General features: G+C 47.7%; 2 protein-coding genes across 2 annotated transcripts in view; both read right to left on the bottom strand.

The window, feature by feature from the left end:
* Positions 1-8,749, bottom strand: part of Ppa1 (inorganic pyrophosphatase 1) — a 30,210-nt gene extending 21,461 nt beyond the window's left edge. The window contains exons 1-2 of the mRNA XM_036168384.1: positions 8,533-8,749; positions 5,015-5,073 (exon numbers count right to left, since the gene is read on the bottom strand). Coding sequence (XP_036024277.1) covers positions 5,015-5,073; positions 8,533-8,596 — 123 coding nt within the window. The 5' untranslated portion in view covers positions 8,597-8,749. The remainder of the gene's footprint in view (positions 1-5,014; positions 5,074-8,532) is intronic.
* Positions 8,750-28,764: 20,015 nt separating this feature from the next.
* Npffr1 (neuropeptide FF receptor 1) lies at positions 28,765-63,984 on the bottom strand. Its single transcript, XM_036167999.1, has 4 exons — positions 63,706-63,984; positions 45,872-46,186; positions 35,761-35,860; positions 28,765-31,393 (listed from the first exon to the last, which is right to left on the bottom strand). The coding sequence occupies exons 1-4, from the start codon at positions 63,710-63,712 to the stop codon at positions 30,517-30,519; spliced, it is 1,299 nt and encodes a 432-aa protein (XP_036023892.1). The 5' UTR covers positions 63,713-63,984; the 3' UTR covers positions 28,765-30,516.
* Positions 63,985-71,591: the final 7,607 nt, after the last annotated feature.

Below are 71,591 nucleotides of genomic sequence, written 5' to 3'. Positions count from 1 at the left end.
AGATTTCAGAGGTCCTTAGCCTTTGATACGTTTGCACAGGCTTTACTGGGTCAGCACATCTGATCCAGTAATTCAGAATGCTCAGAAACCTGAGCCTCCCTAAGGGTTCAGCTTAAGGATGCTGGAATGGGGCTCCTTTGTCTTATGATTCAAGTTCTTCTCACTCAGGCTGGTCAAACTCACCCCAGTAGTCAGAAATACAAATGGCCATTGGCACCTATGTAAAGAAACAACTTCATCTGCCATGTGAACTAAGACCAAGCCCCTGTTTCCTCTTCAGAAATACTATAGAATGACTGACATCTGCTTAGATACTCTAACCATATCTTTTACTCTTCACAACTCAAGCAAGATTTTGTGTTCTCTTGTCAAACTTGCCTATGATTTGTAATGACTAAGCATTTAAGCAGCAGTCTATACCATTAAAAGCTTGACTTTTTTTTGCAATGGAATTAAAAAGACAGCTTCGTATTTATACATGCCCACCAAGAGCCTGGAGAACAGTATGTCCTGGTGTTTAACATGAGCACTGAAGACACAGCCCAAAGAAACACCAACGTCTAAACTTACAGAACCAAGTCAGGATAGCTGAGCACTTTAAGGTGTGGATCTTGGCTGGGTGTGGTAGTGTAGGCCTATAATCCTGGTAGGAGTAAATAGAACCTCAGGGACCTGAGCCAGGGCTAGCAGTAGTTAGAGATCAACTTTCATTGTATAGAATAGGCCTGATCAAATTGCCTCTAGTCCTAGCTACTCAGGAGGCTAAGGCAGAAAGACAGTGAGATCAAAGTCTGCCTGGGATGCAGAATGCGCTATGCTACTTAATAAGAACCTGTCTCAAAAATAAAAAGAGGGCTAGGAATATAGCTTAGTGGTAGAGCGTGTGCCCATCACAGTGTAACAACACCCTAGGTTCAACTCTCAGTAGCAAGAGGAAATCAAAACCAAAACCAAACCCAGAATCAAACTGATCTTTATCTACCCAGTGTTCCATGCAGTTTGTACCAGGTTGAATTTTACATTGTTATCTCGGATGGCCTGCCTTAGGAGATATTCTCAGTGACAACTGCTTTTAAATTTGAACCTGAATTAGAGACACAAAGGACATTTCTGCAATTATGAAAACAAATCAAAATTAAGTGAAGTCCCTGCCTTCCTCTTTACTGTCCACTATGTTTGGACAGAATCCAGCAGGACAGCTGATTTACAAGAATTTCCTGATCTCGCTGGCCTCTGTTAGCTAACATAGAAGCAAACCCAATATTTCAGGACTGAAAAGTCTGACACGGAATAGCAGCTCCAAGTCCTTGGACGCCTTTCTGCAGAGGAACTGAGTCATTAAAGTACACTGTCACTTGTTAGGGGCATACCCTCACAACCTGCAACTACACACAAAAATCATGATTTAAGGGCACTTGCTGCACATGCTAGCAACCTGAGCCGGATCCCTGAACCCACCCAAGATGGAGGGAGAGAACTGACTCCACCAAGGTGTTTTCTGACTGCCACATGTGCGCTGTAGCATCTGCTTCTTCCTACACACACACACACACACACACACACACACACACACACACACACACACGGCATCTTTTAAGTTAAAAATAAGACTATGGGGTTGGGGATTTAGCTCAGTGGTAGAGTGCTTTGCTAGGCCCTGGGTTCGGTCCTCAGCTCTGGGGAAAAAAAAAAAAAAAGACTAAATTACACTCTTCTGTATTAGGTAAGGTTGCTTTTTTTTTTTTTTTTAACTGTAATCTAAAATAACATCTGTCACCCACACCCTTATTTGTATTTCAATAAAATAACTTCCTTAAAAACAAAAGAACCTTTTCCTGCTTCTTGGGCAGTACACAGAAACTGGAAGGCCCTTAGAGTCTGAACATTGTTGAAATCCAGTTGTCACAGGAGTTTTACTCTTATGAAAAAGCTTCTTCTTTTTTTTTTTTTTTTTGGTTTTTCGAGACAGGGTTTCTCTGTGTAGCTTTGCACCTGTCCTGGATCTCGCTCTGTAGACCAGGCTGGCCTCGAACTCACAAAGATCCGCCTGCCTCTGCCTCCCGAGTGCTGAGATTAAAGGCATGCGCCACCACCGCCTGGCGAAAAAGATTCTTAAGTAATCACATTATAGACACAACAGGTGTGCAAGACCTCACTGTCTCTGAGAAATGATGTTTTGCAGGACACCAAAATGTCATCTCTGTTTCCTATTTTGGAATGTCTTGAAAAATGCTGTCCGAGCAGGAGCCACAACCATGGTGATTATTGGCTAGAACACTGTGCAGCCACTTGTGAACATGGAAAACCAGCTCTGTTTCAAGACCCTTCGCTCCTCAGCACACCCATGTGTAGTAGAATATTCTAAGGTGTGTTACTTTTGTTCATGCTGCATTTGTTTAACTCTGTGAAGCCGTGTTACTGTGCCTGTCTACAACACCTGATGGTCTAATAAAGAACTGGCCAATAGCCAGGCAGGAGAAAGGATAGGCGGGGCTGGCAGGCAGAGGGGATATATAGAAGGAGAACTCTGGGAGGGGAGAGCTAGAAGCCAGAGAAGGAGGAGGACTCCAGGGGCCAGCCACCCAGCTCCACAGCCAGCAACGAAGTAAGATTTACAGAAGTAAGAGAGGGGAAAAACCCAGAGGCCAAAGATAGCGGGGATAAGTTAAGGAAAGCTAGCTAGAAATAAAACAAGCTACAGCCGGGCATTAGTCACTAAGAATAAGCCTCTGTACATGATTTATTTGGGAGCTGGGTGGTGGGCGCCCCCAAAAGAGTAAAATACCAAAAGCAACAACAAAACCCATAGGCAGCGAATGGCATCAGTCAGCCCAGACTCCATCTCCTATGTCTTCATAGCTCAGAAAGGCCTGAGGTATTACCGTGAAGCATGCTACAGTATGGTGTGAATGCTACAGTGTGTGTGGGGGGGGGGGTGGGGGGTGGAACGGGACTCAGCAACGCATATATCAGCTTTCAGGAAATCATAAGGAACAAATCGGAGCACCTGAGTAAATACAACTGGGAAGCTCCCATGGGGGAAGACATCCAATTAGAGGTCCCTCCTGCAACTGCAGTGCGTAATTGGCCTTGTTTGCTCCACTGCCTCCAAAGGGGGGCCCAGGTCAGACAGGACCTGCTGAAGCTACCCACAAATTGGATTTCTTGCCAGTGTGCCGGTGTCAGCACACTTCCTAGTAGAAGCATAACTCAATGCATACATCTATTTCTCTTTTTAACTGTAAAAAGGTTATTGTGCATCTCTGTATGTGCGTATGTGTATGTGCACATGCATAGACAAATGTACAGGTCAGAAGTCGGTCATCTTCTTCCAGGGCAAGTGTTCTTTACCCCCCTCACCCATCTCACCACTCCTATTTCTATCTAAGAGAACAGTCTTGAGCATGAGGTGAAGAGATTACCCTGACAGTATTATTCAACATTGGCTATGGAATCCACATGAATTACGTATCAACACTGAGCTAAAGATCAATGAGGGTCCGTGAGAAGACCTAGAGAGTAAAGGCGCATGTCACCAAGTCTGACAATGTGGGTTTGGTTCCCAAAACCTACATGACAGAAAGAGAACCAACTCCTGCATGTATGTCATCTTTTTTTTTTTTTTTAAAGATTTATTTATTTATTATGTATACAGAGGAGGGCGCCAGATCTCATTACAGATGGTTGTGAGCCACCATGTGGGTGCTGGGAATTGAACTCAGGACCTCTGGAAGAGCAGACAGTGCTCTTAACCTCTGAGCCATCTCTCCAGCCCTGTATGTCATCTTCTAATACACACACACACATCACATTGCTGGCCTCCAATAGATAGACTGATAGGTAGGTGGGTAGGTAGGTAGGTAGATAGGTAGATAGACAGACAGATAGGTAGATAAATAAATTAAGTTCAATTGTAAGTGCAACTTTTACAACTCAAAAGGCTTTGCCTTTAATGCAAACCATACTTCCTAAAGGAAAGGCTAAAAGGTATAAAAGCTATCAGAGCTATAGCATGTCAAGGTCCTGTACAGTAAAATCTGCTGTAATAAACATAAAAACCTTAGGCTTTTGTTTGTTTGTTTTCAACTGACCCTAGTTGGTCTAGAACTAGAGGCAATCCTCCTGTCTCACACTGACATTGTAGGTGTGAACCATTATGCCCAGCCAAAACTGAAAATATAGACTGGGAATAAAGTCAAGCAATAAAGAACTTTCCCAATAAGTACGAGGCCTTAAGTGTGATGCTTAGTTATTAGAAGGAAAAAAATTGGCAATGTACTATCAAGGGCAATACATATTTAAAGCCATAGACTTTTTTCCTAGGAAAGTAAAGATTCTTACTAACTTGTGGTAAACCTACCAATCTGTGCTAAAGTCAGATTTCTGCAGTTCACTGGTGTGCACAAGAACAGACATTTCTTTTCAGAGCTCTGTGTACTGACCCCTCTTAGTGCTGTTTGCAAATTCACTAACCTACTAAAAGTACTAAATTTTCTTGTACTCACCGAGTTTATTTTTACTGTTTAATAAACATCCTACAATCAAAATTCTGTGCTGCCTGGTTTATTTGAAACCATTAATACAGTAGGAAGGCTTCAGTTCCCAACACGTGACCCTCCACCCACACAAACAAACAGGCAGGCAGCTTAAAAACTGCTTCTATTCCTTCCCCAACTTCTAGCTGCTTCTTTAATCCAATGATATAGTTTAATACCGACTTCTTACTTCCTCAACGAACCTTTGGTGGACAGTAGATAAGGCATTGCAAGTGTTTATTGAGATATAGTAAATTCATAATATACAACTAGGGAACTAATTAAAGAGCCCATGTTTGCTGGATGTAGTGGCACATGAAATCAATCCCAGCACTCTGATGGCAGAGGCAGGTGGATCTCTGAGTTCAAGGCCAGCCTGGTCTGCACAGTAAGTTCCAGGACATCCAAGATATGTAAAGAGATCAGAGAGAGAGAGAGGAGAGAGAAAGAGACCATATTCAAAAGAGATGAATTCTTACCTTTTCTGCATAAATCGGAATATCATGAAATGGAGAAATATACTGTCCTTTCTCATTTTCTGAAAAATAAATAAGAAAAGCTGTTGTGAATGGTTATATTTCCAAATGCACTTTTTTTCCCCCCCTCCGGAGACAGGGTTTCTCTGTGTAGCTTTGCACCTTTCCTGGAACTCACTTGGTAGCCCAGGCTGGCCTCGAACTCACAGAGATCCTCCTGCCTCTGCCTCCCGAGTGCTAGCAAATGCACTTTTAAGCCCAAGATTTTCTTCCTATACCATAAAATCAGAACAAAACAAAAAAACAAAGGGCTGAGGACACCGCTCAGTGGTAGAACAATTGCCCAGCACTTACAAGTCCTTCAGTTCAATCCTTATACCAGAGGGGGAAGAAACAAAAAATAGGAACCACTTTCCAGCTGAGGTTGGTAGCTGCATGCCTGTAAACCCAGCAATTGGGAAGATCAGGAGTTCAAGGTCATACTTGTTCACGTAGCAGTAAGACTGTAGCCAACCTAGGCTAGGCTACATGAGACCCTGTCTCAAAAATACCCCCCCCCAAAAAAAAAACAAACAAAAAGACAAAACATAACAAAAAACCAGCACCCAGGAGACAGAAGGAGCTCTGTGACTTTGAAGCCAGCTTGGTCTACACATTAGTTCTATAGCAGCCAGGGCTAGAGAGGGAGAGATCCTGTTTAAAAACAAACAGCTAGTGCATATTTTACATTCTCCAACCCCTCTCCTGGACCAGGCTTTCATTCCATGTGTTCTTTCTGCTTACACTAGGCGTTAATTCCTATTATGAGAGCAAGGACCTCATTGTTTCCTCTTACCCCCAGCCTTGAAGGGCTTACTATATAAAATATGATCAAATTGCTTTTGACTGATCTTATTACAGTTAACTGCTTACCGAACTTTGGTGAAATACCCACAGGAAAGGAAGGAGACCCACCAACTTATTAACTTAGAAATTCATGCTGTTTTAAGTGACACTTCAGACCTGCTTCAACATTACAACTTTCCTTAAGAATGATCTAGGCCGGGTGGTGGTGGCGCATGCCTTTAATCCCAGCACTCAGGAGGCAGAGGCAGGCGGATCTCTGTGAGTTTGAGGCCAGCCTGGTCTACAAAGCGAGATCCAGGAAAGGCGCAAAGCTACACAGAGAAACCCTGTCTCAAAGAAAAAAAAAAAAAAAATTGATCTAGTCACAATAACATCTTTACAAGCAATTTCTATATTCTAGAACTATCATTATCTGAAAGGTAATGTTAGTTCAAGTTGGTGGCATATGCCTATGATCTGAGCTTATGAGATACTGGGACATATAGGGTTGGGGATTTAGCTCAGTGGTAGAGTGCTTGCCTAGTAAGCGCAAGGTCCTGGGTTCGGTCCTCAGCTCCAGAAAAAAAAAAAAAAAGAGACTGGGGCAGAAGGATCAGGAATTCAAGGTCATCCTTTGGCTATATAGTAACTTTGAGGCCAGTTTGGACTACCTAGGACACTGCCTCAAAAAATAAATAAGAAGAAAGCAAATGTGGTTTTAAAACTTCCTTAAAGCCGGGGATGTAGCTTAAGCAACCAAAACCCTCCCTTCCATTCTACAGAGAACCCAAGAATCTGTCCACACCATTGCGCTCCCTCATGTCTATGCATCAAAGCAGACCTTGAACATCCATTGTCTCCAGGATCCATTAGTCATGACTCTGGAACCTATCACCAAGCACACCTAACTTCTTCACATCTGTCACCCACAAGGTTCACATTGAGAATCCTGCAATCAAGTTACTACCCCACCCAAAACTCCAAAATTAATTCAATAATGTCTCAAGTTTATGATTTTGTGTAGGGCTGCATGCATCGCTGTCCTCTGCTCAAACTGGACAGTTTTATCTGTTTTAAAGAGACTGGAAAATGTAACACAGCAAAGAAAGGAAAATTATTTTGATGAGGAATCGATACTGATGCCAAGGTTGAAACCAAGCTGAGCTGACCAGGAAAACCTTGTGTCCCTAGCCCACCCCCATCCTTAAAAAGAGAAAAAAAAAAAAAAGAGAGAAAACAAAAAAAAAAAAAAAGGAAAAAGGAAAAACACTAAGAAACTTTCCCACGACACCAGACAGGGTTTTTCTGTGGGGCAGCCAGGGCTGTCCTGGAACTCACTTGGTAGCCCAGGCTGGCCTGGAAAATCCGCCTGGCTCTGCCTCCTGAGTGCTGGGATTAAAGGCATGTGCCACCACTGCCCGGCGAAACTTTTTTAAAAGGCTCAAAGAACCAGAACTGGTTAAATTTCATAGTGGTACTAAGTTATTGGTATTTCTTACGTTCCAGACAGTCCCTTTGATAAACTTTAGCCTAGTCCAAAGTCGAAGGGTGGTTTGGTTCTCCACTAACAACCAAATACTCACTGCCAATGCATTATCTAAGTTAAAAGCAGGTGTGTGTTCTGCACACGTAGCTTGACAAGTGATCCGCCCAAAGGGTCACTCTAAGTTCCACTGATAAATTCCGGAGCCAACACTATTTCCAGACCAAAGTTCCTACATCCTTCCCTTATTGTCTAATTCTGTAATTAATTAAAATGAGGCCCACCCTTCCTGGATTTCCCTCGGTGGTTTAATCTTCATTGGAAGTGTAAGTTTAGGAGTTCACTGTCCCTTTCGCTCCAAACCAGACTTGGATTTGCTAGGCACTTGAACATTCTTTCCAGGAGTGCCTACTGCCCTGTCCTTCATCCCCTCAGACCTCGAAATCCCTGTCCATCCCTTCCGAATAAACCATAAAGAGGTTACAAAATGGAAGGCCTTCGTTAGCACCATAAATGTACCTAGAAGCTGGGGGCTGGGCTAACGAGAACCCCCAGATAGGTAACTTCCAGGACCAACAAGGCAAAAGACGGACGACCTGGAAGGCAGAGCGCTCCACCTTTCTGAGTGCAGGGCAGGGGACAACTAGTACGTGGGGACTCGGGTCCCTGCACGGGAGCTAAGAACCTGGCTGTTGCCCCTCCTGCTTCTTCAGATGTAACGTCACCAGTCTGCCTGGGGAGGCAAAGCTTTCAGTTTCCTAGGGAGCACTCCCAGCCATCAGTGCTTCGAGAAGGCTCGCGACGCACGTCGATCTGCTCATCCAGGACCGAGCCGGCAAGACCTGGGCCTCAGTTTCCTACCTCTACAACACCGGGGAGGGCTCGATCCCGCTCGCGATCGAATTAAGGTCTTGAGGGAATCGCCGCCCTCCCGCCCGCGATGCTCTGAGGACAATCCTCTTACGGTGACTGTAGTCACCTCCGGGCACCTTCTTAGGGTGACTCAGTGGTTTCCCTTCCCACGTGGCCCAAGTTCGGATGTGCGGAGGGAGCGATCGCGGTGGGCACTGGGATGGCGGCCCTCGCCGGCCCCCCGCACCGCCCGCTCGCCGGAGGGGAGGGGGACGCGCCCGCCCGCCCGCTCGCTTGCTTGCTCCGAGGGGTCGGGAATGAATGAGCGGCCGGGCCGCGCGCCGCCGCCGCCGCCACTCACTTAGGAAGACGCGGTACTCGAGGGTGAAGGGCGCGGCGCGCTCCTCGCTGCTGAAGCCATTCATGGTGCCCGGGACGCGGCGCCACCGCTGCACACAGCCACACAACCACGCAGCTCCGACGCCGAGCAGCCGGACCAGAGGAGACAGCTCGCGCCTGCGCACCGAGAGCCTACCAGCTGGTCGCCGCGCTGGGCCTTTAATACGCCGGGCTCGGCTTGCACCCTGCCCCGCCCCGCCCACTTGCGCAGGCGCGCTCTGCCCGGCGCCGCCTCCGCACGCCCCGCCCCCGGGACCGCCCCTGGCTCGCAGCCTGGGCCACGTGGCCGGCGCCCGCTGCCCTCTGGAAGCCGTCAACCGGTTAGAGCACCCATTACCCCTCTGGACGCACCACGGGGCGCTCACCTTTGTCTCTGCAGAGGAGTTCCTTATCTCCCGAGGCCTTGATAAGCCACTTGCTTCCCACGCAGTCTTTATTAAAGCTGAGGGTTTGGCTGACCCGGTTCTGAAAACTGGAGGCTGAGACTTGGCACGCCTTAGAGCTACCAGCGGAGTGCCCGCTCTTCCATATAACAGCAGTTGACGTGGGGGTAAATTTGCTCTTACTAATCTCCTTGACTCGGTTTCTCTTCTGCTGGGTTCTGCTTGGACCAGTCCGAAGCCGATTGTTCCTGCCCTCCCCAGCTGCGGCAGATTTCTCTCTCCCCCACATCCGCTGGGACTTGAGCTTGAGGCGCTGGGAAGGCCCAGGAGTGCACTCAGAGCCCCCGGAGGACGTTTCTCTCGGCAGTAGATTATTGGATCTTGTTTTCCTACTTCTGTTACACCACCTCAGGCCAGACACCATCCCTCAAAGTGTGTGGTTACGAAAATCACTAAATGTCCCAGCCCTCTAAGGTTAAATATATGTGGATGGATGGATGGATAGATAGATAATTATAAGCCTGGTATGGTGGCTCACATCTTTAACCTCAGAACTCAGGATGCTGAGGCAGGAGGATTGCCACAACTTCAAGACCAGCCTGAGATACATAGGGAGTTCCAGGCCACCCCAAGCTTTATTATGAGACTGTCTCAAAATAAGACAAATCTAATTATAACCCAGGAAATTATCCACATTTTAAAAAAATAGCTAATTTTACTTTAAGAAATGAGAGGCAAAATTTCTTTTTAAAATATTGTTTAACTATGGTTGTTTGTTTGGTTTGGGATTTTTGTTGTTGGGGCTTTTTTTGTTTGTCTAGTTTTGGTTTTGGTTTTGGTTTTTGAGACAGGGTTTCTCTGTGTAGTCCTGGATGTCTTGGAACTCATTCTGTAGACCAGGCTGGCCTTGAACTCACAGAAATCCACCTGTTTCTGACTCTGGAGTACTGGGATTAAAGGTATGTGCCACCACCGCCCAGCTTAGCTATGTATTTTAAAGATAGTTTCCTTTAAACTATTTTCAAAACAATGTCTGTTATATAAAATAATGTCTAAACCAAGTATTAAGTAAAAACCTAGTAAATTTAATTTGGCATGGTTGTGTATACACGTAGCCCCAGCACTTGGGAAGTAGAGGCAGGGGGGTCATGAGCTCAAGGTCATCCTTGGCCAGTTTGGACTACATGAGACCTTGTCTCAAAAAAAAAAAAGATAAATATAAATTTCTCATTAGTTTGTGTTCCTCCCTGTCCCTCCTCCCAACTGCTCACCCTGCTGACACCCATTAATTTTCAGAGGGCTGTGACTCACTTACTTTTGAACATAACACCACACTGTTTCAGAACTTGTAGGCAGAAACAAATATATATATATAGTAGAGTGATGGCCTAGTTGGTAATACAGTGTAGGCATGAAGACAGGAATCTCTCCACATAATAATAGTAAGCAGGACCCCGTCTGGGAATATGTTAAGAGCTGCACCTTGGATTGAGTCTCTCTGTTTTTTTTTTTTTTTTTTTGGTCTTTGAGCTGATGAAATCAGTTTCCTTGGACAAACCATGAATTTCATCTCTGACTGAATGAACAGAAATGACACAGTAGTAATAGCCCACATGCACTTTCCCTCAGAGCCAGGAGAGGTAATTTAGTCTCCCTGACCTCTGGACTTAACTCTCTGTCTCTGATCCATTAAAGATACTCAGAGAGCCAATCAGTACTCACTATAGTAAAACGCCCAGCCCTGTGCATTGTAACTTTCCCTAGCCAGCAAGGGTAATGAGCCCCACAGGCCTTAAGGACCTTCTTCAGCCAGGCTTGATGGCATGCTCTGATAATCTCAGCCCTTGGGGGGTGGGGGGGCGCTGAGACAGGAGGATGACAAGTTCAACACCAGCCTAGACTCTCCAGTAAGACCCTGTCTGAAAACACTGAACTGGAGGGGTACAAGATATCTCAGCAGTTAAAGCATTCTTTCTGTGCTCTTGCAGAGGACCCAGGGTTCAGTTCCCACCATCCACAGGAAGCTTACAACTTTCTGTACCTCCAGTTCCAGGGAATCTAGTGCTGTGTTATGGCCTCTGGAGTCACCAGGACCTATGCAGTGAATATACATACATATATGCAGGCCAACCACTCATACACATTTTTTTTTTCTTTTTCCAGACACGGTTTCCCTGAATCTCTCTGGCTATCCTAAAATTTGCTCTGCAGGTCAGGCTAGCCTGGAACTCAGAGATCTGCCTACCTCTGCCTTCTACGGGAAAATAAATATACTTCTTTACAAAGCTAGTTTGGGGGTAGGGCAGATGGCTCAGTGGATAAGAGCACAGGTTCTTCCAGAGGATACAGGTTCAATTATCAGCACCCTCATGCTGGCTCACAAGCATCTGTCACTATAATTTCAAGGAATTTGATGCCCTCTTAAGGTTGAAGGTAGAGCTCAATTGGTAGAGTGCTTGCCTAGAATACAATAAAGCCTGGGGTTCAGTCCCCAGGACCACATAAAACCAGACTTGGAAGCATATGCCTAAAATCTTAGCACTCAGGAGAGGAAGACAGAAGGATAAGGAATTCAAGGTCATTCTTGCTTTATAGCAGATTTGAAGCAGGAAGACAGCCTGGGATATACCAGTCCTTGTCAAAAGAGGAAAAAAAAAAAAAAAAAAGAAAAGCAGGAGGAGAGATGTATCAGTCAGTGCCAGTTCTTAGCACACAAGCAAGAGGACCTGAGTTCGGATCCCCAGCACCTATATAAAAAGCCAGGTGTGGGGCATGTACCAGTAATCTAAGTGCTGAGAGGCAAAAACTAGAGGATCCCTGAGGCTGGGTAGCCAACCCATCTAGACAAATCAGTGATGTCCAGATTTATTAAGAGACCCTGTCTCAAAAAAGAAGGTGGTAAAGTAATTGAGGAAAACACCTGACATCAAACTCTGACCTACAAACACACACACACACACACACACACACACACACACACACACACAGGCACTGACACACTCACACACAACACAGACACACACAGAGGCACATACACAGACACAAACACACACAGGCACACACACAGAGGCACACATAGAGGCACTGACACACTCACATAGGCAGAGGAAGAGTAGTAAATCATCTATGAGAGGTTTTTTTTGGTTTTTGGTTTTGGGTTTTTTTGGTTTTTTGGTTTTTTTTTTTGAGACAGGGTTTCTCTGTAGCTTTGGAGCCTGTCCTGGACTAGCTCTATAGACCAGGCTGGCCTTGAACTCACAGAGATCCACCTGCCTCTGCCTCCCGAGTGCTGGGATTACAGGCGTGCGCCACCACTGCCCGGCTATGAGAGGTTTTTAGTGGGGAAAATTACCTGATCCAAATTGGGGTTATTTAGTTTTTGTTTGTTTTTTTGTAGTTCAAGTAACAGAATCTAGGGCTTTATTCATGTTAGACAAGGGTTTTAGCACCAAGTTTTATCCCCAACCCTCTTTGAAGAGTCCAGGAATATGAAAAATTTTATGCCTATAGCCTAATAATGGCCTTAAAACAAGCTGCCTGACCCTTTGCCCTACATTCTCCTGGATATGGGGAAGCAGAACAGATCCAGACTACATAAACATCTTGAACGAACACCCTGTAATCAGGGGTTGTAAGTCATGACATCAAGAGTGCACTCCATAGGAGCTGTAGACCCTCACCCTAGGAATACATTCCCAAGAGGTCATAAATCCCAATATGCACTCTCTGCCCTTATAGCTCCTCATCAGAGTCACAGAGCTGAATAACTCTGTGGTTCTAACTAGTTAGAAGTGTTTTGTTTTGTTTTTTTTGTTTTGTTTCCTGTGGTGTTTTTTGATAAAGTTGCTTCTGGTTCATAGACTTCAGCAGTCTGCTCTCTGTTATTTGCACAATTCTAGGACCTAACATCTTCTTACTTTTTATTTTGAGATAGGGTCTTACTAAGTTATCCAGACTGACCTTGAAAGAACCAGAATTGCAGAGGACACCAAGACCAAGTTCTCAGCACAAAGGTGCTGTGGAATAATCCTCTTGTACACTATAAAGATTTGTCACTCAAATTGCTTTAATAAAACACTGACTAGCCAGTAGCCAGGCAGGAATTATAGGCGGGGCAACCACACTAAGGATGATGGGAAGAGGAAAGGTGGAGTCAGAGAGTCACCAGCCAGATGCAGAGGAAGCAAGATGAGAATGTTGGATTGAGAAAAGGTACCAAGCCATGTGGCTAAAATAGATAAGAATTATGAGTTAATTTAAATGTAAGAACTAGTTAGTAGTAAGTCTGAGCTACCAGCCAAGCATTTATAATTAATATAAGCCCCTGTGTGGTAATTTGGAAAGCAGCTGCCAGGTATTTGGGAGTTGCTGGAAGGACAGAAATTTCCATTTACATATGGTGCCCAAATGTTTGGCAAGAATTCCCACATAAAACCTGAGAAAGCAAGCCAGGTGGCAATGGCACACACCTTTAATCCCAGCACATAGGAGGCAGAGCCAGGCAGATCTCTGTGAGTTCGAGGCCAGCCTGGTCTACAGAGCGAGATCTAGGACAGGCACCAAAACTACACAGAGAAACCTTGTTTCAAAAAACCAAAAAAAAAAAAAAAAAAAAAAAAAGGAAAAGATTTAACAACAACTTAGAATTCTTTGATGTGAGACATGTCTGCTCCTGGCAGCATCGATCTACTCCAGAGAGGATGATGGGCACTGAAGTTACTACATATGGATTTTGTTTTCTTTGGTGAAACTGGCCTATTGCGGCAAGAGACTGCCCTTTCCTTGTCTCACTGCTGGCAATAAGCAGGCTGTCCATTCTGCACAAGCAGGGCACAAGGAAAAGTGACTGCCGAATTTTGCCAAGACAGGGTAGGACAGTTCTTCAAATTTTCCTGCTTCTGAAAAAGGTCTGTCAGATATTCTAGGCCTGTAAGCCACAGTTGGATGCCCCCAAATTACAGAGAAACCTTGGGTGACTGTCCAGGCAGCCTGATGTCCCTGTCATTAGGTACTACTTCACCCTTCTGGGGTCTTTGGAGTTGAAGACTAGATAGTTTTAATTTTCTTTAATTATGATAAAAGGTTAATTTGATATAAAACTTTGGACTCACCAAGATAGGATGGACAATTAAATGTTTTCTCTGATTTTGTCAAATGTAAACAGACTAAATACTGTAACTGTAATTCTTAATAACTGTTTTTGCTGTATATAATCTTACTATGTTAAAGTTATAACCTTCCTTTTTAATTAGACAAAAAGGGGGAAATGCTGTGGAATAATCCTCTTGTACACTGTAAAGATTTGTCACTTGTATTGTTAATGAAACACTGATTGTCCAGTAGCTAGGCAGGAATTATAGGTGGGACAACCAAACCAAGGATGATGGGAAGAGGCAAGATGGAGTCAGAGAGTTGCTGGCCAGACACAGAGGAGGCAAGATGAGAATGTTATATTGAGAAAAGTTACCAAGCCACATGACTAAACATAGATAAGAATTATGGGTTAATTTGAATGTAAGAGCTAGTTAATAATAAGCCTGGCCAAGCATTTATAATTAATATAAGCCTCTGTGTGGTAATTAGGGAAGCAGCTGCCGGTATTTGGGAGTTGCTGGCAGGATAGAAACTTCCATTTACATAAAAGAGATTTATGTGCCCCAGAGGGACAAAGGACAGGGAATAAGACAAAAAGCAGAGACAGAGGACAGGGGCAAAGGGAAAAGAAACAGGGGATGACTGCCTCTGGATAGAGAGGAGACAGACATGGCCTGTAGGCAAATGGTGGTTTATACAGGGAAAAGAGAAACCATGTGTTAGGATGAGTTGGTTTGTTTTGATTCAGTATGCTAATTAGAACAGCCAAAAGGAGACTTTTGATTGCTGGACTTGAATACTTTGATAGCTGGACCTTCCTTCCCCAGGTGGAGGAAGTGGCCAAAAAAGGGAACAGATCTTAGTGGCTAGAATGTAATCTAACAATTTAGCAAGGAAGAGGGAATGGAGGAGAGCAGGAAGCCAGAACCATGTTTGCCATGTTAGGGCGCACTATAGCCCTTCAAACCTTCCACTCATTTAATAGCTAAGGCAGGCCTTGATCTTTCCATTATCTGGCCTCTGGCTCCTGAATAGCTGTAATAACAAACCTGTTCTACTAAGCCTGACTCTTGAGTTGCTTTAAAAAGAAATTCTATCCCAGCATTCAGGAGGTGGAGACAGGACCTGGGCTTCAGAGTGAGTTTGAGGCCAACCTGGGCTATAGTGTGACACCATTTCCATCAAGAAAAGAAGATATTCTGTAAGGAGCTTAGAGCTTGGGTGCCGGAAGCCTCATCCTCCCCCGCCCCCTTCCCACTGGATGACACTGAAGACTGTTCCCTGTGCAGGTTTGCTTCAGGGCACCCAGCCTCTTCTCCACCTTCAAGGAAGGAGTTGAAAATGAGCTAAGTGAGTCATAGTTGCCAGCGGTTTTTTCTTTTCAAGTCATGCAACTGTCCCAGGAGGAATGAAGACATTCTAAAGAGACATTTATGTCCTGCCTGTTGCTTCTCAGACTTTAAAATAATGGCCCTCCAAATCTGGAATTTCCCGGCATGCTGAGAGAAGAGCCTGAAGCCCAGTACAGCCAGGGGAACTTGAACTTGTCTCTGGGAAGCAGCTGTCACGGTTCTGGGAACTTGTCAGAGTGCCGTCATCGGAGCAGAGCTAGTGATGATGGGCAGGACTACACTTTGACCAGGACCGTTTGTTTAGCTGTACATGCTTCTTGCCTTCTACTTAAATCCGAATGATGACAGGATCCAGAAGTTGGACTGGGGGAAGGGGCGGAGTCCTCTTCCTCTCTCCAGTGTGCTAACATTGAATAAATCTCCTTTTTCTTCATTCATTCTTTCTTTCTTCTTTATAGGGGGGGAGCGGGGTTAGAGGGGTAGGGGACAGGTGACACAGGGTCTCATCATGTAGCCCTGGCTGGCCTAGAACTTGCTATGTACACCAGGCTAGCCTGGAATTCAGAGGTCCATTTGCCTCTGCCTCCAGAGTACTGGAATTAAAGGTGTGCTCCAGCACGCCTGGCTCCTTTGTCTTTTACTAAGTATTACTTTGTCTCTTAAATCCAGGACCCTGGCTCTGACCCTAACAACCACAGTAACTTGTAAATATTACACAATTCTGTTTACTGGAATGAATGGGAGATTGCTAACATCTTTCCTCATCTTAAAAGGCATATATACTTCTAAATGCTTATTTCTAGCCACAGAGATCTGGGGGTTATTGTCATAGCACAATTCAGCAAAAACTGATGAATACAAGTGGCTAACCTGCAGAGTCCCATGAGACGTCAGCCTGGGAGCCAAGCCAATACAAAGAGATCAACAACAATGATGGGACACCAACCCAAGTCCCATGATGATGTCTTGGAGCTGCTGACTTAACCAGCCCTGGCTCTGCTTGGCCTCTGAATGGCTCATTCCATTACATAATAAATTCCTTGCAGTTTTAATGGTAAAACTTGGGTTCATTTGAGGATTTCTGTTTCATAAAATCAAAAGTATATCGACTAAAACAGACTGATAGCCCAGATAAAATCCTGACATTCAGTGCAGCATGCATAAGCCTAGAAGATACCATGATGAATAATGAGAGCCTATTACCACAGCGCAAGTGCCTCCATGTGTATACAAGATTGTATATATATGTATATATAGCAAGATTGTAATCCCAGCACTGGGGAGGCTGAGGTAGGAGGGTCAAAACAATAATAAGGGGTGGGGGGGTTGCACTGGAGACATGGTTTAGAATTAAGAGCACTGGTTGCTCTTCCAAAGGACCTGGGTTGAATTCCCAGTTCACAACAGCAGTGCACAACTGTCTGTAACTCCAGTTCCAGGAGATCTGACACCTTCACACAGACATACGTGCAGGCAAAACACCAATGCACACAAAATAAGAATAAAGAAATCATTAAAAATGTTTTAAAAAAAATAAGAAAATGGTGTATATATATATAGTCTCTCTAACATATACTATTTATATGTAAACATTTTATATATGTGCATATTATGTCATTTCTGCTTCTATGTTATCACCAAAACCCTGTGATGTCTGATGTTAGTGTGTGTGAAAATTTGGTCCTTAAAGGGGTACTACACATAGGCAAGCATGTATGTGAAGAAAGAAGCAGACACTGGGTACAGTAGTATTTTCCATCATTAAACTCTTAACCACATATGTTCATCTCTCCCTTACCCTCCAGAGTGAATTTGCAGCAGCTCCGGCTACGAGCACCATATGCAAGTATGTTTCTCTAACCCCAGAAACTTACGAACGTAGAAACCAGCAAGTACTCTGTATTCTATCTGGTCCTAATGTGCAGTTTTTGAAAAAAGATTAAATACCAGATTTGGTAGTGCATGCCTACAGGCCAGCACCTCCCAGCACTTAGGAGGTAGAAGCAGGGGTATCAGAAGTTCAAGGTTATCCTCTGCTACTTCCTGAGCTGAGGGCAGCCTGAGCTACACAAGACCTAGTCTCATAAACAAACAAACAACACTCAGAGTACACTGACCTTCATATTCTGGAGGAGGAGGAGGAGGTGGTACACAACCACCCCTGAATCTGGGGCTTGTAGTTGTGTGGGGTGGAGGAAGCATTGATCATTCTGTCTCCCCTCAGCTGCCCCCTGGTATCATTTTTTTCAAGGCTCTTGGCTTTCCTCATCCTGAAGGGTCTTTTATTTCAACCATGCACCCTGGATATCTCTGGAAAATCCTTGGGAGCTGAGTTGTCGTTAGCCTGTTTTCTGCCCACAGAGACTTGAGAACACAAAGGTTGTTTTTCAACAGCCATGGTGCCCTTTCACCCAGGCCAGTGCCTGTCAATTGTGCAACACTCTTGAGACCATGAATAGATACCTCTGGTTCCAGGGAGCCCCACTTTCCAGCCATCGTATCTGTAATTCCATTCTCTCCAGACATAATTACTAAGGAAAGTTCCTAAATTATTTTCTCCATGGGTCTGTCCCAAGACTAACTCTTACCTAGTCATCCATGCTGCTTACTCAATTTCCTTACTCAATACATTTCTCAATTTCCAGTCTTTCTTTGTCATAGACAAGCAACAGTTCACTCTCTTGACCACAGACCCTGGGATTCTCCCTCTTCCCATCCCCAGTTCTTTTTCAAGCTCCTTCCTTGCTTATAGAAAGAATCTTGTCCAGCATGGTGGCCCTGTGCACCTGTGAGTTCTAGGCCAGCCACAGCTACATAAAGAGATACTATGTCAAAAATAAATAAATAAATCTTGTCACATGCATCTAAAAGCAGCCAAGACGTAGTAGTAAAATATCCTTGCCTTCAACTGTAAGCAACGTGGTGATTAATTTGATTTCCAAGTGGCTGAAGGACTCACCAGCAGGTCCCAAAATGAATGATGCCATGTTTTGTTCCTGATACTGTTACCCAATCAGTCTTTTTTTTCTTTTTCTTTTACTTTTTTTTTTTTTTGGTCCCTTTAAAAAAATTAAAGTTTTTTGGAACCGAGATCTCCTGGAACCCAGGCTGGCTGTGAACTCTTTTTGCATCAGAGAAAGACCTTGAACCTCTGCTCCTCCCACTCCATTTCTCAAGCGATGAGATCACAGATGTGCACCACCACTCCCATTTGTGTTTTGGTCTGCAGCATGGAGGGCTTTGTGCATGTTAGACAAACTCTTCAGCAACCAAGCTACGTCCACAGCCCATATTAGTTCATTTTTAAAGATACGTTGTAAGAGATCCACTGTTCTTGTAACAATTTTCCTGCCACTAAACTCACCACACTCTTGACTGTTGCAGAAACCTACATGCTCATCTTTCTCTCAGAGTACATATAAGTATAATTATTACATTGTGCAAATATTATATGCACTATATATTATATACAAAATACATATTAGATATACAACATATATACAAATTATAAAATATATTTGTATCAGAAAATTATCCAGGATTACCAGTGACTATGGCCAGGGTTTTATAGCGATCGAAGCGTGTCAATGATCAAAGTCCCAAGCTGGACAGTTGGAAATGGGTCTCGAACTCAGAAGAGAAAGGCTGGAGCCATTGCCTTGGTAGTGGGAGCTGAAGAAGGTAAGGCCACCCAGACCAGTGGTTCTCAACCTTCCTAATGCCAGGACTCTTTAATACAGTTCCTCATGTTGTGCTGACCCCTAACCATAAAACTATTTTCATTGCTACTCCATAACTATAATTTTGATACTGTTATGAATCATACTATAAGTATCTGTGTTTCCTGGTGGTCTTAGGCGACCCCTGTGAGAAAGCTATTTTACCCCTAAAGGGGTCACCACCCACAGGTTGAGAACCACTGACCTATAAGAACAGCACAGAATGAGAAGGGCAGAGGGCGGGGGACAGAATCCTGAAGAGCCCCCGAATTCTGGAAGGCTATGAGAAGAGGTGTCCACGGAGGGATCGGAGGAGTGCTCGAAAGAGAAGAGCTAAACCAGGAGATGTGCAACTTGGAAGTCACAGCAGTTTTTAGAAGGGGACAGTCACCCCTGTACACAGCTGGCTTCCCTGTTGGGCGGCTCATGAGCATCTCGTTAATAAGTCTAAGAGCACACTCACCATCTCTCCTTTAAAGCATGGCAAGGCTGTACCTGCTCATGCAGCAGACCTGGGGGGTTCTCTGGGTTCATCCTGGTAGCCCTATCCAACACCCATTCACCGTTCCCCCCTCCTTCCTAACAGGACTGTTGGTCTTCAGCCCTGCATGCATCCACCTGCCCCCGCACACACATCCTTCCTGTGCTTCTGGGAAGTCGGTGCCAACCCCAGGGGACAGTCCTGATCAGTCTAGTTTAATCACGATGTCCCTGTCCCTCTTGCTAATGTCTAGTTTGGTTGTGGTTATGTGACTCAAAGTGATATAAAGGGAGTTGGGAGAGAGGCTTCTGGGAAAGCTTCTCTTGCTTCTGTGGGAGCCATGCTGGAAGAGGTCTTCTCTTTTTCACTTGGGCGTGGCTGTGGAATTTTACTAACCATGACCTTTTACCCTGGAGAAGAGGAGCCTGTGGATAAGGTCAGGAACATCGACAGTGAAGATGCAAAGTGAAGAAGCCCTGATGATGCTCATGAGTCTTCTCCACAGCTTGCCTCCCCCTTCCCCAGATGAACAGTTGAGAGGCTGGGTGTGACGGAGGACTCCAGGAGGAGCCTTGGTTTGGCTAAATCAGTCCTGTTCTCCCATCCTTAATTGACCATGACCCAAAGTGAAGAAGAGAGGGCCTCTTTTAGAAAGGAGTATATATCATGGCATTCCCTTGATGAGAGGTTGGCTTCAGAATGGGTGGTACCCAGCTCCATCAGGGCCAATGAGGGCAGGCTGCTTCCTGCTCTTCGGAAAAGTCATGACAAGAGGGACGTGTTTGCATTCATTTGCTCTGCCTGCCTCTCTCTCTCTGCACACACACACACACACACACACACACACACACACACACACACACGAGCAAATACACACTTCTGACGTCACGGTTGCTAAATATGACAAAAATAGTTAAGGAGCAGGAGTCATTCTAGGAAAAGAAAGACGATAGACAATTCCCTTCAGACATGAAGTTTATTAAAAGTCCTCCCCGCCGTGACTGGGCCTTGAGGTGAGAGGAAGAAAGTATTAGACAGAAAATATACAATATACAAAAGACAACAAAATGACCTTCACGGGAAGGAGAGGGTTAACCTTTAAAACCTGGAGAAGAGCTTCATTAAGAGCGAGGATAAGAGAGGGATCATGGGAAGAGCCAGAGAAGCGTCTTCGGAGCGAATCCTCAAGCCGCCTCCCTAACACAGGAAATAGCGGAGTTGTCTAAGTTGGGACGCGGGAAGCTGGCAGGAAGTTTCCCATCACATGATTCAGTAGATGCAACACAGCTAGGTGACAGGGAGCACAAAGGAGCCAGGTTCAAGTTAGGACCATAGAGCAGAGAGTCAACTGCCAGGCCACCACACAAATAGCCTCGTAATTCTTTGTCCCGTGGAGAGCTGCGGTGAGACATGTCCGGACATTGCCAGGCTGTAGAACGTGGTCTTTCAAAAGTGACCACTGTCTTCAAAGGGGTAGGCCTGTGTTCTAACAGCCAGGGTGACATGGGTACCACAGACAGCAGAGGCGTGGACACAGCCTGACTTCTTGGATCCATCCATCAGCCAGTTGGACGCATTTGCATTGCATGATCCATTACTCCGATAAGCCTTTGGCTCCTGTCACCGGTGTCTGAAAGTACTGTCAATGACCCGCCCTCCCCAGCTGGCCAGTTCAGGGCGTACTGAATCCATCTCTCTAAGGTCTCTTGTACTTCCCTTCCTCATTCCCACCCCCTCAGCCATCCTCCTCGAGTGACTGAGCCTCCAGTCCACTGTCCCTGCTGCCGCTGCTGTGACCTTTCACCCCCTGCTCCACACCCTTCTCTCCATGCGCTCGTCTAGCTCAGCCCTTTAGACTAATTTTAGACCCTTTCTGGGACTCCATTTCTGATACCCCGCAAGCTGTCCCCTAACCTCTTTGACCAATCATACGGGACCCCGCTACAGGAAGGATTGTACCACACTGTGATTTTTTTTTTCTCTCTTCTGCCTTTGCCACTGGAAAGTAAGGAAGTTTATGATCCCTCCCCCAACACTCAACAGGTACTAAGTTTTGAATGGACCCTGCTAGAATTTCTATCTAAGCTGTCCTGGTGTCTTAGTTATTGATCTATGGCTGTGAAGAGACACCATGGCCAAGGCAAATCCTACAAAGAAAAGCATTTAACTGGGAGTTTGCTTTTAGTTTTAGAGGTTTAGTCCATGATCATCCTGGTGAGAAGCAGAAAGACATGGAGCTGGAGAAGAAGCTGAGAGTTTTACATCCTGATCCCCAGGCAGCAGGCAGAGAGAGAGACACACACAGAGAGAGAGAGAGAGAGGCAGAGAGAGACAGAGAGAGAGAGACAGAGAGAGAGAGAGAGATAGTGGCAGAGAGAGAGATTGAGAGAGAGAGAGAGAGAGAGAGAGAGAGAGGAGAGAGAGAGACTGAACTTGGCGCAGGCTTTTGAAACCTCAAAGCCCACCCCCAGTGACAAACTTCCTCCAACAAGGCCACACCTTCTAATCCTTCCCAAACAGTTCCACTAACTTGTGACCAAGCTTTCAAATATCTGAGCCTTTGGGGGCCAATCTCATTCAAACCACTACACCTGTCTTCTCATGAATAGGTAATTACTCAGGTGATTTGGTGTAGTATGAAGAACTCCTGCTAGCCAGGTGTGGTGGCACAGTCAAATATCAAAGGCAAGGAAATGTGTTCTCAGACTACATGGTGGCACAGGGATTCAGATCTGGGTTCTGCATGACCTTAGGATTCACAGTCCATCGAATGAGCTAGGGGGCGTGTTCTGAGTTTGAGCCTTGCTCTGGCTCTGCCGTCTCCCACAGTTTCCCATCCTCTCTGGGTACATTAGATCCCCTCTCAAGAACTCTAGTGTCTAGTTAAGGCTTCTTGATTTCAAGAAGGTCTTGACTTCCTAGTGTTCCTGCTATGTCATTAGACACCATGAATACTGCAAAGATTATTTAAAACACTGCCTAGGGGCTTAGTGGTTAAGAACACCTGCTGTTCTTCCAGAGGACCTGAGTTCAATTCCTACATCAGGAGGTTCACAACTACCACTAACTCCAGCTGTTGGGATGGAGATCCCACTCCCTCTTCTGGCCTCCCACATCACCCACACATACATGGTATACTCACAAGACACATAGGTATAGACATAAATAATAAAAGAAAGAAATATTAAAAGTATTTAAAAATAAAACTTTGCCTGAAGTCAAGAGTGGTGGTGCTCACTCACCATCCCATTGTTGGGGAGGTAAAGGCGGGAGGATCAGGGGTTCAAGTCATCCTCAGCTATACAGCAAGTTTGAGACAAGCCTAAACTAAATGGGACCCTGTTTAAAAACCAAGACAGGCTGGAGAGGTAGCTCTACAGTTCATTACCTGCTACTCTTTTTTGTTTGTTTGTTTGTTTTGAGACAGGGTTTCTCTGTGTAGCCTTGGCTGTCCTGGAACTCACTCTGTAGACCAGGCTGGCCTCAAACTCACAGAGATCCTCCTGCCTCTGCCTCTGGAGTTCTGAAATTAAAGGCTTGTGCCACCACTGTCCGGCTAAGAGTACTTATTCTTGCAGAGGACTTGAGTTCGGTTCCCAGCACCCCCTCCAGCAGCTCCAGGAAATCCAGTAGCTTCTTCTGGCATCAGTGAGCAGCTATACACACCCTCCACAGACAATACATACACATACTTTTAAATTGCCTGCCTCGGCCTTCTAGGTGCTGTGGACTAAATGTGTGCATCACCACACCCTGCCCCCCCTTCCTAATCTTAAAAAGAAAAATTAAAACAAAATAAACCCACTGGACAGCAGTCTACAAAGCCTGCCATTTTCTTTGAGTTTCTCCTCTTAGGTGCTATGTGGACTTCCACAGCAACATCCTTACCTCCACACCACTCAATTCGGTCCCGTCAAACCGGGTGTCCTGCAGTTGCCTTAGAGGGACCATTGCCTATTCACCATCTTCTTGAAGGAGTTGGCTGTTTTGTCAGAAAACTTTTTTTTTTTTTTTTTTAAATGATGAAGACACAAAAGGAGATAAACTACTGGTGGTACAGAACTGAAAAAACAAGGTCCTCAAACCCTCTCACAACAAGGTTATTTTCTGCAGATTATGGCGGAGGCACCAGGGTCCTTTTCCAAAGACCTGGGAAGGAGAACATAAAGGGGGTGATTATGCCGATTGCATGAGGGCTTCAAGGACCACCAGACGAACAAGGGGTCCTTCCCCGGGAGCCAGAACAGCAACAAAGGCTTCTCAGTGTTTGGCGGCTCAGACCTCTGCACAGAAGGGAAGACAGGAGGGGACCGGAGGGGAGCGGGCAGCAAACACCCCTCAAACACAAGATGATTTAATACTTCCATTGGCCATGCCACAGATAAACTCCCTTCTCCAAATCGCTAAGCTTGGGTTTTTCCACCTATATTTATTTTGTTGCTTGTACATGACAAGAGCAACATTTGTTGGTGGCCCGATTCGAAGACCAGGCCACGGCAGTTAGCAAGGGAACACAAACAGCAGGACAGGATGTGACAGCCAGGCCAGGAGACTTCGTTCCTTCCGTGCCCACAGGGCAAGGGAGCTGGGACTCCCCCGGGGGCTTGATGTGGTATTGGATCAGGCTGTATTTGTACCTCGGGCTGCTGAAGTTCCTTCAATCTCAGATCTTTGGAAGCCTTTGAATATGATGGAAATGTGGCCTGGGACCAAAGCAGCAACCCGGAGCCTGTGGCTGGCTGGGTTTATTTTTAGGATGATAGGAAACCTCCATCAAGCCTCCTGGCTTCGTTCTGAACCTCAGTCTCTCAAATGTAGGAGAGACAGGTCTCTGCAACCAGGGGGTAAAAAGACCATGACTTGAGTCTCAGCCGGTGTTCCAGTGTAAGAAGTAAGCAACAGACAAAGGACACTTGGTACCGTGCCTAGCACGCACGCACGCAGGCAGGCATGTGGGCATGCATGGTGTGTGTGTGTGTGTGTGTGTGTGTGTGTGTGTGTGTGTGTGTGTGTGTGTGTTTCGGTGCATGTGTACAACAGTGTACTTGTGGAGGTCAGAGGACAACTTTGTAGAATCACTCATCTCCTTCTAGGGCAGTTGCGGGAATTGAACTCAGGTCATCGGATGTGTGTTACAAGCTCTTTTACCCAGCAAGCCTTCTCACTGGCCCATGCCTGCAATTTGACAGGCACTGAAGAAATGCTTTGGGTTGACCAGAGATGTAATTGCTAAGAGTCAGTGGCATTTTGCTATATGTGAGCCCCCGTATTCTTCTCTCCCTCTCCTGTCTCGTGGCCTTCCCACATGCTGCTTGCTCTGGCTGGCTCTGTCTTTCTATGCTGGGCCACCTAGCTTCTTCTTCTCTCAATTCAGATCTCTTTTCAAATGTCACCTCCTTGGAGAGGCCATTCCCCTCCCACCCCCAAACTAGCCTTTTATTTTGCATAAACTCATTTATTTTATTTTAGACATAGTCTCACAATATAGCCTTGGCTGGCCTGGAACTCACTATGTAGACCAGGCTGGCCTCAAACTCGCAGAGATCCACCTGCCTCTGCCTCCTGAGTGCTAGAATTTGAGGCTGAATAAAGCTATTCTTGATGATAGGCCTGGAATCCCAGCCTGTGCAATTTAGTGAGTTCAAGGCCAGCCTCGGCTACCTAGTGAAATGGGTGTCTTAGAAACCAAGATAATAATAATTGTGAAGATTAACCTTCTTTGTCAACTTGACTAGATCTGGAATCACCTGGTAGACACACCTCTAGGAGTGACTGTGAGGATGTTTCCAGAGAGATTTAACCGAGGAGGAAGGACCCAGCCCACATGGAGGTGGCACCATCCACAGGCTGAGGTCTCAGACTAAATAAAAAGGGGAAAGGAGAATTCAAGCCACACACCAGCACCCTCCTTTGCTCTGTTTCCCGGCTGCAAATGCAATGTGACCAGCAGCCTCACAGTCTGTCACCATAGCTAGACCACTCCTCTGCCACACCTCCCCACCATACTTGAACTACATCTGCAAACTGTGAGCCAGGTCATCCTTCCCTTTCCTTCAGCTGCCTTGGTCATGTTTTTATTTCCCCCAAGTTTTTAAAATAATTTATTTTGCTTTATGTATGTACATGTGTATATGGACATATGGTTCCCATGAGGTCTAGAGAGGGCACTGGGACCTCTGGGACTGCAGTTTCAAGAGCTACCACCTACCGTGAGTGCTGAAACCCAAACTCAGGTCCTCCAGAGAGCAGCAAGATCTCTTAATCCCTAAACCCTCCTTCTCTCCAGGTCTTGTCCCTACCCATCTTAATTATACTTCTTATTGGTCAGGTATTTTGTTACAACAAGGAACTTATACAGTAGTTGGTTAAAATAAAAGCTATGAGGATTTCCAGTAGGCACATAAAAAGATACCCAACATCACCAGTCAACAGGAGAACTTTAAAAAGAACAATAATCCTAAGTGTTGGCAAAAACACAGAGCAATCGCAACTCATGGACACTGTTGGTGAGGACAGAAAATAATAGTGTACCACTGCTAGCAGACAGAAGTGTATACTCACTGCACATCCCAGCACCCTACTCCCTATTCACCAAGAGAACTGAAAACGTGTGCAGGGAAGGGCTTATGTAGAAATGACCTCAATAGCGTTCCTCATGATAGTCAACAACCCAAATGACAGTCATCTGATGAACAGGTAGACTGTGTCACTGCACACACCACAATGGAGTACTACTCCATAACAAAAAGGAACAATCTAAGAAATGCCATGATGTGAGCAAACCTCAACGTCATCCTGCCAAATGAAAGCAGACACACTCGAAACAAGGTCCACATACACTGTATACACCACATTCTGAAACCAGATGGCTGGTTTTCTGAGATTGGAGGAGAAGGGCATACATTGACATTAGGGAGCATTTTGGAAGGATGAAGCATCTTTGGTGAAACAAATATACAATTGCTGAGCCCCACCGAATGTTCACAGCAGAAGGGTGAATTTTAGCACATGCTATCCCTCCACACGGGTGCTGCAAAAACTTAAATATGTATATATCTGTGCTCACAAACCAAATGTGTGTCTCCCATACAATTGAAGCACTCTGCCCCTTTTCTTTGCTTATCTATGGTTTATGAAATTTCCACCACGCTTATGCAGGGGCGCGTCTGTAAGGAAAGAAGCAGCCAACAATAATTGGATTACTCAACAAGGCATCTGTTTTGCTTCAACATTGTTTGCTTGTGATGCAGCTGCTGGTCACCTCTTTCTCATCGATCTTTTCTCAGTGGCACTTCTGAGAGGTGAGCTAAGGAAAAGGATACAAAGAGGTCCAGAACCAAATAGCAATGCTTTATCCTTCCAGCCCTGGACTTGGCTCACACCTGGACTCGGGATGAATGCACAGTAGGTTAATGATAGGGGACTCCTGGCTTCCTCAGCCGGTTCCACCTTCCATTCCAACACAAGTCAGCCCATGAATCCTCCAGGCCCCTAGAGAAAGTTGGCGGCCCAAGGCTGGCCAGTCTGTGGTTTGTGGGCCCCAGTGGACACCGCCTTCCCTCACATTGGTCAGGTGTGCTCGCGTGGTCTTGGGGGAAGTCAAGAGCCCATTCATCTACTGAGACCCGCTTGGAGACTCTTGTGGCACTTGGTACTGAAGGACACGGCATCCCTCCAAGACCCCCCTCTGGGTAGGGTTCTCCATGTCCACAGGCCTCTGGCTCTCTTCCCCATCACGGGCTCTGTTCATCTCCAAACTTTCCACCCATGAAAAGGGCCAGTCACCTCAGGAGACCTAACAGGTCTCAGATGGAACATAGCTGCTCCAGAGATGTCGTCCTTGAGTGTCCTTGAATGCTGTGGTCACACAAGATTCACTCGGACCCAAGTGTCTGTCTGGACCCAGAGATCTCATGAGACCGACAAAGCTACGGCCTATAAAAGCAAGGTCATACAAACATCCTGTGAACAGAACATACAACTTTCCCTACTCTAGCTAGGAAGGAACACGGAAGGGAGCTCAATGACACTGGGTTGGGCACAGGGAGAGGGAGATCTCGGCTGTCCTCTGCTCTGTCACTGCGAAACGACAAGATGAGAGAAGTGTCGGGGTCTCTGTCCTTGAGGCTCACACAGGCACTATTTTCAGGACCTAGTTTCATTACCCAGCACCCTCCCCCATGCGTACATATGACTTGCAATAGCTGGACCAGCAACAAGAACACATTGGTGGAGAAGCAAGATGCCAGACAGACAGACAATGGAATAGTAGTTGGCCGCACAAGGAAGGAAATTCTGACCCATGAACCTTGGAAGGTGTGACGTGACATAAGAGTCCCCAAAGGAAAAACGCTGAGTGGTTTCACTTGTAGGGAACCACAGACTTGTCAAGTACAGAGAGGAAGAACGGTGGCTACTAGGAGCTGGGCAAAGCGGGGATGGGGAGTTGGTGTCAATGGACACACAGTTTCCATTCAGGATAATACAGTGCTGCAGAGTGGACATTTACACCGCAACATGACTGCTCAACGCCACTGAAGTGCACACTGGGGAAAGCTTTACATCCGGTGTATTTTAACACGTGCACTAACAAACAAGCTCCGTGCAGGCACAACTTGCCTGGTTTTCTGTAACATCAAGTTGTGCCTCTTAGCACATGAACCACAAGTCCTGTGGAGCAGGCAGGTGTTGCCTCTGCTCTTACCCAAGTAATGACAAGAACAATGGAACGCCATGCTGTTTGGGCAGTCATTGACCCTCAAAGCAGGGAGTCTGGGGAAAATAAAGCAGAGGCCTTGGTAGACATGGTCGCTGAGGAGATGCTGTGGTTTTTGTTTCTGGGAGGCCATGCTGAAGGAAACACATCCCACAGCAGAGAGCCGACTGCAATTCACACAGCCCCCATGGGCCCCAGGGACAGAGTTGGCATGGCCCTTGGTCTGGCCTGTTTTTAGAGCCTAGAGTCACAGAGTCTTCCCAGTAAACAGCCAGCAATTCTCAAGCCACTGTGTCATTCATGTGACACTAATGCAACACCAGCCAGAGTGTAGAGTGGCCTGGTGACAGTGGTGGCAGCACATGCCTTTAATCCCAGCACTCAGGAGGCAGAGGCAGGTGGATCTCCGAGTTCAAAGCCAGCCTGGTTTACAAAGCAAGTTCCAGGACAGCCAGAGCTTCACAGAGAAACCCTGTCTTGAAAACAACCACAAAAGAATGCAGAGTGTCAGCTCAGGCCACCACACCTTATCTGCCTTCACCCACCATTCCCAGACTCCTGGACCAGGCAGCGTCATGAGGGAGCTTGACAGCCTCCTAAGCATAGAGTTATCAATTTTTATTCAGAACAGCTCTGGCCAGAAGTCACAGGGCAAACTCAATGGAGACATTTCCCTGCTCCAGTCTGGATTCATTCCATGGGTGTTCCCTTTCATCATCAGGCAGGGAGCTTCTAGCTCTCCGGAGATCCTGCCATGCCCACCTTCCCTGATAGGCAGGATATGATTCAAGCTGCCCAAAGACAAGCCTGCCTGTCTATCCAAATGCTGCTGTCTGTGGCCCTGTGACCCTGGCCCTACTGGGCCTCAGTCGCTCTGTGAAATGGCAAGAACATTTAATGACTCAGATGCCAGTGTCCAGAGACATGCTTGAACATGTACAACCGTGAGGCAGTTTCTGCCACTGTGGCCATTGCTTATGATGGACCTGGGAACAGAAAATGGCCAGTCAGTGTGTGTTAAGGAGGCAGTAAGAGCTCAGAGCCCTGGATCCTGGAAATGTTTCCTTTTTTTTAATCCCTTAAATTTCTAGCAGCTGTGGTCATGGAGGTGAGGGGAAAGTGTCTGGTTAAGTGCAGATCATTGAAGTTGTAGGAGAAATCAGCAAAGGCAACCCATTTCCTTAGCTCCTGGGGAAAAGCATCACTCTGTCAAGGTGATCGATCATATGTAAATGACTGGGAGCTGGGGTGCATGCAGGCTCTCCTGGTCTCCTTTGATTTTAGGCTTCATGAGTCACATATCATGGAAGGGTTTGTATTTGTCCTTCAGGGGCTCCCCGGCACCCCTATCGACCAACTTCTCCTTCCCATTAGGCAAGGAAAGAGAGGCCAGGAGAAAAGCATCAGGCTCACAGGCCCAGTAAGGCAGCCCCAGAGCAGAGTAGTGGGCACTGAGATGTCTTCCTTTTCCTCTTGCCTGCCACCCATGGGCTGTTGGTCCTGTTGGAAGCTCTCTCTGGCTCTGGGTGGTGGGGTGGAGGAGGGGAGCCTTCCTTAGGCTCAACCCAGAGAGTCCTGCACTTTAAACAGTCTCCCTAGGGCTTTTCTTGCTGCTGCTCAGTTGTGACATCCTGGAGTGGGAATGGACTTGGACACTTCTTAGAATAAGACACACTGGAGTCGCAGGCAGGAGGAGAGCACGAACTTTTTCCCGGAAGGGGCGAAGGGGTGCTGTTTCAGCAATGCAACACAGGGGACTCCATCATAGGTCTCTGTGTAAGCACGGAGGTCACCTCTTCCCAGCTACTTAGATAGGGCCACATATTTTCCTCAGCTCCGCCTCAGAAGGCCTTGGAGAGGAGACCACTGGAAATGCGGATACCACAGAGACACACTGGAGTCTGGGTCAAGCGGGATTTCCAAACCTTGCCACCTCTCCCTGAGCCTCAGTGCCTCTGAGGAGAAGGGTTCTGAGGTTTTGACGAGATGGACTCATCCAAATATGGCTCCAGAGCAGAGGGGGTTGGGAAGGTTGGAAGCTTCCTCTTCTCACATGTACCATCTTGTTTTGTATCAATGTCACTGTCTTGTTTTGTATCAATGACATCTTGACGCCCTCTGCTAATACTGCTGTTGTGTCCAGGCATCAGGGTTCAGGGTCACAGCCAAAGGTCCACTGGAACTGCTCTTTCTGGACCACCTCAGACGTTCCAGGCTGGGATGGTGAGGGGCACATGGTTGCAGCCAGGTCCTCCCTGGGGCCCATCCTGGTTGGCCACACGCCCATTGCGCAACGGCACGCGGCCAGGCCCTGGGACCCCGCTGCTGGGGCCAGACTCGGATGGCAAGCCCGAGTCGCTGGGCTGCACGTCCACCACCACCCGCCTGCGCAGGAGGCGGCCGGGCCGCTCAGAGTAGGCTTGCTTGTGGGCTCCCCAGGGTGGCCGGCAGAGCTGTGCACGGAAGGCAGCCTGGAAGCCGCGACGGAAGTTCTCGTTGAAGTAGCCGTAGATGATGGGGTTGGCGCTGCTGTGGAAGAAGGCCAGCCAGTGTGCCAGGGGGAAGGCGTAGACGGACAGCAGGTGCAGCTGCGGCTCGCTCAGCTGCCCGTAGTCGATGAGCAGCAGCAGCACCCAGAGCGGCAGCCAGGACAAGGTGAAGAAGAGCGCCACCATGACCAGCATGTGCACCACGCGGGCCCTGCGGCGCGACGCGCGGCCACCCTCGGCCACCGCCTCCTCCGCATCGCGCGCTGGACCCGGGGCCTGGCACAGCTTGCGCGCGATGCGCGCGTACATCACCACGATGAGCGCCAGTGGCGCCAGGTAGATGTGCGCAAAGAGCACAGCCGTGTAGACCTTACGCATGCCCTTCTCCGGCCAGGCCTCCCAGCACGAGTAGAGCGGGTAGGAGCGGTTGTGAGCGTCCAGCATGAAGTGATGTTCCTCGCGCGTGACGGTCAGAGTGACCGCCGAGGGACACATGATGAGCAGCGCCAGCGCCCAGATCACTGCGATGGTGAGCAGCGCCTTCCGGAGAGTCAGCTTCTCGCGAAAAGGGTGCACGATGCAACGGAACCTGCAGCCCGGGGGGTGAGGGAGGGGGACGAGAGGCAGAGGGGTTTGGAAGGGTCTCCAGGGGCCCAGCGGGCCTGAGCTGACTTGGGGGCTGCTGGAAGAGGACATCTGACTTTCATCACTTCCTTGAGGCAGCCTCCGGAGCTGCTGGCAGATACCTGACATTCATCACCACACTTAAGGAAGCATCCGGGTGACAGCTCAGGCGCTAATCAGGTTAATTTACAAGTAAATTGGTTTGTTATTTGCAAGGGTGGCAACTCACTCTGCTAAATCGTTCTGGAGCTCAGGCTGGATTATTAGGTGAGGAGGAAGAGAACAGCTTCCCACTAGAGGCTTGGATCTTTATTTCTGGAGGGGTTAGCTGGTGGCAGGCGTTGCAGCCAGTCTGTGGTGAACATTCTGTGCTTGGGAAGCCTGACTAGGTAAATACCCAAATGCTTTTTAAAAAACATTTATTTAGAGTTCAATTCTCCCTCTCCCTGTCTCCTCCTTTCCCTGTCCACACAAAAGACAACTTGCAGCCGTCAGTCGGTTCTCTCATCTTAGGGACTGAACTCCGGTCAACAGGCTTGGTGGAACCACCTTTACCCATTGAGTTGCACTGTACCTGTACCAGCGCCACACAAATGTAACAAATGTAACTTCTAGCTGTTGATGAGTTCCCCTGAAAACCCAAGGAACTGGGCGGGTCATCTCAACCATTCTACTGAAGTGAGGAAAACATATTTGCTAAATCCTGGCGGGATCTGCGGCTAAAACTGAGGCCAGCCTGTGAGTACGTACAGTACTTCCAGGACTTTTGCTAACCTGTATTGTTCTGCTCCCGAAACCTCAAGGTTTTCTGCTTCCTCATCAAACAGAAATACCTCGGTGACCCAACGGCGTCCTGTTCTCATTAAAAGTTCATATTCTGTCCTGCCTGCTAACAGACATCACAGCTACATCAATGGGATGTACCAATCTTGTGGTTTTTACCTTTATAAACCCCCGGCTCACCCAGTTCAAGGCCACCTCTTTAGACTTGTAGTCACAGGGGTGACAGCCCTGAGCGAGGTCTGTGTGACTCAATATAAACTTCAGATTCGCAAAGCACTCATCCTGGTCTCTTCTTGGGTCACAACAGCCCAGTTACAACAGTCACAAGTGTGTAACGTGACTTTCCTTGTTAGATCAGCGATAACTCTTGTTAAACCCTTGTGTGTTTAATTATCAATTTTGAGACAGGGTTTCCAGCCTGGACTGGCCCCAAACACCCCCATGTGACAGAGGGTGACCTTGAACTGCTAATCCTTCCACCCTGCTTTCACCTTACACCCTTAATGTACCTGAGGAAAGGCTCTCCAAGGTGTGAAGCAACTAGCAAAAGGTCCCACCTTGGAACCCTAATTTGTCCATTCCCCCTCTGTGCCACTTAGACCAGTAGCGGTAAAACCTTCACTTTGCATGGACTCTCCTGAAATATATACAAAAAGAAAACCCTCTCCACTGTGATTATTCTGGGAAGGAGTTATGGGGTTTTAGCATCTTCTTTTCTGAGCAGCCTGGGTTGGGAGCTGTTGGCAGAGGTGAAGGAGGTGGCAGGTTCAAAGGCTGTTGCTCAACTGTATGCACTTGAAAGTGGGTGTCCAACAGTGTCCTAGATGGGTTTAGGTGTGCACTTGAAAGTGGGTGTCCAACAAGTGTCCTAGAATGGGTTTAGATCAATACAGGAGTGGACGACTAGAAGAATCAGTTGCTCGAAGGCCTTTCTAGACCTCGGTTTCCTTATCTTAAAAAATGGGGCCCATAGCCTCGCAATGGTGGTACATGCCTTTAATCTTAGCACTGGGGAAGTAGAGGAAGGCAGATCTCTGAGTTTGAGGTCAATCTGGTCTACAGAGTGAGTTCCAGGACAGCCGGAGGGCTACACATAAAAACTCTGTCTCTAAAACACACACACACACACACACACACACACACACACACACACACACACACACACACCAAACAAACAAACAAAAATAAAAAATGGGGCCCATAATCAACCCTCCCCTGTGGGGTGATGAGGATGGGCTGAGACCACCCCACTCTGGAGGCTTCCAAATGTTTAAGACTAAGGAAAAACCAAAACCCAAAAACTACTTGGATCAGGAGTTCAAGATCATTCTTGACTAGAGTTCAAGACCAGCCTGGGCTATTTGACAGACACCCTGTCTCAAAACAAACAAGCAAAACACAGCAAGAAAAAGGAGGATCGTCTCCTTCCCAGAATGCCTGCCCTCGTCTATCTGTGCCAGAAAACAGAGACACCCCTGCTGAAGACTGCAGGGTCAGGCTCCATTGTCTGAGTAGAAGGGAAGAGGTGGGCTCTCTTACAAGTCCACATGGCTCTTTAGGGACAGAACCTGCTTAGAAGACAGGTATGATAGTCGCTGCTGTCCAGAGGCCCCTTCTTCATTCACCTGTGTCCTACCCACTCCACCCTCTCAACCTGAGAGCACTTATCTCCCTTCCCACAGCCTAATCAAGCCTCACTGCCTCACCCTGAACGACCTTGGCCTTCTGGCTTCAGACCATCAGACCCTGGGAGAATTCTCCAGAGAACAGTTGACTCCTCAAGCCTGTTATGAACTCAAAGGCAATCACTAGGTGGAGGAAACCCCTAGGCTCATTTGGGAAGGCTTCCTGGAGGAAGTGGAGCTTGATAAATTCTAAAAGTGTGACTGTGAGGAGTTTTACATTTTTCATGTCCTTCACCAATGACTAAAAACAAAACAAACAAATAAACAACAACACAAAAATCAAAGGTTGAGGGCTCAGCCATTAAAAACTTAGACTCACAACTAAAAAGACAAGAAAGAAAAGTTAGGGGAGGAGAGAGCTTCTCATATAACCCAATTATTTAATGTCTTTGTAGAAAGGGGCACCCAGCTTCATCATGCTCTGACAGGGGTAGGGGTTTGGGGCTGGGCATGTAGTGTCTTTACCTAGCATGCACAAAGCCCTGAGCTTAATCCCAGCAGCAAGGAAAATGGGGCATGACAGCATATAAGCCTAGGAGTAGGCAGGTAGAGTGAGGAGGATCAGGAGTTTAGGGTCATCCTCAACCACATGTGAGTTCAAGGCCAACCTAACAAACTCAACAAAAAATGGAGTTTGATGCGGGGCAGAGGTGGGAAGGAGATGGGAACATGAGATTCCAGAAGGGGCGGAGCTGAAAAGGACTGGTGTTGGAGAGATCAGGAGGAGGATGTGGGGTGTTGTGGAATGTTTGCACACTGTGTGAGGTGTATTGCTGTGATTGGCGTAATAAAAAGCTGAACAACCAATAGCTAGACAGGATGCATAGGCGGGACTTCCAGGGAGAGAAAGGAAGAGGAGGAGGAATGTAGGCGCACAGGAGACGCCAGAAGACCTGAGGAGGAAACAGGAGGTGAAAAATAGAAGAGAGGTAAGGCCACGTGATAGAATGCAGACTAACATACATGGGTTAATTTAAGTTATAAGAGCTAGTTAGGAACAAGCCTAAGCTATAGGCCGAGCACTCATAATTGTAAGTCTTCAAGTCATTATTTGGGAGCTGGCTGTCGGGACAGAAAATGACTCATCACAGTGCATATGTGGAAGAAATCTTGTTAGTAGTTGGTGTTTGGACCGTGGGCTAAGAACTATCTGTGAACTTTTCAAACAAAGTTGTTTGAAGCCTCCCTCCAGCCTCTTGTTAGGGCATTTACCATTTTACCAATAAAATTCTTCCCAGAGTAGTTGAATGAGTGACCCAACATCACATGGTGGGACAGTGATGAGGGCAAAAGCCGCCGCCAGCTGTTCTGCCTACCTCCTATACCCCGGGGGAAGGTAGATAGTGAGTGAGGAGCTGGGGTAGGGTAATAACTGTGTGTCATGGTAAGGAAAGCGTAAGCACTGGTCCAGAGCCTCACTGACCCAGGGCTCCAGCCCTGGCCGCACGTACAGAACCAAGCTTAATCTAGACTCTGCAGGAGTCTGAGGCTGAGTGACCGGAAGTGATGGACATACAGATCGAGTAAGGCCAGGATTTCCAGGAACCAGCATGTAGAAGGTGGGATACAGGAAAAAAAGAAACTCTTCTTTTCCAGCTCCACTAAGCCCATCCACAGACAGCCTCCTCAAGCTCTGGCTCCCAGGACTCAAACAAAGGAGGGGTAGGATTCCTGATGCCCAGGATGCAGACTGCCTCGAGCTCCAGAAATGACTATGGGGCCATGTCAGAAGTGGCCTCTGTCTTCCAGAAAGGGATGGAGTGGTACCCTCAGCAGGCCCTCTCTGTGGCTTTCCAGCTAGTCCAGTGCCAAAGGTATGTGCTCTCTCGGTACCAGCCCCAAGTTACCCAGGGAAATTTCTCACCTCTCCACGGCGATGGCCACCAGCGTGAAAACAGAGGCAGACACAGACATGCCCTGCACCAGGCCGCTCATTTTGCATGTGGCGTTGTCAAAAGGCCAACCTGTAATGACAGAGGCCCCCACGGGGTGAAAGATGCTTATCCCACACAATGCAGATCACCAGCTAGGTAAGCCAGGCTCCAACCCCCAAACATGGCTCATTTCTCCTTGTGCTGTGAGGGGTCATTAGTTCTCTGCTACTGTGATTGAGGAGCCAATCATTCCATACCAGTGTGGACACTGCTTTTAGGAAGATGGCTTTCAGCTGGGCGGTGGTGGCACACGCCTTTAATCCCAGCACCCGGGAGGCAGAGGCAGGTGGATCTCTGTGAGTTCGAGGCCAGCCTGGTCTACAGAGTGAGATCCAGGACAGGCACCAAAGCTACACAGAGAAACCCTGTCTTGAAAAAACAAAAAAACAAAACAAAAAAAGAAGATGGCTTTTATGTTGACAATTGATTGTCCCTATGACCTTTAGGTTCATCTAGCCCTACCACCCCCATCCTATTGTCCAGCCCTACAGGGAGGCCATTCTTTCCTCATATTAGCCCTGCTATTATTATCCTATTATTATTATCATATATCCACAGCCTATATATTATTATCACACATATGGATACTAAAGTCGACCAAACAAATAAGTGAACACAATATAGATAAACATAGATTTTTTTTTTTTCCAAGACAGGGTTTCTCTGTGTAGTTCTGGCTGTCCTGGAACTCACTCTGTAGACCAGGCTGGCCTTGAACTCATAGAGATTTGCCGGCTTCTGTCTCCCCAGTGCTGGGATTAAAGATGCACACCACCACTGCTCAGTTTAACACAGATTTTTTTTTTTCCACTGAGAACAAAGCTACAAATAAAGAATGGGGTATTGTTAAAATAAATTTTCTGATGTTGAACTGGAATCTGAAGTATTAGGATGGACCACAGTTTCTGAAATGCAGGCAAATGGCTAGTGAGTTCCAGGCCAGCCAGGGCTATATGGTGAGACCCTGACTTTTAAAAAAAAAAAAAAAAAAAAAGACATGAGCCAAAGAACTCTGTGGCAATAGGCATGCATTTCACAACTCTGTTGCTTCTGAGAGTCTAGAATCAAGACACCCCAACATTGATAAGCACACCTGGAAGTCAGACCTTTGTTTTAAATATTATATTCCTTGGCCTGGAAAGACGGCTCAGCAGCTAAGACCACTTGCTGCTCTTGTAGTGGACTCTGGTTCAGTCCCCAGCACCCACACGGTGGCTCACAACCATCCATAACTCTCTAGTTCCAGGAGACCTGATGTCCTCTTCTGACCTCTGTGGGCACCAGGCATGCAAGGGGTACAAAAACACTCATATGCATAAAATAAAAATAAATATACTCCAATCAAAAGAAACAAGGCTTTTTGAAGGACGAGTTAATTCCAGGGCTGATGCAAAGAAAACATGAGGTGACCCAGAACATTCTGTGGAGCTAGGAAGGAAGGAAATACTCTAAACATCATGGTAGCATATGGGAAGGACACAAAAGCTCCCAATAGCCAGACCCAGAGCAGTTTAAGCAACAAAATAAACTGTAGTGTTGGATTAAAAGCCATGAAGCAGAGGTCCAATTAGTAAGCACAGAGGATTAAAATGTCATTAATAGAGAGCAGGACGAGAGGCACTGTTGTGGGCAGCAACTGTAAAGTCCCTATGAAGTTAGTACAAAAACATAATGAGCCGTGGCATTTGCATAGTCTCGGAGGATCTCCCACAGGGGAAGTGGTGGCTTTACAGCCGAGAGGCAGCAATTACCCACCAAGGGAATCAAGCAAGAAGAACTGCTCTCCTGTGCCTTCTCACATATCCATGCTGCTCTCATACTGAATGTAATGCAGGTGTAGGGAGCAGGGGAAGCACCAGAAGTTCTGAGTGAATGCTCATCGTTAACATGGGCACAGCCAGGTCAAGGCTCCAGAGCTTGGACCTCTGGGACATCGGCAAAGCCACTACCCATATGAGCCAAAGCATTCCTCGGGAGTCAAAGTATGAATTTTTTTGTTTTTCAAGATAGAGTTTCTTTGTGTAACCCTGGCTGTCTTGGAAGTTGCTCTGTATACCAGGCTGGCCTCAAACTCAGAGATCTGCCTACCTCTGCCTCCCAAATCCTGGTACTTAAAGGCATATGCCACCATGGCCTGGCTCCAGAGTATGAATGTTTATGAACAATTGACCAATGTATGAAAAGACTAGCAACTTCCTCCTCCTGGATGTTTATAGCCTGAGACTGCTCCCCTAATGAGACTAGGTAAGCCCTCTCCCTGTGCAGACCCTAATGAACACCACAATGAGGTTCTGAGTTACATCTGTCGTGCTAGAGAACCACACGTGACCCCAGCTTTACCGTATCCTTTAAAGAAAAGGGGAAATGTTTGCTTCACAGCTGCCCTAGTCACCTCAACACACCCACTGAAGGGTCGGAGGAGCCAAGCTGTATGGGTCATGGCATCAGAGGAAACAGCAGGGAAACCCATATTGCAAATAATGGATCAGCATTTTCCAAACTCTTTGATGTCAGACCCAGCACCTGTGACAGATTGGTGGGAGCTAAGAACACAATTCAAAGAGCTGGGCCTGGTTGGCACAGACTTGTAATCCCAGCAGCTCAGGTGGCTGAAGCAGGAGGATGTCAACTTCTGGCCTCCGTACCTATGCACACACACTTACACATATATGAGAAAACATATACATACATGCATGCAAATGCATACACATGCAAGAGCAAAAATTTTACTGGAGAGATGGCTCAGAGGTTAAGAGCACTGCTTGCTCTTCCAAAGGTCCTGAGTTCAACTCCCAGCAACCACATGGTGGCTCATAACCATCTGTAATGAGATCTGGTGCCCTCTTCTGACCTGCAGGGATACGTGCAGACAGAACACTGTACACATAATAAATGAATAAATCTTAAAAAAGAAAAGAGTAAAAATTTTAATGATGCTGGGGATTTGGAGAGATGGCTCGGTAGTTAAGAGTACTTGCTGCTCTTGCAGAGAACTGGAGTTCAGTTCCCAGCACCCACATGGCAGCTCATAACCACCTGTAAGTCCAGGACTGTGGGATTTGACTGACATCCTTGGGCACCTACACCTGTGGGTACACATACACACACACACACACACACACACACACACACACACACACACACACACATCGATTAATGCTGGGTGATGGTGGTGCATGCCTTTAATCCCAGCACTCTGGAGGCAGAGGCAGGAGGATCTCTGTGATTTCAAGGACCAGCCTGATCTACAGAGTGAGTTCCAGGACAGCGAGGGCTGTTACAGAAAAACCCTATTTTGGGGAAAGAAAAAAAAAAAAAAAGAGGTTGAGGATGTAGTTTAGTGATAAAGTACCTGCCTAGGATGAGTGACACCTAATTCCAGCCTCCAGTACTGAGGCTGGAGGAGGAAGGAGGGAAGAAACAATGGAAAGCAGTGGGAGATCCTGGGTCTGACCTGGGGCTGACTAGTGATGCTAGTCTTAATCCAGAACACCATAAAGATGGAGTCTAAATGCTCCAAAGCAACATTCCAGAACTATTAAACCCCTAAATGCTGAAACCCTAAAAACCAAAATGGAAAACCTCAAACTCCATGGAGGGGGGGAAATGCTATAGAATGGAGGTATCAAGCCAGGCTCTGGGGAAGACATAGCAGTATACCCAGGCTGTCCCAGGATGCTTGCATCATGCCAGGAAGGCAGGCAGAGTACATGGAACTCTGGAAAATGTTATTTTAGTTGTGACATTAAGGATGTTTTCAGAAGAGAGTATAAGCCTGAGTGGGTAAGGTGAGGAAGGTCTACCGCACGAAACATGCATGAGAGCATGGGACATGGGCCTGTAATTACAACACCCGGGAGGTGGAGAAGTTCAAGGTCACCCTAGCATTCAAGGTCGTCTCAAGCTAAATAAGATCTTTTCTCAAAGACAACAAAAAAGAACTGGGAGTATTGCTCAGCGGTTAAGAGTGTTTGCCACCAAGCGTGACAGCTTGAGTTCAACTCCCGAGACCCAATAAGTTGCCTGTTGGTGGCCATGACAGAGGAACTGCAGTTGGCAATGGAGCTTATGGAGTACAGCCAGGGGTTAGCACAGCTACATTGGGTGGGTGCACCCTGGAGAGGCAAAGCCCCAGGGAGTTCCTCTCCAGAATGCCCCTTGCTTCTTCTGTGCCTTCTCCTGTTTGCTGCTGTTGTGCACTTACTGTACTGGGCATGATGTAAGTATTGAGTGGGACAATGTCACTGTATCTAGTATATAGTACAATTGTTTCAAGGGAAAATCCCACACCTCACCGGGCAATTTGCATGCAGATCATAATGAAGAAGATTTTTATAGAGCAATGACTCTTAGAGATGTGAGACTTGCCAAGGATGGAAAATGAAAACAAGGAAGTTTCACGCATCATAGACCCATGGATTCTGCCTGTGCAAAAATGGGATGATGATCAAAGATGATCAAATTATGCCCCTGCCCCCAGGATTAGGTCTGAGTTCCTTGGTCCTGTAGCTTACAGAATTCATCACGGGTTTTGGTGTGCACCCTGAGAAAACAAAGTCGTGAAAGGAAATTAAATGACCCTATTGTAAGTAAAGAAAAAAAATAGATCGGTAGCTGGACTACTTGAGTAAAGTTTTGTAGAATAGAATAGGAGAAGAATTTGCTATGCTGAAACTTCAAACAGCTGCCTGCTGGTACAAAGGAACTGGCTGAAATATGCTTGGCTTGCTTGGAATTTTGTTAATCAATAATAAAAGAATCATTGCTTTGAGGTGAAGATGTTATGGTGGGAAAGATAATTCAAAGGAAAATGTTTAACTACACGTGGCCTTCTAAGAAAAACACAGGCCGGGCGGTGGTGGCGCACGCCTTTAATCCCAGCACTCAGGAGGCAGAGGCAGGTAGATCTCTGTGAGTTCGAGGCCAGCCTATTCTACAGAGCAAGATCCAGGAAAGGCGCAAAGCTACACAGAGAAACCCTGTCTTGAAAAACAGAAAAACAAAAAAAAAAAAAAAAAAAGGAAAGAAAAACATATAATGTGTGATTTCTTCTTGTGTAAAGATTTTAATTTGTTTTTGGAATATGTAACTTGTGGTTGTGAGGTAATTTCTTTCATAGAAATTTTTGTCTTAGATGGTATAAAAAGGGATAAAAGAAAAATAAAAAGAGAATTAAGTTTTGCCTTCCCCCACCCCCCCAAAAAAACTGTCTCCTGTGTGTGAATAGCCACCGACTCCATACCTCCTCCCAGTTTCGCTGACCTGCTGGAGACAGACTCCAGAGTTGTCCTCTGACTTCTACACACGTGTGCCATGCTACGTGTACTCCTGTGCTTCTCAAAGCGACAAATAAATGTCACTTTAAAAATTAAAAATAAAAGAAACAAGAAGGAGGGGTTGGGGATTTAGCTCAGTGGTAGAGTGCTTGCCTAGCAAGCGCAAGGCCCTGGGTTTGATCCTCAGCTCCACAAAAAAAAAAAAAAGAGGAAAAAGAAAAAGAAAAAGAAACAAGAAGGAGTGATTGCTGTGAAGGGAAGGAAGAGTTGCATTCTCCACGGACAGCCATGACCTTAAAGAATATAAGCGACTACTTATTCACTGCAATCCAAGACGTCAGCCCTAAGGCATGACCTCTGTAGAGCCACCTGTAATATATCCCCGAAGTACTTCTTTTCATATGTTGAATTTTTTTGCTTTTTAAAGTTTTCCTCCTCACTGTTTTACATCCTCAAACTTTTTTAAAAGAAATTTTTTTTAATTTATGCATGAGTGTTTTGCCTGCACATATGTGTGCCATGTGTATGTAGTACCTGCAGAAGCCAGAAGAGGGTGTTAGAGTCCCCTGGAACTGGAGTTCCAGGTGATTGTGAGCCACCTCCATGTGGGTGCTGGGAATTGAACCTGGGTCCTCTACAAGGGGATCTTAACTCTTAACTGCTGAGCCATCTTTCCAGCTCCAACCAATCCCTACCTCCTTACCCCTCTCCCTTCCTTCTTTTCTTTCTTTCTTTCTTTTTAGTTTTTCGGGTTTCTCTGTACTAGAACTCACTTTGTAGACTAAGATGGCCTCAAACTAATAGAGATTTGCCTGTCTCTGCCTCCAGAGTGCTGGGATTAAAGAAGTGTGCTACCACTACCCGACTTCAAGATCCCCACCTATTATTATTATTATTATTATTATTATTATTATTATTATTAATGTGCATTGGTGCTTTGCCATGGATGTCAGGTCCCCTGGGACTAGAATTACAGACGGTTGTGAACCATCATGTGGGTGCTGGGAATTGAACCCAGATCCTCTGGAAGAGCAGTCACTGCTCTTAACCGCTGAGCCATCAAGCCCCCAAGATGTCTTTTTTATGTCTGCATTTGTAAGGAATAAGATTTCTCAAGATCTTCCCTCTTGGAGTCACTGTTTTTTAATATAGATTCTACATAGTGGTGGCCCGTGATTGAGCCTGTCAAACATCTTAAGAGCCAGATGTGGTAGCACACAGCTGCATCCCAGAACTCAGAAAGAAGAGTTGGGAGAATCACACATGCCAGACCAGCCTGATCACATAACCCGGACCAGGCTAGCTTGAATTACAGGGCTGAGGTCTGGCATTCACTCTAGCCCCCCAAAAGACTTGAGTGGTCTGTCATTGTGGTGGTTTGAATACCCTCCCCCTATAGGCTCATATATTTAAATGCTTGGTCACCAGGGTGAGGAACCCTTTGAAAGGATTAGAAAGATTAGTATGTGCGGCCTTGTTGGAGGAAGTGTGTCACTGGGGTGGGCTTTGAGGTTTTAATAAGCCCATGCCAGGCTCAGTTCTCTTCTCTCAGCCTATGGATCAGGATGTAGCTCTTAGCTACTTCTCCAGCACCATGTGGTGTTGCCATGCTCCCTGCCATGATGATAATGGACTAAACCTCCAAACTGTAAGCAAGGCCCCAATTAAATGCCTTTTTTCGTAAGGGTCGCCTTGGTCACGGTGCCTCTTCCCAGCGAGAACAATGACTAAGACAGCCGTGGGACTCCAGGTGCCTACAGTTATAAAGTGGAATGCATACAATTACCAACCACCACTTTGGGCCCATTATGAACAACACAGCCTACCTGCCCAGAGCTGTTATATCCTCACAAATGTCATTTGGGTATTTGTATACCTAAGTGCTTATGCTTGCAAAAATATGTGCTATTGTTGCCCATTCTATTGTTAAAGTGGCCTTTGAGTGGTCTGTTCTGTTGCTATTATGGCAATGCTTTGTGGGGTTGATGTTTATTTTCTGTTTGAGATGTGGTTTCACTGTGTGGTCCAGGCCGGCCTCAAACAAGTGATCCTCCTGTCTCAACCTCTTGAGTTCTGGGATTACAAATTGTTTCAGTTAGGTTTTTCTATTGCTGTGAAGGGACACCATGACCACAGGACACCATGACCACAGCAACCCTTACAAAGGGAAACATATCATTGGGGTGCCTCGCTTACAGTTCAGAGGTTCTGTCCATTATCATCACGGTGGGACTTGGTGGCGTGGAAGCAGACACGGTGCTGGAGAAGTACCCGAGAGTCCTCCACTTTGCAGGCAACAGGAAGTGGTCTGAGAATAGACCTGGGAATAACTTGAGCATAGGAGACCTCAAAGCCCACCCCCCCACAGTGACACTGGTCCTCCAACAAGGCCACACCTACTCCAACAAAGCCACACCTCCTAATAGTGCCTCTCCACCGGATAGATCATCACACCTGGCGCCACCACTCAAGATTTGAGGGTTCAGGTTGTTGTTTCTCGGAATTATGGTTCCGACTCCTAGAAAATGACGTGTACGGGAAACTAGTGAAAGTCAAGAAAGCTCTACCGGTGGGCTCCCGGTACTCGGACGCTTTCTCCCGGCCTTGATTTTCTCCTGTGGTTGTTGGAGAATGTGAAGCCTATACAAGGATTCGACGCTCGCTTTGCTCTTTCCCTTTAGGTCGAAAACTGATTCAAGGGGCTGGAGAGATGGCTCCGTGGTGAGGAGCACTTGTTGATCCGGAGGACCTGTGTTCAGCTCCCACGTGGTGGCTTGGTGTCACTCTAGTTCAAGGGGATCTGATGCCTTCTTCTGGCCTCTGCAGGCACCAGGGACACATGGGATGCACATATATACATGCAAGCAAAAACACCATACACATAAAATAATATGATTTTTTTAAAAAATAAAAATTTCTAGAATAGGCAAAACACTCACATTTAAAGGCACCTCTGGACTCAGAGTTCTTCAGGGAAGCCACCAATATTGCCAAATTTTCATGACTTTTTTTAAAAAAAAGTATTATTTATATTTATCTGCATATGTGTGTATCTGTGTTTAGCTGTGTGTACATGAGTGCAGGTGCATATGGAGGCCAGAGGTGTTAGATCTCCTGGAGCTGGAGTTACAGACAGTTGTAAACTAACCAATACAGGTGCCAAGAACTCGACTCAGGTCCTCTGGAGAGCCACAGATACTCTTCACCACTCAGCCATCTCGTCTCTCTGTGTGTGTGTGTGTGTGCGCGCGCACGCGCACACATAGTTTACATATAGAAGTCATAGGACAACTTGCAATAGATTCCTTCCAGCACTCGGGTCTCAGGAATGAAACTTGGGTGTCCAACATGACAACAAGCACTCTCGCCTGCTCAGCCATCTTGCTGGCCCATCACGTTTTTCCACACTTGGAAATGGACTATAAACGTGAGCATGTGTTACATTGCCATTATTTTCAACCAACAACAAACCCCACTGTTTTTGGCATACAGGTCCACAAGCTTGGTGAACACATGCAGCCATGCAGCTCCCATCACATTCAAGATATGGAAGTCGTGTATTACCCCAGCAAGCTCCCACTCATTCCTTTATTATTGGACCTCCCACCCCGATTCCCTGATTCTGTCGATTTGCTTTCTCTAGAGACAGAACATACAGTTAGACTTTTGAAAATGTCATGTAAGTAATCACACAGTATTACCCTTTTGAGACTGGTGGACTAGAGTGGGCTAGACTGTTGGTAGGTGCAAGAAGAAGGATATAGTTTGTGTTTGGCATCTCTGCAGGGAGAGGGACTCCACAGTGAGTAAAGTCTCCACCAGGCACACAGCAAGAAGGCTCTCCATGAGTTCCAGGAACCTGAAAAACTCAGGCTTCCCCCTCCCTAGGCCTGAGTCAGTAAAGTCACTTAAGGAGGGAATGCAGACCAAGGAGGAGCCTCTGGGAACTTCGGGCAACCCTGAGAGCTGGGTAATCTTCCCACGCAGACCTCTAGGGGGCTCCACAGCTTGGGAAGCTGGTCACTCCCTGCCTGGAGCCTCAAAAACTCTGACACTAAGTCAAGAAAGGCTGATCACCTAGAAGAGTGTGTGACATTGGGACACTGTCGGGATGTACAGGTGGATGGTCTAGTTTGATTTAAAGACCTCCTACGCAATCCCTGCTCAGTGGCCAGCCAGTCCCTACTCAGACATCCCCAGCCACTGGGAATTCATTAACTACAGGACAGGACCATCTTCTGTGGGAGAGCAGGTGAAAGGAGTGGATTTCCAGGTCTTCCTGCGGAAGAAAGTCGCCCACCTCCTGCTCCTCCCACCTCTAGTTGTGCCCACGAGAGCTTTCTCCAAGGGCCCAAGGGAATCTAATGATTAGACAGGGGGGTGTGAGAACATTGGCCTCGACACTGACACGCTATGTAATTACAGACCAATCCCTTAACTGCCCTGGGCACATTTCCTCATCCGTAAAAACGAGGATAATAACAAAGCACGCTGGGTTGGATTATTATGGGGATTAATTAAGATAAGGTACAAACCGAGATATAACATTATGCCTAGCACAAAGAAGATGATTAACCTATTAGACCTGTTGTTATTCCTAGGCCGGTCGGTCTCTCATCCGCAACTCTGTCAGAATCTGAGACATGGCCCTTTGGCCAAGAGGCCAGCTCAGTGACCCCTGTCTTCCCAGCTTCCGCTTCAATCTTCCGCTAGAACATGGAGGTGAAAGGGGAGGGCCTTCCTGCTACCCCTCGGTCATACTTACCAGTGATGAGGTTGTCCACAAGGGTAGTGGGCATGCAGAAAATGCCCACCAGCAGATCGCTGACAGCCAGGTTGAGGATGAACATGTTGGTGACAGTGCGCATGTGCCGGCTCTTGAGCACGATGAAGCAGACGAGGGTGTTGCCCACCATGCAGAGGAGGAAGATGAGCACATAGGCCGCAATGAACATGGCTGCCACTGGGGAGGGGTGCTGGTAGTAGGGGGAGAAGGTGAGGTTGGCAGTCAGGGTAGCCTCAGCATCGCTCCCATTCTGACTCGAGGGCCAGCTGCCATTGGGAGGTCGGGCAGGCTCATCTAGGACCAAAGGAAGACAAGAGTCAGGACCTAAGCAAAGAAGAGATGGCTGACTTCACCACTGAAAGGCGGCCCTTGGATGGAGACGTAACCCAGAGTGCTCACCTCACACGCAGGAAGCCGTGGGTTGACCACCAGTCCCACATAAAGTGGGCATAGTGGCACATGCCTTTAATTCAAGCATTTTGGAGGTGGTGGCCAGAGGATCAGAAGTTCAAGGTCACCCTCGTCTACCTAGAGAGTTTGAGACTGACCTCAGCCATATGAGACCTTCAAGGAAAAGAAAGGAAAAGTTCATGTTTCTTTGTGTCCCGTGTGCCAGATTCTAAGCCTACTCATTACTGTCCTCACTATTCCAAGGACAACTGGACACACAGATCAAGGATTTTATAATTTTTTTATCTTTTAGATTTATTTTATGAGTGTTTTGCCTGCACACACGTACGTGCACCGTGTGTGTACCTGGTGGAAGTTAGAAGGCATCAGATCCCCTAAACTGGAGTTAAGGATGGTTGTGAATCACAGTGTGGGTACTAGGAACCAAACTAGATTCTCTGTAAGCGTAACAAGTGCTCTTAATCATTGAACCATCCTCGAGCCTCTGGTCAAGGCCTTCCAATTATCCCCAACTTGCACCCACGCTGCCCAAGACTCCTTCTTCAACCATGTTGGTCATTCTCCATCAACGCCTTCCACCTGCCTTCACTTCATCTTTTGGGCCTCAGAAGACCTCTTTTCATGTGTGGGGTGACAAGGTCTTACATATCAGGCTAGCCTTGAACTCACCATGTAGCCAAGGATGACCTTGAACTTCTCATGCTCTTGCCTCTACCTCCTGAGTGCTGAGACTACATGTGTCAGCATGCCCAGTTTATATGATAGAACCAAGGGCTTAGTACATGTTAAGCAAGCACACTATCAACTCAGCGAGTGCCAGGCATGTGAGGCAAGTACACTATCCCCAGGTCCATGAGTCTAACTCCTAAAGAACCCCGTCCCACCAGCTTCTGGTTATACTCAGCCAATGGGAGGCCCTGAAGGAGGTAGGAAGGCAAGAAAAGAGTCAGAATCTGTTTCCTGGCTTCCTTCCGGCCTGGCCCAGTGTTCTCAGCAGACACAGCTCTTGTCCTGTAGGACCACATCTGATGGTGCTTTCAATGTACTTTCATGTCTAGACACTTTAATTCCCCCAAATCGTGTGTCAGTGGTCTTTGGAAATGGGGCCTTTGAGAGAGAGTCAGAATTATACAAGGTTATAGGGCGGGGCCCTTGTGACATCATTGATGGTTTCACAAGATGAGAAGAGTCCTGATATATTGTGCTTGCCCTATATTTTTAAATAGACTCGTGTGTGTGTGTGTGTGTGTGTGTGTGTGTGTGTGTGTGAGTGTGTGTTACCCTTGAAGGCCAGAAGAGGACACCAGATCTTCTGGAACAAGAGGTATGTGTGAGCTGTGAGAACACAGGTGCTGGGAACTGAACTCCCATCCTCTGCAAGAGTAGCAAGTGCTCTTAGTGTCTGGGGCCTCTCTCCAGCCCCAGGCTTGCTCTAGTTTACCATGCAATGCCCTCACTGTGTTAGGATGCCAGGTAAAAGGCCCTGCCTGACCAAGTAAGCCATGCTTTTGGACTTCTCGGCTTCCAGAACCATGAGCTAAACTAACTTCTATTCTTTATAAAGTATTCAATCTTAAATATTTTGGTAGAGCAATAGAAAAATAGACCAAGACACTCCTCTCCCAGGCAATAGTAGCAACCTGTTCTTTCTCTTTGCACCAACAGCCCTGCAATAGCTGACAGCTATAACATCCTGTTCTTGCCAGCCCTGGAGTTAAGTATGCATGGAGGTGCCCTGTTCCATATGTTTCTCATCAGGAGAAGGCTGAGTATATGTTTTTCTAGTCCTGCTTTGGAGGAAGCAGCCCAGTGTCCAACCATAGCTCTTCTGGGAAGTCATTAGTTGTGGTGAGTCACAGTGTTGTCTCAAAAATGTTCATTGTGTCTTCCTCTGGGACTGAATGGGGCGCATTCTGGAGGATGAGGTGTCTCTGAGGGATCTTTCCATGGAGCCCAGAGCTCAGCCACCGGCTAGGAGGCACACAGGAGGGCCGGTGCGGGGAGAGGGGGACACCTGGGGGCTGGAGACACCTGGGAGCAGCGGGCTACTGAGCTGGTACCATCAGGGCTGCAGGGACCAGTGGGGGCTGTAGGAGGGTGTGGCAGGGGTGAGGGTCTGCTGACCCAGAAAGAACTGAGAGGGGATGGCACGTTCCTACACTCAGACCTTTCAAGCACTCCAATGGCATGCAACCACCTTTACTATAACATAAACACATCAGACATATACATAAGAGACTGCTTGGGGAATATACGTGGGAGTATAAAGTTTAATGAACCATTAGGGATGGAATGGTAAAAAGGACTCCCACGTGAATCCTGTCCACCTTCAACAACCACTGATTCTCTTTTTCACTTATTCTGAAGCAAGTATTAGCCAACATTTCTTTTCACTGAAAAACAGTTTTGTATCTAAAAAAAAAAAAAAGACATCTAATTTTTTTAAACTGGAGATCCAGGAGCTGGACAGGTAGCTCAGTTAGTAGAGTGCTTGACGAACATCCACAAAGCCCAGGTCCCACCCCCAGCTTCACACAAGCCAGGTGTGGTACACCCATAAACCTAGAACTCCAGAAGCAGGAGGAAAGGTTCAAGGTCATCCTTGGGTTTGAAACATGTTGAGCTTGAGGCCAGCCTGGACTACATGAAACCTTTTCACCAAACCAAACCAAACCGGTCCATGGAGATAGCCCAACAGGTAAGGTGCCTGCTGTCAAGCCTGATGGCCTGAGTTTGACCCCTGGAACCTACATGGAGAAGAGAACCAACTCCCACAAGGTGTCCTCTGACCTCCATTGACATGCTGTAGTATGTATGTTCCCACGCACATGCACACCACACATTCACATAATAAGTAAAAGTTTAAAAAAAAAATCTACTCCCCCTTCTGCCACACTTAGGAGATGTCACTCCTCAGCCTCTGGGGTCACAGGTTTCGCTGTCTCTTCACCAGCCACCAATTCCTGCAACTTATTTGTCCTGAAGATTATGTGGCTTGTCTGTGGGTTTTCCTGCAGGCTGGATTTCTCGGACTGCCCCCTCATGGTATTGTTTCTTTCTTTCTTTCTTTCTTTCTTTCTTTCTTTCTTTCTTTCTTTCTTTCTTTCTTTCTTTCTTTCTTTCTAAGATTTATTTATTATGTATAGAGCCTATATGACTGTAGGCCAGAAGAGGGCGCCAGATCTCATTACAGATGGTTGTGAGCCACCATGTGATTGCTGGGAATTGAACTCAGGACCTCTGGAAGAACAGCCAGTGCTTTTAACCTCTGAGCCATCTCTCCAGCTCATGGTATTGTTTCTTAAACTCCACTCTGTGCTCTGGAGCTCTTGTAATCTGCAGTTAAAGCTAAGCTGTGATGCCAAGGTGTGTCTGGGGAGCTTGGTGGCCTCACTTGATCCCTTTTTTAACAGGGTCTCATATCACCCACAATGACCATGGACTCACCATGTAGCTGAGACCGACCTTGCACTTTTTTTTAAAGATTTATTTGTTATTTTTATTTTATGTATATGAGTGTTTTGACTGCATTTATGTCTGTGTAGCATATGCATACAGTTGGCCCTGATGCCAGAAGAAGATGTTAATTACAAATGGTTGTGAGCTGCCACGTGGATGCTGGGAGTCTAACATGCGTGTCTTCTGCAAGAGCAGTAAGTGAGCTCGCTCTCTCTCTCTCTCTCTCTCTCTCCAGGGTTTCTCTATATAGCCCTGGCTGTTCTGGATCTCGCTCTGTAGACCAGGCTGGCCTCAAACTCACAGAGATCCGCCTGGCTCTGTCTCCCGAGTGCTGGGATTAAAGGCGTGTGCTGCCGCTGCCTGGCTAGTAAGTACTCTTAACCACGGAGCTGTCTATCTTTCTAGCCCTTAGCCTTGAACTCTGGATCTTCCTGCCCCCACATCCCATGCCTGTACCACTAGGTTCTGCTCTCCTTAACTCAGCCTTCAACACCCAGCGGGCTCTGACCCCTGGTGACCTCTCCACGGTCTTGAATAGCTCTACTTCTCCTTTGCTCTGGACACTTGCACAGCCTCTTGCTTTTTCCGACCCAAGGGCCTTTGCTCTCCTCCTCCCTATCTCCATTCTGTTTTCCTGGAGAAGCTGAACCCGATGACTCCATTTAAAACAGGCGCCCCGTCGTACTCTCATTTGGGTCTTATTTGTGAATCTGCCAATGATTTATTAAGGTTCACTGTGTGACCGCCCCCCCCCCACACACACCATTTAAGAGTTATCTCCTGGACTGGCGCATGCTTCCCTGTCTGGTTGGGAAGTGTGGTCTCTGGTATCTTGTCGGCGCCTGGTCATAGTAAATGGTTCAATAAACAACCAGTAATAATAGAGTGAGTAAATAGGTAGAGGAAATTTCCAGAAACGTTTCAGGCTGGATCCTAGCTTGCTTCCCATACTCCCTTTGCTCAGCCCTCAAATGAGCTCATTATCCATTCGAAGTGTCTTGGAGTGACCTTGCCCTTCTCTAATGTCTAAATACCTGGGCATCCATTCCAAGACTTAGCCCAGCTCCCAGCACTGAATAATCCCAGAAGAAAACCTATTCCTGTCTATTTCCTCTGACCCAGAGCCCTCATACCTCCACCAGCCTGAGCCCCATGCCAGCAGCCAGAACCTCATTAACACTCCCCACTCAGCCTTTCTGGGACCTGCCAGCTGCCCTTAGGATTACATCCTGTGAACTTTTCATCCGCTGAACCCAATTACATTCCCCAGTTGGATGAGTTTCCCAGAAACCTCAGGATGTAATGATGGCTGCCTCTAGGGTACCCTGATGAGCTTAGGAGGTCACACCTGTACCAGCAAAAGCTGGACTAAAGAGGTCAGAGCACAGTCTCTCAAAGTGAGGTTGTTAACTACCAGCATCACATGGAACTCCTCAGAGAGTCCCAAGCCTTATCCCTGACCCAGAGAACCAGAAAACCTGGTGGGCGGGGAGGGGGTGGGGGGCAGATCAACAATCTGTTTTGCTTATTTATTTTTCATCCAAAGGAAAAGAAAATTTTTATTTTGTGTGTAAGAGTGTTTTGCCTGCATGTATTTATGTATACCAAGTATGTGCCTGGTGCCTGAGGAGGCCAGAAGAGGGTGCTAGATCCCCTGGAGCTGGAGTTACAGATGGTTGTGACCCACCAAGTAGGTGCTGGGAACTGAACCAGGGTCCTCTGCCATAGTATCAAGTGCTCTGAACCACTGAGCCATCTTTCCAGTCTTCCTCTCTGTTCTTTGTTATTTTTAGTTTTTGCGTGTATGTGTTCACATGTGTGTGTTTGTGTTCACATGTGTGTGTGCGCACACTTACATATGCATGTATATGAGTTTGTTGGCCAGAGGTCAATGCCAGGTGTCTTCATCAACTGCTATCTACTCTTGCTGAACCTGGAGCTTGCCAATTTGGCTAGACTGGCTGCCCAGCAAGCCCTGGGATCCTCCTGTCTTTAACTGTCCAGCACTGAGATGGTTACAGGTGTATGCCACAGCCCCTGGCTTTTTCATGTGGTTTCTGGGGCCGGGGGTGGGTGACTCAGGTCCCCCTCATGCTTGTAGAAAGCACTTTACCTGGTGCCATCTCCCCAGTCCTTATTTTTATTTGCTATTTTTCAGTGCTGAAAATTGAACCTGGGGCCTCATGCTTGCTAGGCAGGTGCTCTATCACTGGGTCCCAGCCATCTGTTTGAAAATTTAAGGCATTAGATACGGGTATGGTTCGATGGTAGAGTACTTGCTTATCATGTACAGGGCCTGGGTTCAATCCCCAGCACTGTCAAAACAAAACAAGCAAACGAAAAATGAAAGCATTTCCTGGCCACGGCCTAGGGTAGATCATGTTACTTCCAGGAACCAGATCCCTCTTAATACAATAGACAGAGGTCAGAGGTCAAGTTCACTTGATGCCGGGTATTCTGATGGAAGCCAAGTAGCAGCAAAACACCTGTGAACAAGAAGCAAAGTCCAAACGAAGGAGTCCAGCTCAGACCCAGTCTAGGTGTGCCCCAGAGTTCAGAGCCTTCTTAACCATTGACAGCATCATTGGCGCTACCTTCTGGTTTGTCCTGGTAACACAAGGGAGTTCAGCCCCAGATCCATTCAATATCACCTCAGAGAGCCTATTGGTGAACCCTGACACTGGAACCCCTGAGGAAAGCCACACTAGCGGCTGCCAAAGACACGGAGCACAACCCAGGACAGATGGCTAGTAACCACTTGAAACAAAAAGTTCAAACTCATCGGCAATGTGAGAGATGCCCTTTAAAAGAGAACTCAGTGTAACCTTTCCACCAGTCAGATTGGCAAAGACAGCGGCGCTGGAGAGGTTGGCATTCGGTTGCGCACAGCAGGGGCGGGGCACCAGCCTCAGTGAGTGACTGGTTCCCAGACCTACCACACTACTTCGGGAAGGGGGGGGTGGTTATCCTGGTGTTTTGAAGGAGGTCTAGTGGCATGAGGAAAATATTGACCTCAGGTTGTCATGGTCACAAAACAGTATAAACATGCACTATTTTAATCCCATATAAAATGTGTGTATGAGAAATGCAGATGATTTTTTTTTTTGAATGACAGTATTTGTCCATTGGGGGGTGGCGTTTCTTCAGAGGAGTTTTTTTGGGTTTTCTTCATTCTAACTCTTGATTTTGACTTTTCTGATGACAGGGAAATGGAAACATGGGATAAAAGACAGATGATGTCGGTGGCTCTCCAACTCACACCACAATCACCTTGATTTTAAGGAGGCATTTTCTCTACACCACCCCACCCCCCTTGAGTCTGGAGATGGCGTTTGGGAATACTTTCTTTAAAAACTCCTCTGACCAGTCCCTTGTGATTTGAGAGCCACTGACTTGTGCCATTTCCGCCCTTGAGCACCAAGCTTTAATGAGGCTTAACTCTAGGGGGTGGGGGTGTCCCCAAAGTCTTTGATGTGCTTTGATGCACTTCTGCGAAGGCTTCCTCTTGTTCTGGCATGAAATGCTTCCTGTCCAGAAGGCAATTATGGTCTTTGAATGCGTTGGATCCTCTCTAAACAGAGCACACACTTTCAGGGGAACAGTGAGCACAGGAGGGTGCCAACCACTCTATAGCCATTACCTCTCCCCCTTCCTGGAGCATGATGAGTTTTCCCTTCAGGCTCCTGCCCTTCTTCCTGCATGCAGCATTTGGAGGGGACTGTCAATCAGAAGTCTGCACCCATGCCTAGACAAATGACAGCCAATGAGAGTTCGTTTGCTTTGGATCTGATTGTGGGTCCTAGTAACCCAGCTTTCCTGTTCACTGGATGACCATTCAACCCCCTTCCTAGAAGTTTCTGGTTGGTCAAGTTGGCACCAGCATCTGTTGCTTGCAACCTCAGCATCTTGGTTAATATAAGGGGATTTAAGTTGATCATCCTGGGCCTCTGAGGGGTTGAATGCTTGGCCCATAGGGAGTGGCACTATTAGGAGGTGTGGCCTTGTTGAGTAGGTGTAGCCTTGTTGGAGGAAGTGTGTCACTGTGGGGGCGGGTTTTGAGGTCTCATATGCTTAAGCTATACCCAGCATAGTTCACAGTTGCTTCCTCTGCTCCCTGTGGATCAAGATGTAGAACTCTCAGCTCCTTCTCCAGCACCATATTCTCCTGCATGCCACCATGATGATAATGGACTAAACCTCTGTACTGTAAGCCAGCCTCAATTAAAAGTTCTCCTTTAGAAGAGTTGCCTTGGTTGTGGTGTCTCTTCACAGCAATAGAAACCCTAACTAAGACAGAAGTGGGTACGAGGGACTAGTGTATTGCTGTGGTAGGGCCTGACCACCCTTTGTTTGGAGTAGTACAGACTTTGGGACTGTGGTTTAGGAAAGCAGTGGAATGCTTTAAGTGCTGCTTAACAGGCCATTCTAGTAGGAACATGGAAGACAGAGGTGCTGAGAATGAAAAACTGTGGGGTGCTGGCTCAAGAGGTTTCAGAGAAGAATTTTATTATGTTGCTTAGAGCTCATCTTTGTGATATTTTGGTGAAGAATATGGCTACTTTTTACCCTTGTCCAAAAAGTCTGCCTGAGGCTAAAGTGAAGAGTTTTGAATTAATTGCAATGGCAAAGGAAATCTCAAAACAGCCTAGTATAGACTCTGTTGTGTGGTTACTAGTGTTAACTCTAATGAAGATTTATAATGAAAAGGAATAAACTGAAAAGGGAAAATACAAAATGTACAATTTGAGGAGGGAAGGGGCATCAGGAGGTAGAATAGAGGTAAATCCTGTGTTCAAGGAGATAAACAGATTAAGAAATGGGATAAAAGAAGTGGTGACCTCAGGGCAAGACCCAGCTAAGCTTCTAACTTGTAAAAAGAAATTAAAGAATATCTTAGGTCCAGGTGCACACCTTTAGCCCCAGTACTCAGAAGGCAGAGGCCAGCAGATGTCTGAGTTTGAGGCCAGCCTGGTCTACAGAGCAAGTTCCAGGACAGCCAAGCTTAGACAGTGAAGGAAACCATGGTAAACCGAAAGCTGGTGAAGATATAATTGAATGAGGGGGCCATGTTCCAGCCCCAGCAAGCAGCAGAACTTGGCAGCTTTGGCCACATGGTTCTGGCTTTAGAGTCAAAGATACAAGAAAGGGGTTATGGAATCTCCCTCTGAGATTAGGGAAAGCCACTGAGGCCAGGCATGTGGCAGGGATATCCCTGCATGGAGGCCCAGCGAGGCCATTGAGTGAGGCTGTAAAGGTGAAGCCTGGATTGCCTTGGAGACCCCAAGATGTTGGAGATGCCAGAGTCATGGGATACCTGCTGAGGAAAGCTGCTAACAGGGAGTGGAACCAGCCCAAGAGAAAGAAGTGTGTTGCAGTCAACAAAGCTGAATTGGAAATCCAAAGAGCATTTTGACATCAGACATGGAGATGCAGAGTTTGGAGTTTGCCCAGTGGTTTTTGGTCTTGCTTTGGTCCAGTATTTCCTCACTATGTTCCTTTCCCTATTTTTTGGAACAATAATGTGTATCCCATGCCATTATATGTTGGAAATATGTGATCTGTTTTTTGATTTTATAGGTGATTACAGTGAAGAGATTGGATGAATCTCAGAAGAAATTTTGAACTTTGGACTTTTAAACATTGTTGAGACTGTGATAAACTATGGGGACTTTAGAAGTTAGACTAAATGCATTTTGCATTATGTTATGGCTACAAGCATATGGTGGGGGCCAGGGAGTGGAATGTGGTGGTTTGAATAGATACGCCCCCCCCCCCAATATACTCATGTGTTTGAATGCTTGGCTCATAGGGAGTGGCACTTTCAGGAGGTGTGGCCTTCTTGGAGGAAGTGTATCACTATGGGGGTGGGCTTTAAGGTTTCCTATATGTTCAAGCCATGCCCAGTGCGAAGGTTCACTTCCTGTTACCTACAGATCAAGATGTAGGACTCTCAGCTCCTTCTCTAGCACCATGTCTGCCTGCATGCTGCCGTGTCCTGCGATGATGATAATGGACTGAATTTTTTAAACTGTAAGCCAGACCCAATGAAACGTTTTCCCTTATAGGAGTTGCCATGGTTATGGTGTCTCTTCACAGCAACAGAAGCCCTAAATAAGACAGTAAGTAAAAGCAAGTGAGCCTACAGAAATCCTTGGAGTTGACAAACCTGAGCAGATGACTGGAGAACCATACTAAATGTGTGCCTGTGCACCACTTGAGTGCCTGGTGCCTGCAGAGGCCAGGAGAGGGATGATTGGAAGCCAGAGCAGCCAATGCTCTTACACTGAGCCACCTCTTTAGCCCCAAGCAAGCCCTTCTATCTCCTTGTTGGGCCAGGCCTGCTGTAGTTAGACCCTATCAGCCACCTGGAGAGATCAAGCCCCGCCCCCTCCAGCTGACCAACCCTGTTGAAGATGAAGACACATCCATCCTGATGGAGGGAAAAGACAAACCACCCAAGATGGGAGTGATTCCGCCATGCCTGCCCCAAGCCCAGTCCCTAGATACTGCAGGTGTAACAAGGCCATGTAAACAAATGGTCCTTAAGTGCCTTCAAGTCCCGAGGCCCCAGATCATGCACTTCCCCATAGCAAAGCCCCATAGCAAAGCCGCTGTCATTCTAGGGCACCTGCCCCCTCCAGTGAAGAATAGGCCTTCCCTTAGTTCCCTAGACACACACCTTCCCAGAGCCTAGTCCCCACCTAGTGGCTGAAGTGAATAAGGAACCCGCTCTGTCTGAAATGGGCTTTGCAGACTCATCAAGCAGTTCTTTCTCCCCTGCTGCTTTTCTGGATAAAAACCCAGCCTTTCCCCCCTTTGTTTCTCTTTTCTTTCTTTCTTTCTTCCTCTCTCTCTCCCTCTGTCTCTCCCTCTCCCTCTGTCTCTCCCTCTCCCTCCGTCTCTCTCTGTCTCTCTCCCTCTGTCTCTCTCTGTCTCTCTGTCTCTGTCTCTCTCTGTCTCTCTCTCTGTCTCTGTCTCTCTTTCTCTGTCTCTGTCTCTCTTTCTCTGTCTCTCTCTCTCTCTCTCTCTCTCTCTCTCTCTCTCTCTCTCTCTCTCTCTCTCTCTCTCTCTCTCTCTCTCTCTCTCTCTCTCTCTCTCTCTCTCTCTCTCTCCAGGGCTTCTTTGTGTAGCCCTAGCTGTCCTGGAACTCACTCTGTAGAACAGGCTGGCCTTGAACTCACAGAGATCCGCCTACCCCTGCCTCCCAAGTGCTGGGATTAAAGGCTTGTGCCACTACTGCCTGGCTATATGGGGCCTTTCCATTTCTCTCTCTCTTTTTTTCCCCCCAGCAACTCTCTGGTGTGTGTTTGCTGTTTTGCCATCAACACCTGTATTCAGAAACGCCTCCCTTCACGTCCTTTACTTCTCCTGGAAACCGAATTGCTCTTATCTCACATATTAAGCATATCCCTTCAGCCCCTTGAAAGGGATTCCAAACTTTGGAAAGGCAGGTGTCTCAGTGGTTAAGGGCACTGGCTGCTCTTGGAGAGGATCTGGGTTTGGTTCTCAATACCCACATACTGGTTCACAACCACCTGCAACTCCAGTTCTAGGGCATCCATTGCCTGCTTCTGGCTTCCATGGGCACCAGGCACACACATAGTATACACACATGCAGATAATCACATAACATTTAAGAAAAGAAAACCTTAAAAAAAAAAAAAAAAAAGGTAAGCAGAGGTGGAACAGACTTAAAGGGGAGAGACCTGCTGTCCTTTGGCTTGCTCTGGGCCAGGCTGAACATGCTCAGTAGTTTCCTGTCTGTCTATAGCTTCCTGTATCTATAGTTTCCCATCCAGGCTCTGTGATGGCTACTTCTTCCGGGTCAGCCTGCTCAATATCCCTCAGTACCACACTGCTCACCCTATTCCACTTCCCAGTGCCCCTACATATAGAAGATTCTTTCCTTCCTCCACACTGGACACATCTTAGAGGCAGCTGCCATGCCTCACTCAGCTTCAAAGGCCACCACTATCTGGTGTATGGCCTAGAATGCAGAGACGGTGAATGACTGGTCCCTAGTTCTGAGGGCAATGAATTTTCCTCCAAGCACTGCTTTAGCTGCTCTACACGGGCTCTGCTTTCTGTTCTTTTCATGGTTATTGGCCCTTTCAAAAAGGGAAGGGGTGGTCTCATGCAGCCTAGGCTGCTCTTGGTCTTCCTGCCTCTACATTCCAAGTGCTGGGATTAGAGGTGTGTATCACCTTGCCAGTTTTAAACATGTGTCTTATGCACTATCCAACTACCTCTGATCAGGGAAGAATTCTTTCCATTTCACAGAAAAATCAAAGCTCAAAGACAAGGAGACTTGCTCTCAGAGCACAGGGCAGCACAGTACAGCGATTCTGCCCCTACATGACCTCAGGATTCGTGGGGGGCATGCTGCAAGTCTGAGCCCCCCCACACACACACTCTGTTACCTCTCATAGTGTCTCATCCTCTTTGAGCTCATCAGGACCCCTCTAAAGCCCTCAAGTGTTCAATTAGGGCTCTTTGAGTAATTAGGAGAGGGCCTGGACTTCCAAACGCCCGTGCATGTCTGACATCATGAATGCCACAAGGATCATTTAAAACATCGCTCAAGGCAGGTGTGGTGGTGCCTACCTGTGACCTCATCCCAGGGGAAGGTAAAGGCCGGAGGATCCAGAGTTCAAGGTCATCCTCAGCGGGGGTGGGGGTGGTACAGGCGACCTTGTCACAAAAGAAAGGCAGCACTGCCCGAAGCAGGAAGACACAATAGTTAGAGGCAGAACCGGAGCCACTCTGGGCTCAGCTAAGAAGCAAGGGAAGAAAATCCAGCTCTTTGGGATCCATTCTGCCATAACACTTCCTTCCCATGTGTCAGCACCCAGAGCTTCCGTGTTCCAGTCCCCAGTGGGTTTCTTATCTCTCACTTCTCAGCAGGATCTTGTTTAGGAAAGACTTTGATGGAGCTGGAGAGATGGCTCAGCAGGGGGCAGCAGTGTGAGAACCTGAGTCAGGTTCCCAGCATCTACCTTGGGGTGGGGGTAGGATTTACAACTAACTGCCTAGAGCTGCAGCTGGGGGGGGGGGTCTGACACCACCCTCTTTTGGCACGGGGGAGGGTTTGGTAATCTGCCTTCATATGTACATAGCCACACACAGACACATAATTTTTAAATTAAGTTTTGTTTTTTTTTTTTTTAAAAGACAGCAGGGCGAGTGGTGGCACATGCCTTTAGTCTCAATGCTTGGGAGGCAGAGGTAGGTGGAGTTCGAAGCCAGCCTGGTCTACAGAATGAGTTCCAGGACAGCCATGGTTTATGCAGAAAAATCCTGTCTCATGAAAACCCAAAAGAAATATTTAAAAAAAAAAAAAAAACTTTGATAAATTTGTTCCCTGGATGAGGAAATGTCTCAGTCCCTGAGACATTTGCATTTCAAAAGAAGTCAACCCTGAAATCTGAAAGTGCATCACTCTCGACAAAATTCCGGTTACTAATGAGAGCAGCAAAAGGCTTTGGCGAGACCGAGTTTATGTCTTCATTTAGTGTCATTTAAGTAGAACTGGTGGAGAGTGACCGTGTTCCCTCACTCAGCACTGAACAGCCGCTTCCCCGGGACCCTCCAGGCTCTCAGAGCCAGGACCTTTTGGAGTCAACAAACCTGGCTGGGCAGAAATATATTCTGTCTCTCAGCCTCTCCCTGATAGAGTCTCATGTGGCCCAAGTTGGCCGCAAACTCTGTCTATAGCCAAGAATCACCTTGAATTTCTGATCTTTCTGCTTCGAGAGCTGGGATTGTAGGTGTGTGCCCTGAAGCCCAGTTTTATTCAGTGCTAGGGACTTAACCCAGGGCCTCATGGATGCTATATGCTCAGTGCCTCCACTCACTCAGGCTAGCTGTGAAGGCTGCCAGGGGCTCCTAGGAGAAAGCCACTGCATCTGCGGAGTCAGGGTGGGATGCAATCTCTCTTCCAACTCAGCCTTCATCTTGCACCAGCGGTACCAGGAACAAGGCTGGGACTCTGCAGATTATAGTGTCTGTCTTCAGGGGTTAGGAGGAAGCTTCTGAGGCCTCAGAGTCCCCCCCAGGTCATAGTTCTGATCTGGCTACTCAAGAATCCCAGCTCTGGGGCGCAAACTGGCTCAGCAGGGAAAGGCACTTGCACACAAGTCTGGCAACCTGAGTTGATCTCCAGAAGCCAGGTCAAAGTGAACAGGGATAGCTGAATGTGGCACTCCACACCTTTAAACCTAAGTACTTGGGGTTAGGGGATAGAGGCTGATCTCTGTGAGTTCGAAGCCAGCCTGGTCTACCTAGCAAGTTCTAGTACAGCCAGGGCTACATAGAGAGACCCTGTCTCAAAAGAAAAAGAAAAAAAAAAAAAAGAAAGAAAAAGGGAAATGAGAACTGACTCATTGTCCTCTGACCTCTGCATACAGCTGTGGTATGCACACATACACAATACATTTTTTAAAAAATTCTCTACAGTCTAGCCAGGAATCAAACCCGGGGAGGCCAGAGTTCAACTTTGGCATCTTCCTCTGTCTACCAATTTCCTTTTATTTTTGAGACAGAATCTTGGCAGGCTTGGAACTTGCTATGTAGATCAGGCTGGACTGGAACTGGAGGACCTCATGGAGATCTGCTTGTTTCCATCTCCCGAGTGCTGTGATAAAGGCATGCACCACCACAGCTGGCTTCTACTTCGTTTTTTTCAGATAGGTCTGGCACTGAAGCCAGAGCTTGCCATTTCCGATCTGGCCAGCAAGCCCGCAGGATCTGCTTCTTCCTCCCTCCTCATGGCACTGAAGTTATGGGCACATACCTCTGCACCTAGCTTTTATGTGGGTGATGAGGGTCTGAACTCGGGTGCTTGGACTTGTGCCATAAGCCCCTTACCCACTGAGCCATTTCCCCGGGCCTTATAGCTGTTTGGGCTTCTAGCTACAGATGTGCAAAGCATGCCTCTTTTTTCCCCTCTTGAGAACCCAGAAACTGCTACCAAGGCTTTAATGACATCTCTCGCTGACAGCCCTCTAGACTTCTCCTCAGTTCACGCAACACTGCTATAATCCATTTGTTTACCTCCCAAGACTGGAAATTTGTTGTGATTTGCTCTTACAGCAGCTCCTAGTGAACACTAGATTATTTTTCCCCCACCCCCTGGAAATTTGTGTTTGTTTTGCTGAACTGGAGCTCAAACCTGGAGCCTGAGGCAGGCCAGGCAAGCGCTTGACTGCTGAGTCCCAGCCCCAGCTCTGAAAGTGTTTTTAGTTCTTAAAGACATGCATGGTTCCCAGCACCACAGAAGGCAAAGGGACCATCACTGAATGGGAACACCCTGGGATACACCTGCTGGGATAATGCATTTGACTACCTTACACCATATTCCCTTAGCTCAGAGGTGTCAGCTGGGACAATGGGGTTCTCATATTTCCAATGCCCCATCCTAGTGGCACCTAGGGTCTCTCTACTTTGCTTTTTGAAGCCATAGCAGGAACAACAGAGTGGAATAACCTTCAACCAGCAAAGAGGAGCAAGCAGCAGCTAGAGCCCCTTCTCATTTAGCTCAGGCTGGCCTTGAACTTGCTATGTAGCTTCTGCCTTCCAAATGCTGGGATTACGGGTATTCACTAGCAAGTCCAGCTCACGAGTTGTAGGAGAATAGAACCCAGAGTTTCCTTCATGCTAGGCAAGCAAGACCAACCAACTAGCCTCGGCCCCAGCTCCTTTTCTTTCTGCTGTCCCCCCCACGCCTCACCTCTGCTTCCCTGAGGCAACTCCCAAATAAACTCCCTATTCCCAAATCCTTGTCTTAGGGGATGCCTCGGAAACCAGGGAATCCAAAGAAGATGCTAATGACTCTCATTGTATATGAATTTCATTCACAGATAGATGATGGAGATAGACAGATAGATATATCTGGTAATAAAACTATGTAACTTTGCATGAGGGGATCATTCTGCATGCACTCTAAACTCTGCTTTTTAATAGTCGTTTAACCTGTTTATAGTATAAACTCGCATATAGCATAATCAATCCACCGTAGATGATGGACACATTTCCATGCCAACAAACACAATCCTAAGCACAGTCTGTCCCTAAGCACAGTCTGTCTCCCCACCTCCCCATGCTGGGAACTGAACTCACGGCCTCTTGTGCCAGTTTGCCACTCCCCCCCCCCCCCCCCCCCCCCCGCAGCCCCTAAGTGTCTTCTTTAATGACATCACTGCAGGTGCCTCTTATCTTTAACTTAATTTATCTAGTTTATCATGTCTAGGCGAACACACGCAGACTTTGTAGATGTGCAGAATGTCTTCCTCTGCAAAACGCCGAAGCCACGCTCTAGCTTTCTCATCTCTCAAATGTTCACTATTCGTTCAGTGATTTTCTCTGGCATCCTAAGAGGCCAGCGTTACATTTGAGCAGTTTAGTGGGTTTCAGAGATTATCTTTCCACCTTTTTTGAAAATCAGGACAGGTGCCTATCTTCGGGACTTTTTCCCCCTCCCCTTTCATTTGCTGTAATTTCCTCTACAGCAATGATCTTATCTGCAACTGCCTCTGGGTCCCTGGGATGCCATGTGTACAGCCAGGTTTTGAAGGGTGAGCTCCCTGGCTGCAGGTGACTCAATGCTTTCTGTCCCCCCCCCCACCCCGGGGGTTTTATTCTACTCAGCTCATCAGAGGCCCCAAAGCCCCCAGCTCTGAGCAGATCTGGCCCCTTCCCTTTTTTGCTTTGTTTCTGCACTTTGCTAACCATCCTTCTTACAGATTCTAGGGATCTTCCAGCTTCATCCTGGGTTACACATCCCTCCCTGTATCTCTTCCCAGCTCCTCGGCAAGCTGTCGGCACACCTCCCACGATTGCCTGTAAAATCCCCTTTTTATCCCCTGTAGTGACCCCTGCAATTACTCACTGAAACCCCAGAGCTTTCAACAGATTTCACTTACTGGTATGAATATGTTCAATGCGCCCTGTCTCAATTTATCCTCACAACTTCCCACCCTCCCCCACCCCTGTGAAGTCCTATTACATGTTAGTTCTTCTATCCATCAGCTGGGTAACCACTGGTACAGAAAGGCTTGGGCACCATCTCCGAAACACCCAGCAAGTCAGTGGACCAGCCCTTAGTCCTCTAGTTTCTTAATCTAAATATAACTCCCTTTGTCCACATGGACGGAGATGGGGGTCTGGACCCTCACCTGATATGGCTGAAGCCAGCACACTAAGCTTTGGGCTATTATTCCTCCTAGGCTCTCTGAGTTTGGGTCCTTTCCTAGGGGAATCATGGAGGCCACCTCCTCTAGGAGTCTATCCCTCTCCCGAGCCCAGCAAGCCAGCTAAGTTGGCGACAGTTCCCTACGGGTAGAACCTAAACTATCCTCACATGGTCACAAAAGAGCCACTGTTTAGGAATTAGAGATGGCATGCACAGGCACCCACAGACACGGGTGTCCCCCCACCCCTTCACACACATGTACCCTGGACATAGAGGCACCCACACATCACTCTGTCAGCATCTTCCCTGCATCTCTGTGTCTGTGTCTGTCTCTCTCGGTGTCTCTGTTTCCCTGTCTCTTGTCTTTCTGTCTCTCTTGCACACATACACATACATACACAAGTCTTTCCTCCTCCCAACCCCATGAACACAGAGGCACCCTCAGATCTGTTTCTATCTCTCTCTCAGGGTCTTTGCATCTTTGAGTGTGTGTGTGTGTTTGTGTGTGTATGTATCTGTCTCTTTGTCTATCTCTATCTGTTGTCTGTCTGTCTGTCTGTCTGTCTCTCTCTCTCTCTCTCTCTCACACACACACACACACACACACACACACACACACACACACACACGAGTATTAGTGTCAGTCTCTGGCTGCCCGGGGGGTACAGTGCCTCTTCTCCCTGCCTGCCCCCCAACCACTGTCCCCGGGTCAGTAGCCTATCCCACCCTGACCCCCGACCCTAGTGACACTCACCCTCCATACTGTCTGCTCCAGGACACTCTTCAGTGGAGGTGGGCACCTTCGGGCGGATGGGCTGGGGCAGAGAGGCGCAAGGGGTCTGGGTGTCCTACCCTCATCCCCGCTTCACCGGGTCGCTCGCAGGCGGGCAGGGGGCGCTCACTCCCTTGGGGTTCGGGGTGCAGCGCCCTGGCAGCGCTGCGGTCCGCCGGACTCTGCCGCCCGCCCCGCGCCTCGCGGGTCTCAGGGAAGGAGGGGGCTGGCGCGGCGCCGTCTCCATGGCACCCAGCACACCTGTGCGGCCGGGCGAGGGCGCCCGGTGCACCTCCCCCTCGGAACTCTCCCCAGGACACGCACCCTCCAAAGTGCGGGCGGTGCCCGCCGCAGCCCCAGCGGACACACAGCCAGCCCTCCGTCCCCACTCTACGTGGCTGGAGAACCAGCCTGGTCCGCACTCACCCACCATGATGTCCAGGACTCTGACCCTCCTCAAGAGGCTACGAGGTCGCTGTCACTACATAGGAGGGACCTCCGGAGAGAAGCGGGTGAGCTCTTCCTAGTCTATGCGGAACAAGATGTCTGATGGACGACCCTGGGTTCCGAATCTCCAGGCACTCACCAGAGGAATACGCTGGGGCAAGGGTCTTATCTGCACTGAGTTTCTGCATCTCTGAAGCGGTTCTGAGGGAAGCAGATGTGTACGTTTCTGCCCAGCATGTAGTAGATACTCAATTAATGTCCCCCTTACTGGACTGGCGAGCACTGCCCTGGCTATCCCCAGGCCCCAGCAGATTTCTGCCGCGAGGATGAAGATCCCCAGGTTCTAGACCAATGAAAGTGAATGACCACTCCTTCCTTTATCAGGAGTCCAGGTTTTGTTTTCTTTTATGACTTCTGAAAATCTAGAGACCAGCACTCAATCCATCTCTGCATTAGAATCACAAGGGGGGTGGGGGTGGGCAATAAATAGTACCAGCAATAGGCTGGAAGTGGTGGAGCTCACCTTCTTAAATCCCAGCACTCAGGGGGCAGACAAACTGAGTTTGAGGCCAGCTGGATCTACACAGCATGTTCCAAGACAGCCTGGGCTACAAAGTGAAACCCAGCCTCTAAAACAACAAACAAAACAACAAAACATGTCCTTGCCTGTGGTGAGAAGAAGATCACCCTTCATGGTGCCATGTCCTGGCCATCAGAGTACATGGACTGGCTGGAGCCTGAACTAGGAGTTCGGATGCCCAGACCCTGTGGCTGGGTCCTGTGGCAGGAGAGTTTATGATAAGGAACCCATAGACATCTGGCCGGGCTACAGAGGGGCAGCTCCAAGCAGCTCATCCTTCCTTGTACAAGACAAGGAGAGGAAGTCCTATGCATGCTGCTCTGTCCCTCCCTGATAATGGGCTGATGTGGCCAGACATCGTCCCCAGGGCCACAGGAGAGGTGGCCCCGAGAAGACGAAGCCATCTGCGCCTGTGACTTTGACCTGAGGTCCATAGGTGACCTCCTTTACTGTGGCCTCCCTCTGGCAGCAACCTGGTTGCCTTGCCCTGGTCCAGGACCACCAACCTCAAGGCTGTCACCATAATCACCAATAACCTGACATCCCAAGGACCTCTGCCTGTGGCCGAGGGAGTAGCCAGAGAGTAGAGTGTCCAGCTATCCGAGTGTACTCAGAACTGTGGAGTTTGCCAAGAGCTGGCAAACCTGGGAACCTCCCTGAATCCCTCAGTCTCCATGTGTCTACCCCTCTCACCTGAGCGAGCAGGCCTATCAGCTGCCCTGGCCCTGGCTGGTCTATACCTTTGTGTAGGCTTGTGAAAGCCACGGAGGTCCAGGACACAGGCAGCGCTGGGTCATTCTGTCTCTAGGGCTTTACAGCTTAGAACTGACACCACTGTTCCGAACAGAAACCCGTCAGTGAGTTTGAGTCCCTGCCCTCTCCCCTTGCTCCTGGCTCTTCGTAAGGATGCCATAGGGGCATTGCTGGTTATCCCTGAGGACTGTGTATCCCAAGAGAAGCTGCCCATTCCGCCCTCATCCCAAGGCTAGTCAGCCAGATGAGGAGATAGACATGGTGGGGGCCAAATAAGGAAGGGCTGGGTACAGTCCAGCAGGACTGGTTCCTCCCACCCTGTGTCCCTGAGTTGGGGATTTCACCTTATTGAAGAAGAAGGGGGCCTTCTCTGGGATGTAAAAGACATCCCAGGGTTGAGCCAGCCTGGCAACTCCAAGGGTAGACAGGCTAACACCAGTGTACTGGAAATGCAGCCTCCAGAGGTAGGTACCTGCCATTGGAGCGCTTGGGAGGCTAAGACTGTAGGAGTGTAGGTGTGAGGCCAGTCTTCATTGCATAGTGAGAGTCTGTCTCAACACAACAGCAGACAAAGTAAGAGAGAGGAAAGAGTGACTGGCATGGTGGTGCCCACTTACAATCCGAGCCCTCAGAAAATAGAAGCAGAAATGTCAGTTCTAGGCCAACCTCAGCCTAGAAGAAAGAGGCCCTGGGCCATATGAGACCCTGTCTCAGCAAAATAAAAGGAAAAATAAAATGCAGGTTCTCGGGCCTCACACCGGCTTTCTGAGTCAGCGCTGTATCTTAACAAGCACCATAGCCGGTTCCTTCAGAAGTGTCACAGTGTGAGAATCAGTCGAGGGCCTGGGTGGCCTGGGCATGTTCTCATAGTGCAGAGTGAAGGTGTTCCCCCCACGAACACACACACACACACACACACACACACACTCCCATGGATCTGAGTATGTGCTCAGCCTCCCACTGACTCAGCACTATGAGACCCTTGCCTCTTAGATCACTAGACAATGGTGATGGTTAGGTGTGTCCTGTCTTCCCACCCCACCTCTCTGGTGCATCCCTGCATGCCAACACTCCTGGAAGTTGTTCTCTGCGCTGCCCAGACATTATGGTCTGGCCTTTCTGGGCAAGCTTGGTCAGAAACCTCCAATTCCAGGCTCACAGTGTGCGGAAACCCTTTACTTCAGTCTACAATAAAGGATGGATGTGTTAGTCTCATCTGCCTGGGTAGTGTTTGGTTTTTAGTTTCTTCTTTCTTTTTTTTTTTTTTTCTTTCCCAGTGTGTATGTGGTATTTGATTCATTTTCCCAGCACAGACTCGGTATCAGGGCTGGAAGTCATCTGCCCACCTTTGAAGGGGACTGGACTGCCTCTCTGAGGGAAAGTTTGAGTTACAGAGTTTGGTTCTCTGAGCAACAGCTGCTATGATCATTAGATCAGCTGGGCCTGCCTTTAAGAATCCATCAGGAGTGAGCTGTGGCCTGTGGGTGTTCTCTCAGAGCTGGGCCTGCCTGCATGAGTCCATCAGGAGTGAGCTGTGGCCTGTGGGTGTTCTCTCAGAGCTGGGCCTGCCTGCATGAGTCCATCAGGAGTGAGCTGTGGCCTGTGGACGTTCCCTCAGAGAAGGAATTGATAGGGAAGATCATTAGACCTGAGATGCCAGCCACTCTCCCAGCCATTTGTATGCAAATCTATAGACTAGGGAATGTTAACTGAGAAGCTCCATGTATAGGGCTATGGGGAAGTCATTATATATGCTGGGTGACTTTCCAGTGAGGCTTTTTGAGGGGGTCACCCACACTCCTATAAGCAACCCTCACCCATGCTCTGGAAAGAAACCCAATAAACTTATTGCTTCCCCAGATTTAACTTTGGTGGAATTATACTTCGGCTTGTCGTTGGGATCTTACAAGGAGGAAGGTAGATGTTGCTTACATCTCCCCCAGGGGAGGAATTCTCAGAATCACAAGGTAAAGGAAGCTGCATTGAACCGTAGTGGTGGTGGATGCACATACGCACGCACGCACACAGGCCTTTAATCCCAAGCAAAGGCAGGCAGATCTCTTTTGTGTTCCAGGCCAGCCTGGGCTAGAATGAGTTTCGGGACAGCCAGGGAAACCCTGTCTCAAAAACAAAGGGAGGGAGGCTGGAGAGATGGCTCAGCGGCTAAGAGCACTGACTGCTTTTCCAGAGGACCCGGGTTCAATTCCTAGCACCCACATGGCAGCTCACAACTATCTGTAACTCCCAAGACCCTTGTACAGACAGACAATGCACACAGATGTAAATAAGAAAGCTGCACTGGGGTGAGCGCATGGAACGGACAAGGCTGTGGACCTGGAGAAGGATGATCATCAGCCCGTGCTCCAGTTGCCCCTCACTAGTTCCAGACATTGCACCTGTTGTTACTCATCCCCCCCCCCCCCCCCCCCCCGGGTCCCTGGATCTCTGAGCAGAGTCTTGGACTGGGAGACCGGGATACTGATTAAAAGTGCATCGACTCCGCTCACCCGCACATGGAGCTGCAGAGGCTCAGGTTTGGCTGGTACTACCCAAACAAACCCTCCTGGTAGCTTTGATGTTCCAGCTAGAGAACTGCTGTTCTGGGGTCAGGCTTTTCTGTTCTTTTTTTTTTAAGTTGAATTGGCCAACTTGAATTTACTTGGAATTGTAAAACCAGATGTACTACATACAGCCTTTATTGAATATACGCAGAGCACTCAGCAGGTACCAGAACATTATGGCTATTAACATGTTTATCCCTTGGTGCTATCTTAGCAGTTCTTGTGATTTCTAGAAATCCCTGCCTCTCTCCAAGCCTTGGTTCCCGGCTGCAAAATGAAGGGGCCATGCTAGGAGATTGCCAGGGAGCTTTCTGGAATCACACAATTGCCGTTGCTTGGATTCTAAGGGTCCCGCTGTTAAATATCCCCTGCAAATCAGGCCTTTTTTTTTTTTTTTTTTTTTTTTTTTGTCAAATGTCAGCTTTCAGAACTTCAGCCAGAGACCTATGAACAGACAGACAGAGCCTCGATTACTGTTCCTGGAGGGAGTTGCCTCTGAGGGGGCTGAGACTTGGGGTTTTCCATCCAGATAGGAAGCCTTGGTCAAGATGGATGATTACGGTGCAATTCAAGATGAGTGGACTGGACATGCACTGGACTGTGGTGGTGGTGCATGCCTTTAATCCCAGCACTTGGGAGGCAGAGGCAGGCAGATCTTCAAGTTCGAGGCCAACCTGGTCTACAAAGCAAGTTCCAGGATAGTCAGGGCTACACAGAGAAACTCTGTCTCAAAAAAAAAAAAAAGATGGGACCTTGACAGCCAGCTAGAGCTCCTGCTATTTCACATGAGCAAAACCAGAGTCCTGGATCTCTGTGAGTTCGAGGCCAGCCTGGTCTACAAAGTGAGTTCCAGGACAGGCACCAAAACTACACAGAGAAACCCTGTGTTTAAAAAAAAAAAAAAAAATCACATGTGAGCTTTCTAAGAATCAGAATCCCAGGCCCACCTGGCCTGCCAGACAGACAGACTCTGGAAATACGTCCCAAGCACCTTAAAGAGTTCCTGCTAACCACCCACATAGCATCCAGAGGATCCTTCTAGATGTTTCGAATCCTGAATGGCTCTCCCCTTCCTTCAGGGAAACTCAAGGGCTTACAAGGGTATTTTAGACAGAGCATCATCTACCATCTGTCAACTTCTCTAATGGACCACTAAGAAATACCCCTCTCCCCCACCGCCTCCAACTCCCAAGTGTTTGTTTATCCATAGAACTTATCACCTGCTATGTAACCAATGTGCATTTATCTATGCCCATTATTTATACTTCTTGTACCCAGAGTCCCCCAAAGACCACTAAGAGACGAATCCGATGCCAAAGCAAAGAGTCTTGATACTTCGAGTTAACTTGGAACTCTCTGTCCGTCTGACACAGCAGCAGAGCAGGAGAGACCCTGAGTGGAGACGGGGCGGGGTTTTTAAAGCAAGGGGGCTTGGCGTCTACAGACGACACGGGAACAGACTCAGGATTGGTTTATGCAAATGAAAATCATGTTAGTAACTTTTAATTGGCTAGGGTTAGTTGGGGGTTACAGTTATCCATTTTGGGGCAGGCCAGGCCCGGACAGGTCCCAGGCTTTGTCCTTGAGCTGCCATGGGGGCTGGCTGGCCTCCCATGTTCACATTGACCCGTGCACGTAGCTCTAAGTTGGTGAGGGGTCCCGTAAACAACTGGCTGAACCTTGAGCGGTCAGAATCCGTGCAGAAAGGGAGCTACTGCAAGGACTGTGTCTTTTGTTCACGGCCCTCCCAGAAGCTGCTTGCTCAAGTCTCAGGAAACTGAAATTGAGGCCTGATCTCTGAGAGAAGACTGACGGCCTGTTATGGCGTCTGCTTGGGTCTTTTCAACAGTCATTAGAATCTTGGTCTTGGTTTCTACGCCTTTCCCTCCCTCTCATCTCTTGAGCAATGCCGGGCACACATACAGTACCTATCCACCAGTGGCTGAACAGGGACATGGTAATGAATCTCAATGTTTGAGAATTGGGATTTTGAGAGAATTGCTCACAGACAGACACTGCCAGCTCAAGGTCAGGCTCCACATTAAAGTTCCATGGATCTTACCAGAGATGCTGGCTTGAGCATCAGGCAATCCTCTTTGCAGGGTCTGGGTTTTGTCCTAAGTGGAGTGGCCAAGAGTCCACATGCACAGCCCAAGAGAAGATGGGCAGCCCCCACACCCCAGCATTGTGCTCTCTGCCTGAGATCTCACCGTCAGGAGACGGGTGCTTCCCATCAAGCATCACCCTCTCCTGTTCCCCCAGTTTCCACCCTGTCAAGATTGGCAGAGTTCAGGGACTAAACCAACTAGACCCTTCCCTTGCTACTTAAAGTGTGGTCCTCAGCCAACAGCATCAGGAGAGGGTGTGTGTGTGTGTGTGTGTGTGTGTGTGTGTGTGTGTGTGTGTGATAAACGTGGTACAGCATGTGCTTAGCATGTTCAAGAGCCTGGATTCCAATTGCAACACACAGGCACACACACAAAAAAGCACAGTATGTTCCTTCTGAGAATTTGCCTTCCACCAAGATCTGCGTGTGACATGTGGACACAAATGTTCCATGAGGCTACAATAGCCAGCTTGAAGGACTCCTCCCCTCTTCCTCTCCTCTTCCTCCCCTCTTCCTCCCCTCTTCCTCCCCTTTTCCTCCCCTCTTCCTCCCCTCTTCCTCTTCCTCTCCTTCTCATCTCTCCTTTAGTTGGTGGTCAACCACCATTGCCAACTTCAGTGGACTGCAGTCACCAGCGGACACACCTCTGGGCATGCCCACAAGGATGCTTCCAGAGAGACCTCCTCTGAAATGCTGTGACATGGGACCCTGGGCTGGAATCCCAGGCTGAAAGCAGCTGAGCAGCCACATTCATTTCTGTTCTCTGTGACTACCGACACAGCTTGACCTTACATTCTTCCAGCCTCCTCCACTGTGATGGCCTCGGCCAATTGGGAGCCTGAAGAAACACTTCCTTAAGATGCTTTCGGTCAGTTACTTAGTCACAGCATCAAAAAAAGCAATTCAACTCTCCCTCCTCCCTCCCCTTCCTCTCCCCTCCTCCCTTTCTCCCTCCTCCCTCCCCCTTCCTCTCCCCCCTCTCTTTCTCCCTCCTCCCTCCCCCTTCCTCTCCTCTCCTCCCTTTCTCCCTCCTCCTTCCCCTTCCTCTCCCTTCCTTTTCTCCCTCCTCCCTCCCCTTCCTCTCCTCTCCCCCTCCTTTTCTCCCTCCTCCCTCCCCTTCCTCTCCTCTCCCCCTCCTTTTCTCCCTCCTCCCTCCCCTTCCTCCCCCTCCTCCCTTTCTCCCTCCTCCCTCCCCTTCCTCTCCCCTCCTCCCTTTCTCCCTCCTCCCTCCCCTTCCTCTCCCCTCCTCCCTTTCTCCCTCCTCCCTCCCCTTCCTCTCCCCCTCTCTTTCTCCCTCCTCCCTCCCCTTCCTCTCCCCCTCCCCCTCCTTTTCTCCCTCCTCCCTCCCCTTCCTCTCCTCTCCTCCCTTTCTCCCTCCTCCCTCCCCTTCCTCTCCTCTCCCCTCCCTTTCTCCCTCCTC

The sequence above is a fragment of the Onychomys torridus genome, chromosome 18, assembly GCF_903995425.1.
Source record: "Onychomys torridus chromosome 18, mOncTor1.1, whole genome shotgun sequence".
In the NCBI taxonomy this organism is placed as follows: Eukaryota; Metazoa; Chordata; class Mammalia; order Rodentia; family Cricetidae; genus Onychomys; species Onychomys torridus.
Note: the sequence above shows the minus strand (reverse complement) of the source record. Positions and strands in the feature narration are given on the sequence as shown.

Coding starts and splice junctions, on each gene's coding strand:
- Npffr1 (XM_036167999.1), bottom strand. Junction 35,861..45,871: donor TGTGGACAACCTCATCACTG/GTAAGTATGACC, acceptor CTGTCATTACAG/GTTGGCCTTTTGACAACGCC. Junction 31,394..35,760: donor GTGGCCATCGCCGTGGAGAG/GTGAGAAATTTC, acceptor CCCGGGCTGCAG/GTTCCGTTGCATCGTGCACC.